We start from the raw sequence: 60,245 nt of genomic DNA, 5'->3' as shown, positions 1-60,245 counted from the left end.
ATACCACTGGTTGCTGCTTAAACAAAAGTTTTAAATTCATTGCTTGTTATTCAAAAATTTTCATCATAGATAAACCTTTGGCATAGATATTTTCATTTGATTTTTCTACATTTATTGAAAGCAACTTATTGTTAGGGTGAACTTCCCTTTTGTGAAATTTCATCAAACTGATGTTTGCTGCTTTCATTATGAACATTTTTTTCAAATAGAGTTTCCCTTGAAGAACATTGTCTTCTTCCAGCCCCCCCCCCCTCAAAAAAACGGATACATTCGTAATTCCGAAGCTTCGTTATTCCGAAGGATTCGGATATTCCGAAGGTTCGTTAATCCGAAGGTTTGTATTTCCGAAGGTTCGTAATTCCGACGGGTCGTTAGTCCGAAAACGAAATGAGGTTCCTTAGTCCGAAAACGAAGTGTGGTTCGTAATTCCGAAGGTTTGTTAATCCGTAAACGAAATGAGGTTCGTAATCTTGAAGGTTCGTTAGTCCGAAAAAGGAAATGATTAACTAACATAATTTCGTTTTCAGACTAACGAACCTTCGGAACAACGAACCTTATTTCGTTTTCGGATTAACGAACCTTCGGAACATCCAACCTTATTTCGTTTTCGGATTATCGAACCGTCGGAATAATGAACCTTCGGAATAACGCCACAAATGTCCGGATTAACGAACCCTTTTACGTTTTCGGATTAACAAACATCGAGGTATAGGCACTTTACGTGTTTCGGAATTACGAACCTTCGGAATAAAGAACCTTCGGAATTACGAAGTGTGACCAAAAAAATACATCAAAATTATAGTAATGAGAAAGTGGATAAGCAAACGAGTATAACAATGCCATTTTTCAAGATTTCTATACACTTTATTCAAACAATCATGTTTATTACAAAATACACACACTGTCGTATATATTTTTAATGTTAGCATTTTTTTTTGGAAAAAGAAGAAACAATTACTTCATTAACCCAGTTAACCAATTCACATAATTGGCAAACAATAATGCAGTGATGGTATGCACTGCCATGAAGAAACACTAAATCTCACATTTTGGCGTTTTTCAAACGGTTTGATAAAACAATGAACCTTATTTTGAACTTTGGTGTTTTTCATGGTCTAAAGTTGTGGTTTACTATGGATTGCCATCCGTGACACAAATCTCTTTAACAGTTCAAGTTCTATTTATCAGCTCATCTGAAACTAAAATAATTAGATATTCTCTGTGATTCATAATTAAAAATGGTTTCTTCACCATTTAAGCATTCATAAAGAAAGAGCAAAAAAATAAACATAAGAATTAATGAATGCTAACAAAATTTAGAAACTTTGGCTTCCCATAATTTGAGCACAAAGTTTGACTGTGCTCTAAGTTAAACCCAACTTCAGAATACAGGCCATAGATATGTAATTGATTGATATCTTAGCAATTACCTAAACATTTTGAGGCATTACATGATATGGTTACCATAACAATGAGATACATGCATCTCATTGGTTGTTCCAGGTTGGGCTACCAATGCCATAATACAACTTATTTTGCTAACAATTATGTTTCATACCTGGTAGGTTACGAACTATAAGATGACAGAAAAATATTGATTGATGGATTGATTGCTCATTATGGCATTTCAGGTTACTTAATTGAAAGTAAAATTGACATTTGAGACAATAAAGCTTTATTAATATGTTAATTATGTCATTTTCTATGAGTGTGTCAACGTTGAGAGAAAATAATAAACATTTGAGATTAATAGGGGGACATGGATACTAAAAACATATTATATAGGAATGGCATATCAATTTAGTTGTTACAAACTAAATCCTCTTTTTTTCTGTAGTTGCCCTGTAACACATAACGAAACATAAATCATTAGACCACAAATCAACTTTGAGTAGCTCAGTCATATTTCATTTCAAAACATGACGTAACTATTAGTTGAGTTAATTATTGCCAAAGCCATTATAGGCTTAAAACCCAAGAGGAATCCAACCCAAAATAAAAAGTTGTATTGAGAAAAAAACAACATAAATCTGACAAGTAGATAGATGAAGTTTGAAAATCAGACAAACAATAAAAAAAAGTTACGAATTGGTCAATAAAACAACTTTGTAATCACTTTATAGTAGTAGTGAAAGGGGCAGGACTATTCTTCCTTGCTCCAATACATAAAAAGGCTCACATATAATTTTGTTTATAAGTTTTACTCCAAATAGTATTTTTCTTTCATGATGCATGTAGAACAATATACCATCTGCATTGCAGTATATTGCGATAATTGCCCCAGGGAAAAAGAAAACCACACATCCCAGATAAATAAGACACAGACACTAGCGTACCTATGGGGGGCAGTCTGCCCCCCCCCCCCCCCGACGAGTCACAACCCATGCAAAGGACGTATCCCTGCCCCCTCCCCCTGACGAGCTTGAAAGACCTTTTTGCCCCCCCCCCCCCCCCCCGACAAGCTCGAAGACCTTTTTTTTCTGCATGTCACTTTTTTTTCTGGTACAATATCCTTTATTTGTGGTTAAAGAGCTTTTTTTTTTTGCTTGTCAAATTATTTGGGGGACGGTTTTGCCCCCCCCCCTGTGAAAAATCCTAGGTACGCCACTGGACACAGACTATGGCTTTGGGAAAGGTGTCACTATCACATGTCATAATTTACTAACAGCGCAGTCATATTTTGCCTACAATGGCTGCACAGTGAGTTAAAAACAGCTGTTTTTATCATTTTTATACCAGCTTCCTGTATGTGGTTGCTATCCGTTAAACGGTCATATAAGACTTACCATGAGGACACCGTAGAGCAAATGTGACTGCAGCATTACAGAGTTGCCAATTTGAAATTTACATAAATAGCGATCTCATGGTTAAAACAGCCACAACTTTCCTAATGCTTGCCTAATTTCTTTTGAACCCTCACCATTCCCTTTTTCTCCTCTCTCATAAACCATTTTATATCCAAGGTTGGACTCTCCTTGAAATAAACCTTCATGAGAGAAATCAAACATTAATGTCTCAAGTCAATATCAACAATAACAATCGAACATGTACAAAGCGATTATAGCACCAGAATATCCACACATAATGGCTACTACCGCTTTTATATAATGATTTCTTTCTTTATCCTCAACATAATGATAACATGCTTGTGAACACTATTCATGGACAGTTGGTTGCAGGTACACTGCAACAACTCTGGTGTTGATTTAACACCAGCCTGGAATCTATAAAGGTCCACACCAGAGAAGTATTGAAACACCAGTTTGGAATCAAACTGATGCTGTTTTAATACTAATGTGTTAGTATAAACTCCTATCTGGTGCTAGACCAAAACAAAACTGGTGTTGTTTAACACTAGTCTGGAGTGGGCATAGACAGATTTTGGGCTGGTGTTAAATCAACACCAGAGCTTTTGCAGTGTAATAAAAAAATATAAGTTCAAATGCCATAAGACCCCATAGTCTTCTGAAATGGACTGAACATTACAATTTACAATGAGGGGTTTACTTTTTTTGCAAAAAGTGATTTGTCTTAGCTGAATGTTTTGAACTTAAAAATGTGTTATTTCTGTATACATAAGGAAATATTCTTTAAAAAATGATAATACAAAAAGATTAACATGTGCAATACATATTTTAAATGCTTAAGTAGCAAACAAAAGAATAATAACATATTAAATTCATGCTAAATTTCATATTCAGTTCATGCTGTATAATCTGTAAAATGATGAATTCAGGGGAGGGTTGGGAAAAAAAAGAAATCTAAGTAATGTTAACAGTGACACACTTGTATCCTCCACATAAGCCAATTCAATGAAAATTGGCTGAGGTAGACAGAGGTAATATTAAGAAAGTTCAATGAAAATCAGTCAGAAAAAAAGTAAGTTAAGGAAATTTGGACATTGAAATATCCATATTTGTATCTATTTTATTCAGTATCTTTTCTATGTAATTATTCTAAGTCATATTTAATGCTTTTCTTAAAAAAAAGGGAATAAATTCAATAATAAGCATACCTACTCTGTATAGATCGCATCCAAACCTTTGAATGATAATGTTTCTAAAACATACATGCATGATTCAAAATGACATGAACATATACCGTAAATTGGTAAATAAAACAGAATGAATTCGTATTCATATATCTGGTGGAGAAAAAAAAGGAAGAAATCATTTATGTACAAGGAATATTTTTTTCCTTTCAAAAATCTGATAGAAATATATATATTTACAAATTTACATGAAGCAAGCTTAAAGGCATTTTCAAAGGAAGGAATGTTTTTAAATTGTTAATTTCAATAATCCAGGGGAGGGGAGCAGCTTAATGAAATAGCCTGGTGGGTGTTTTCATAGAGCTGCTCATAAAGTTACACGCAACTTTTAGCTGCACTGGAACATGCTTTAGGTCACGGGTTCTCAAACTACGGCACGCGGGCTGGATCCGGCCTGCTGAGCTTCTCAATCCGGCCAGCGAGACTCTGCTGCTTTTTTTTTTTTAAATCACTTTTAAGTCACAATATGAAACAGCTCAATATGATTACTTTGTGTATCCATGTAGCCCTAACCGTAATAAAAGGAATGGCAGTCAAATTAATTTGACTTTTACACAAAATTTAGTGGAGTCTTTTCTGTCTGTTCGATCTACTTTCTTATTAGATGACCAGTGCTGTTCTCACCATGTTTGGATTTACATACAGGTGCCAAAGTGAATTTTCCATAATGAACATTTTAAAGAACTATCTCATGTATGGGGGGGGGGGCTGGTCATGCAAAAAATCACAATCATATGGTAATTTTTACGTTTTTGAACATGGTTTGGAAAAAAAAAAGTGGGGGGGGGGCTGAAGCCCCCTGCCCGCTTCCGCGACCCCTGCTTGACCAGTGAAAATCTGCACCAGTACCTTCGTCTGGTAATTACACCTTTTGTGCCATGGTTCAAGCAACTTGTTGCTGACAGACTGTCACTTTTCCCATATACTGAAAGTGACTAGGAGACTGACATCCTTGTTAGAGTCTACAACAGACATGCTCTATTATTCATTCTAATTTGACTACAAAATATTTTGATACTTCAAGATATTATTATCTCCCCAATACCAGGTATGTAAAGGTACAATCTAGATTCCTTTTAACAAAGTACTACAATTTTGTTATCATTAATATTGACTCTCGCTGTATTTTGAAATCTTTTCTAATTTTGCCTGCGTTCCATATGAAACTGTTATAAATTTGTTGTATTAAATGCTCCCAAAATAAGGGCCAGATTGCACAAGAGAGAATCTAGGACCCCGACCGCAAGGTTCATCGCGCTTCGCACACATTTTTTTCTAGGAATGTAATTTTCATCTGCCCTAACATAACACACATGTGATTTGTGTGTGTGTGAAACACCCCATAATTATCATTCATATACTCTTCAAATATAATGCCTAATTAAAGAATAATGATATCAATAGTTTTCTACTAAGACAATGTGATATGTTGTGAAATGTAAATTACGAAAACATCAATGATGCATTTCATTTTGTTGACACTAGAGGGCAGACCTACTGAGCTTCTTTATCACCGTGTAACATCATATGCCTTGTTTTATGAGCCTTTCGCACGAATCCCATGTCACATATTGAACAGTTAAATGGCTTCTTTTCCGTGTGTTTCTTCAGGTGTTCGTTTAGACGATTTCTCTTGCAGTACGCTTTGGGACAAAATGAACACTGGTATGGCTTGTACCCGGAGTGGGTCTTCATATGACTCTTGTAATTACACTTCGAGGTGAAATGCTTAAAACATTCTGTGCACTGAAACGGTCTTTCCCCTGTATGGATCCGAATGTGCTCAATCAACCGCGTCTTGACAGCGAATTTCTGAGGGCAATAAGTACATTCGTGAGGTTTTTCACCTGTATGCGTTTTCATATGCCTCCGGAGGTGAGACTTTGTCATGAAGGACCAATTGCATTCAGCACATGGAAAAGGACGCTCACCGGTGTGAGATCTCACATGTTCTGTAAGATGATACTTATTGGCAAACTTATTGCCACAGAAAGAGCATACCAAGTGCGGCCGTATCTTGTGCACCCTTTTCATGTGCATTGTGAGATCTGACTCTACGGCAAACATCATTCCACATTCTGAACACCCGAATTTCTTCTCCGTCTCTGCCTCTGTATGGATCAAAGCATGTTCATCTAGCCCGCTCTGTTCAGAAAACAAGCTGCCACAAATTGTACACACGAAAGAGGCTTCGGCAGCGTGACTTCTCATATGTTCCGTCAGGTCTGCATGTGCAGTGAAAATCTCACTACACTCAGAGCAGTGGAAATTCTCCTCCACAATTTCTTCCCCAGTGTGTATTCTTACGTGCTCTTCCAGGAGGCCCTTCTTGGAGAATGTTGCCGAACAATAGGTGCACTTAAAAAGAGGATTTTCCTGAGCATGTGTTCGCATGTGGTTCCGGAGGTGGGACTTCGTCATGAACGACCAATCACATTCGGTACAAGGAAAAGGCCGCTCGCCTGTATGAGATCTTTCATGCTCTGTGAGATGATTCTTATTAGCGAATGTATTGCCACAGTATGAGCACTTATAGCCTGGCAAAATATCATGCGCTTTTTTCATGTGCTTTGTGAGAACTGATTGTCTCATGAATACCTGATCACACTCTGAACATTGATATGACTTCAAAGAACCTACCGAGTCATGAACTTTTAAATGTTCCTTGAGAAGAGCCTGTTCGGGAAATGAATGGCTACAATAGATACATGCAAAAGCTTCATCTTTGTCATGATTTATCATGTGAGTCGTACCATCCGACTGCGCAGAAAGTGTTGTCTTATTGTAGTCTTGTGAATGCGAAGATTCGTAAGCTACAGTTACTCCATCAAGGGTTCGATTCTCTGGTGTAAGTTCTGTCTGCGTGTCCTGAACATGTGTTCGCATATGGTTCCGTAGGTGGGACTTCCTCATGAATGACCAATCACATTTCGTACATGGAAAAGGCCGCTCACCTGTGTGAGACCTTTCATGCTCTGTGAAATGATTCTTATTAGCGAATGTATTGCCACAGTATGAGCACTTATAGCCTGGCAAAATATTATGAGCTTTTTTCATGTGCTTTGTGAGAACTGATTGTCTCGTGAAAACCTGATCACATTCTGAACATTGATGCGACTCTGGGGAATCTTCTACTTCATGGACTTTTGAATGTTCCTCAAGAAGAGCCTGTTCAGGAAATGGGGCTTCTTGCGAATGCGAGCATTCATCTACAGTTACTCCATCAAGTGTTGGACTTTCTGGTGTAAGGTCTGCCTGCATGTCGTGTACCTCGCTAGAGTCCGAATCAGTGTCTATGTTACCTTCATGGTCATCAGCATTACTGTCTTTAACAATTACAACGCTACTTCCAGCATCAGAAATATCTTCTGTGTGAGTCTTTGAATGCGCAATGAGACTAGCCTTAGATGAAAAACACTCTTTACAGACTGAGCAGCGATGTGCATTCCTTGTATGGTTGTCTAAATGCTTTGTTGAAGAGAATGTCACCGAACTATAGCTGCCCTTGAGAGGATTTTCCCGATTATGAGTTCTCATATGCCTCCGGAGGTGGGACTTCGTCATGAACGACCATTCACATTCTGTACAAGGAAAAGGCCGCTCACCTGTATGGGATCGTTCATGCTCTGTGAGATGATTCTTATTAGCGAATGTATTGCCACAATATGAGCAATTATAGCCTGGGAAAATCTTATGAGCCTTTTTCATGTGTTTTGTGAGATCCGATTGTCTCATGAAAAACTGATCACATTTTGAACATTGATATGACTCAGGGGAATCTTCCGCTTCATGAACTTTGAAATGTTCCTCAAGAAGAGCCTGTTCAGGAAATGAACGGCTACAATAGATACACACAAAAGCGTGTTCTCCGTCATGCTTTATCATGTGAGTCGTAAGATCCGACTGCGTAGAAAATGTCTCACTGCAGTTTTGACACTGGTGACTCTCCTCTGCTGAATCCTCTCCAGAATGAATCTTTACATGTTCATCTAAATGGCACTTTTCAGAAAATGTACAGCCACAAAAGGAGCACTTCAGATACCCTGCATCAGCAACATCTGCACTGACTTTACTTGAGTGTATAGTTGTAGGAGGCTTGGTTGTTGACAGCTTGTAACAAATTCCAATATGTTCCACAAATTGACTGATGTCTGAAAACAATTTCATACAATAAGAACACTCATAGGTCTCTTCCTCACTCTGTGATTCACTAGGTGTTACTTTCTCCACTTTTGCATTCTCAACCTCAATGGTGTCAGAGGCTTGAGAATCTGAGTCTGCATTGCCACAAGGAGTAGAATCTTCATTTTTAACATCCGAGCTATCCCCATCATGTTCTTTACAATGGGTGAGAAGACCAGATTCAGAACTAAACCATTTGTTACACACCGTACAATAATGAGGTGCTTCTCTATGTGTACTCATGTGTTGCATCAGAAGATACTTAGAAGAAAAAATATCCGAGCATTGGGAACAGTGGTAGGTGCGACCATGCGTCTTCAAATGCCTATTGAGGTGCGATTTTGTCTTGAATGACCAATCACATTCCGGACACGGGAAGGGTCGTTCCCCAGTATGAATCCGTATATGCTCAATTAGTAGATGTTTGGTGGCAAGCTCACGGGCACAGTATGGACACTGATGAATTTTGTTGACACTCTCAGTCTCTTTCTTAGTTGTAGGATCCAGTTCAAGAGTGTATGAATTGGAAGGCTCAGGGCTCTGCAAATCTTTTCCCACTCTGTCAATCATATTGATATCTTCAGGTACTGATACATGTAAGTGAGATTCTTCATTCTCGCTGTTACTCTCATCTTTTTGGGGTAAGTCAGACTGAACCTGAGGTTCTTCTTCCTGATGTATTCTTAAATGCTCCTCAAGATGACTTTCCCAACAAAAAACTTTAGAGCAATGAATACACCTATGAGACTTTTCTACACCATGTCGTCTCATGTGACATCTTAGACTACCTGAGGAGATGAAGCGCTTCTTGCATTCAGAGCATTCGTAAGGCCGTTCCCCGGTATGTTGTCGGATGTGCTCTTTCAGTTGTGTACTTTCAAGGAACTTCTTGGAACAATAACTGCACTCGTGACGTTTCTCTCCAGTGTGTGTTCTCAAGTGGCGTGTCAGATGTGACTTTGTCATGAATGACCAATCACAATGAGGACAAGGGAAGGGTCTTTCACCAGTATGCGTCCGGATGTGCTCAGTAAGGTGGTGCTTATTACCAAACAAATGGTCACAATAGGAGCACTTCAGATGGCTTCTACCTTCATGAACCTTCACATGTGCCATCAGATCTGACTCCCCATCAACAATATTCTCAGCCCCCTTTTCTTGAACTTTATTCTTTCCATGTTCCTTGGGTTGTAGCTTTTCGGCGGAATACTCGTCATCACTGAAGGAGCATTCGGGACTTTCATCTACTTCATGTGTTACAGGATCCGAATTCTTAGTGGACATATCATCACCTGTAGGACATTGAGGTGTTCCCTCCACCTCATTACCAGTGTGGCATTTCACATGATCATCCAGTTGTCTCTGATCAGAGAAAATACAGCCACAGTGAGAACATACATGGTTGATTGTCTCTGGCTCTGGAACATCTGCCATGACAGCAGAATGACTCTTCACATGTTCATCTCTAAGACTTGCTTCAGGGAACATTATGTTACACTGCACACACCGAAAAGACCTTTCAAGATCAAGTGTTTCCATCAATTCTGTTTCTCCTATGTTGTGCTCTCTTGAATGTTTTGCAAGAAGGGACCGACTTTGGAAGGACTTCTCACAGTCTTGGCATTTGAACTTTGTTCCTCTTTTGAGCACTCTCGTCAATCTGATGTTAACAACTTGATCATTCTTCTCCGTAAGCTTACTCCCGGTGTGTTGTGTTCTTCGGTGCCTCAATAGGTGTGATTTTGTCATGAAAGACCATTTACATTCAGAACATGGGAAGGGCCTCTCCCCGGTATGGGATCGTTCATGTTCAACAAGATGAAAACTTCTGTAAAATGAAGCACTACAATACGAACATTTCAACTGTTTCTTGGGTTTAGTTTTACCTCCAAAGTGTAATTGGACATGCCTTCTTAGATGGGATTTGGTAATGAATGATCTATTACATTTAACACATTTGAATGGTTTTTCTCCAGTATGTATCCTCAGATGTTCAACTAAATGGATTTTCTTTGTAAATGTTTTCCTACACACACTACATTCTACCAATTTCCTTTCGGTATGCTTTCTTAGATGCGAATCAAGATGAGCCTTTGAAGGCAATGACAACTTGCAATATGAGCAAATAAAACGATCAAAAGCAGTTTTATGTGGCTTATGCAACTGCTTCATATGTCTGGTAAGGTGGGACTTGGTGATAAAGGACTTGTTACATTCTGAACACTGGAAAGGTTTCTCCCCAGTGTGTATTCTGAGATGTTCCTCAAAATGTGCTTTGTTACCGCAGGTCCGATTACAAGTGGTGCATTTATACAATGGCCTTCTAGTTCTAAAACCTTTTGAAGACTTGCTGGGTGTTACAGTTTGAGACTTTACATCAATGTCCTCGGGTGGTTTGCTGACAATTCCAACCACAGCTGATTGACTTGTATCATCTCCTTGTTGAAAGGGCTGTTGGTTATCATCTTGAAGGGTTTGAAGAGCATCTAAGAGGGGGAAAAGTGAAATTACATTCATTATTCAATAATATCTCCGCCAGAGGCAAGTTTTTATGATGGATATCGCCACATCACAAATTTATGTCCATATTATTGTTATATTTTTGGAACTATATCAGGCCTGAGATGCGGATTCCAGAATGGAATCCATGCCATCCAATCAGATTCTAATCATATATTTCTTTCGAAGTCAGGTGTTCCAAAGGAAACAAGTGATAGTAGCAAAATTCTTGTTTAGCAGTCTAAAGGTCCAAATGGGAGTTGTATATTCATGGCTTTGAATTAGAATTGTCTCCAAACATGCTTATTGATTACAGTTCTGATCAGGGTCTTAGCATTAATGAGAATAACTTTAAGTCGCACAAAACCCTTTGTGAAATAATAGAACAAAAACACTCCCTAATAAACAGGAATTTTAAACTGTTGTGATGCTGGGCACATTAAATAAAGAATGCTTTAAAGGGGAATCCAGCCTTGGCCATAAAATGTTGTGTTGGGAAGGAGAAAAATAAATTAAACAGAATGGTGAAAGTTTGAAAGAAATCGGACAAGCAATAAGAAAGTTATAGCTGCTTTAAAATTGAGATCACTAATACTATGTAGATTTCAAATTGGCAACAGGGTAAGTAAATTATGACAAGGGGCAAGGACAACTTTCCCATAGGCCATGTACTTTATTATCAGGGATTTGTGGTTTTCTCCTAAGTACCAATTTCCCTGGGGCAGTAATCTAAATATAATCCAGGTAGTATATTGTTTTTGTCCTTATGAAAGAAAAATATAATTTGAAATAAAACTTTTGGGAAAAATGACATTTTAGCCATAATATGTATTGGAGTACATGGAAGAGTAGTCCTTGCCTTACATCACTATGCCATCCCATATGCGGCCAATTTGAAGTCTCCATGAATATAGTGATTACCAATATTTGCAACTTTTAAAAATCATAACTTTCTTGTTTGTCCAATATTGTTCAAACTTTCACCTATCAACTTGTCTGATTTTTCTTTTTCTTATAAAAACAAGTTTTTATTTGGGTTGGATTCCCCTTTAAAAAAATTGAATTGCATTGGTTCTATGTTCTCAACAACACTATTGGTGATTTCAAGTTTATTGTTAAGGTTTTGGTGTTGGTGTTACAGTAGGACAATTTTTACATAAGCACAGCACCAACATAATATAGGACTGGTGCTGGGAAAAGTCTCACTTGGTGTTAGAATTATTAAAAATGTGATTTTTGGAAAACCCAAATTAGGTGTTGGAGTTATGAAAGGCAATCCAAATTGTGCTTCCAACACTCACACCAGCACTTACACTAAACTTGAAATCTCAGGATATGATTTGTGGGATTCATAAAACTAAGACACCATTCTCATTATATTTTCTAAAACTGCTTTACTGGAACCCAGTTCAGAAAGTCAGTTTGGAAGATCACTCGAGTGGGGTGGCATGTTTCACACGAAATTTGAAACTGCAGAGTAGGAATTCCACATACAGTATGTGGAGAAGCGCGCTCGAAATGTGCAAAGATCGCTTCCCAAAGACTGGTAGTGTTCTCACTTACGCTAAAACCGGTTAACGAGGCAAAGTGGTCTTCAGAACTACATCGCGAGGTGTTTTCTGAACCGGTTTGGAAGATCGCTTCCAGGACCGCTTCAACTGTTCTCATTACATGTTAAACTAGATTCCACTAAGCTAGTTTCCAGTAAACTAGTTTTAGGACGGTAGTAAGAGTGGTGTCATTGATTATACCCCACTTTCTATGTAATTAGACTGAGTCAAGTTAAAATGAAAACACATGTAAACCAACTCAAACAAAGCAAAACCACTAAACCCTATAGATTACAACCTCCCTCCAGCTCCTTCTAATCTCACAAACTCTACCACTTTACCCCTCTCCCCAAACTTTTACCCCCACCCTACTATTATCGAGACCACTACATGGCCATAATAGTGAATTGATTTTACCTTCCCCCAAAATGATCACTTCTTTGGTGTGCTCTGGAGCTACATCCAAGTGGCCATCGTTCACATCTGTACCAGAGCCACCATCTCTAGGACTCGAAGCATCATTATGAGCCTCGTCATTTTCATTATTTCTACTTTGAGCATCCTCAGCTAGCAAAGAAGAAGTTGCTTTGCAGTTCCCAGCATCATCACACGTGGGCAATTCTTCAATGTATACCTCAACAATGTTCTCAATTTTATCCCGGCATATTTGATCAATGTCTCGCTGTAGCGATGTTGCAATCTCTTCAACAGTTTTTGCAGTCTCGTCACCTTTTTCCAAAATTATCTCTTCTGTGGCGTGCTCTTTAGCCCCATCCAATTGTCCATTGTTCACATCTGTATGAGAGTCGCCATCTCTAGGAGAAGCATTAACATCGGCTTTGTCATTTTCATCACAAAGATTCTCAATATTTCTACTTTGAGCATCCTCTGCTAGTGAAGGACCGGCTGAGTGGCAGTCCCCGGCATCATCACACATGGGCAATTCTTCGATGTATACCTCAACAATGTTCTCAATTTTATCCTGGCATATTTGATCAATGTCTCGCTGAAGCGATGTTGTAATCTCTTCAACATTTTTTGCGGTTTCGTCACTGCTCTCAGTTTGTCCTAGAAAGCAAATCAACACATACAACATAGATCATTTCTTTAATCTGATTTTAAAAGCCAATGACTAGCATGAGCAAGTTTTTCTACCAGACAGACCTGTCAGTAGAGGTAGGCTATGAAATAGTGATGTTTCAGCTTGTTTCAGGCACCAGCTTAAATGAAGGGTTTTCTCCTGAGCATTCTTATACCCCATTTATCAAATTCTGTCCAAAATTTAGAAGGTGCTGCCCAAAAAAACAATTTTGGTCCCATGGGACCACTTCCCATTAAAAATGTTTACATTACACATTTTTTGACATATATTTTGTAACATTTTTTTGTGATAAATCCACTGCACAAAGTTTTATTACCGTGCCTCTCGCTGACTGTATACGGTACTTTCAAGTCTCGTGCAACTTTTTAGACCAAATTCGCATCACACCCAGGTGCGCGGTGCCGAAATTACGCATCAATAAGTCAGTGATTGCCGCACCCCAAAATTGATCAAAAACGTGATTTCACGTACAAATCCAATGAAAACTCTATGTGTAGTCAAAATTTTGAAAATGTTTCATTATTTGTTACTTTTTATGACTAAAAGTAACTGATTTCATCTTATTTATTATGAATGAAATAGTATCGCTGATGATTTCCATTAAAAAAAATAAGTTGAAAAACAAAGAAATACATAAGATATATGTACGTATGTTGAATGAATGGCCATCTGCTGATCTCTCTCAGCTACGCTTTTCACACATGGGGGTGGGTCCGATTTGCCCGTGGTCCAGCTTATTTTAACAGTAATTAGTTTCAATGGATTACAGTACTTGTCTATAAAATCATGTATATCAGCAAATAAATCACCAAAAATATACATTGAACACTAAAGTTAGTACTGAGATGCAGTCAGACACGTCAATATTTGTCCTATTTGGGGCCCACACCCACCCAGATCAGATTTTTGGGCAGCACCTTCTCATTTTTTGGCCGATTTCAATTACAATGGATTCAAAATGCTCAGGAGATGACACTGCATCAAAGGAATTCGAAACAACAGCCTTTTTTTACCCCTGTATAGCCCACCTCGACCTCGATTGTAAGATAATGTATGATGCAGGCCAACCACTTTATATAAGGGGCCTACACCAGCTATGTGGAATAAATCTACAAATGTTTACCAATAATGATGGCATACCAGTTCTGGTATTTCACATTATTTTTACTTCTTCCTTTTTAATGCTTACTATTGTTGCTATTTTACAGGTAATCTACATTAAAAAAAAAATAAAGGAATGAATTTATCTAAGAGGTTAAAATTGTGTCTGTAGAAAACTATGACTGATTTGATAAGATATTTGCAATTATTATTGGTAAGCTTTTTATTTACAATAAGAAATATTCAATATCAAGGAAAGTAAATTCATCTTAAAAGAAACTTCTAAGGCAAGATAACTATTTCATGACAAGGGTGCATTGATGATAACAACAATAAGAAAGAGAATCTTGCAAAACAGAATTCTTGAGAGTAATTAAATACAAACATGAAATTGGAAGACAAGACAAAAACAAAGACCAAAAAAAAAGTTTTAGTTGAGCTGAGCATGATGAATTGTTGAGAAAATAGAGTAGGCCTATTATATAGAAGTAGATCTATAAACACTCTCTTTCCTTACAATATCCACAGGGAAGTTCATCCTGACAATATTTAGTTAAAGTATAAGAAATTAGTAAAATGTTGGACAAGGTTTAGGAAAATCCATTAAAGAATATGACAGTAGTTAATTTTGAAATGTTTAAATTGTCATATCATATACTCCTGGCACCCATCATCTAATACAAATTCAATATAGACTCACTCTATTTCAATTATAGAAGAATATGAATAGGATCTAAATTTATTTGTTATGGCTTTAGGTATGTGTGATCCAACACAAATAAAATTACTTTTTTTTAGAAATGGCATTTTCTAAATTCATATCACAGGACATCTATTGGAGCTGCTCATCTGTGGCTGAGCTGTGATGTCACAACAAACTAATAACTCAAATATTTTTTTTCTAATTTTCATGATAATCTGTTTTCATTGTTTTAACTAGGTCTAGACTTTGTTTTAATTAGAATAAAACCAACTTGTCACTGGGTGAACATCCCTGTTGTTATTAATAATAACAGGGAAGTTCACCTGGTGACAAGTTGGTTCTACCGGTATTCTAATTAAAACTTGGCCTAGTTTTAATTAAAATAAAACCAACTTGTGGCAAGTTCACCTGGTGACAAGTTGATATATTTGAAGTAAAACTAGGCCTAGATGTATACTTAAAGGGGAATCCAGCCTTGGCCATAAAATGTTATGTTGGGAAGGAGAAAAATAAATTAAACAGAATGGTGAAAGTTTGAAAGAAATCGGACAAGCAATGAGAAAGTTATAGCTGCTTTAAAATTGAGATCACTAATACTATGTAGATTTCAAATTGGCAACTGTGTAAGTAAATTATGACAAGGGGCACGGACAACTTTCCCATAGGCCATGTACTTTATTATCAGGGATTTGTGGTTTTCTCCTAAGTACCCATTCCCCTGGGACAGTAATCTAAATATAGCCCAGGTAGTATATTGTAGTATGTCCTCATGACAGAAAAATATACTTTGAAATAAAACTTTTGGGAAAAATGACATTTTAGCCATAATATGTATTGGAGTACATGGAAGAGTAGTCCTTGCCTTACATCACTATGACATCCCATATGCAGCCAATTTGAAGTCTCCATGGGTATAGTGATTACCAATATTTACAACTTTTAAAAATTCATAACTTTCTTGTTGTTTGTCCAATATTGTTCAAACTTTCACCTATTAACTTGTCTGATATTTCTCTTCCTTATAAAACAAGTTTTTATTTGGGTTGTATTCCCCTTTAAAGGGTAATGAAACCTTTGGAATAAGTACAATTGTGTCAAACCAGAAAAATCAAAGAAACCGATCAACGAAAGTTTAAGAAAAATCGGACAAACAATGAGAAAGTTATGAGCATTTTAATATTGCAATCACTTATGCTATGGAGATCCTCCTATTGGCAATGCGACAAGGATGTATGATGTCACATTTCCTTTGATGGACTATAAAATACCCAAAAAATGTCTTTTTTTGCTTTTTCTTTATGGTGATACAAATTCTTTATCCATGATGTATTCTTAAAAATCTGTGTTACATGCCCTCCTATAGAAAGAACACATGATCTACTGATAGATGTAATAAAAGAGGCGATTTAAGTGAAATATATACTTAAGTAATAGCGAGAGTTGCTCACAAGTGACTGAAATGACACATCATTGTCGCATTGCCAATGATAGGATCTCCATTAGTGATTGCAATATTCAAATGCACATAACCTTCTCATATTATTTGTCTCATTTTTTTCAAAATTTTGTTGATCTGTTTCTTTGATTTTTCTGTTTCACACCAGCTATTTTGAAAGCCAAGGTTTCATACTTTCATTCTCCTTAATTAAAACAAATAGAATTATTTATTATGAAGTCACTTCTTCATAATTATGGCCTACCATGTTTTAGGATTGGTGAAACATTCACTTTATCCATGACAAGAAAAGTCTGAAACTATAAATTGTCAATATGAACTGCAGTTCTTTGGCCCAGCCCGGCCGGGAGTCTCTTCTGGCGGCCGTGTTTGGAGAAACAGTCAGTGGGGAGTGCATCCAATCCCGCGGCGGGAGTTGCTCCTGCCTCCGGGTGTAGGCGATGTTTACGTGCTGTGCCAGAACGGGGTCTGTGTTGTGTATTCCGACTACCGCACGGTAACTGTACAGACGTCTGTGTAAAAGAAAGAGGTCACAAAAATGTAGGTGAATAAAACGAAACGTTCCCTTTTCAATCCAGACAAAAGCGCAAATCATGAATTTTCTCTTTGAGACCAAGACATTTTACACAAATAAAATCATAGTAATAATTTACTTCCTAAGTATTTTTCTAGCAAAATCAGCCCTTACCTTTAATAATTTACGACTCGATCGCCCGAAACTCGATCATCCGTCTACGGTGTCGTCAAGATCATTGAAAAGGGAAAAAATATGTCAGATTTCTGGGCCTCGTTTGACCATGTTGACCATGGACCTATCACGAAAACACTATAAAGGGGAGACAAAGGAAACCATCAGGGGCGAAAAAGAGGGAAAATAACTGAACACAAATCATCCAATGTGAAAGACAAACAGAAAGTAAGCAAAACGACCCCCCCAAAAAAAAAATAATAATAAATAGATAAATAAAACTAATAAAACCTAAAAATACTGAATAAGCAAATAAATAAATGCATTTAAGAAATATTATGCAGGCTATTATTTCAGAAAAACTGAGGAAACAAAACAAGAAAGAAAGAGAACGCAAAGTTACACAGACAAATTAAGAGTAGGAATATAGAGGTTATAGGAAGGGACAGGAAAGGACGAATAGAAAGAGTTACGGGTATAATCAGGGCATAAGCCCTATTTGCCTATCCGTGATAAATCAGGCCCTTAGTAATATATCTCGATGATCAGGCCCAAGCGGGAGGGGGGGGTGTAGGGGATGCTGGGGTGGAAACAACTTTAAATTTTCCAAATTTAATTCGCAATACCCCAAGTCAAGAAAATAGCATTACTTTAAACGTCGCTATATATATTTTATGAGCGTTGGATCAGCCGTTATATAATATAGATTTCACTATAGGGCCTAAATGGTCCTGTTGAATGTCTAAATATAAATTTTATTGGATTTGGGATATTATGTGGGGTTTTGGCGAGAAAATTAACATATGATCGAAAAGAAAGCCTCCGAAGTTGTGGTGCATGAGAAAATAATTTTGATTTTATAAAAGGTTAATTGTTTTGACAAAAAGTGAACTGTCACATTTCATTTATTTATTCAGGCCTATAAGTTGTAATTTGTATATTTTTCACATTTTGTTCTTTATAGAACCTGGGGCTATATAATGTGAGAGATTATATGGACCGACTGTAGGCCTAAATATGAAAATGATATCAAATCAAAACAAAAGAAAGTGGACCATTTTTACATAAAATAAAATATCTATAGCTTTCAATATCAGAATATTTTCAGATCAGAAAGAAACAGATGATAATCCAGGGGGGGGGGAGCTGGCCCCAGGCCCCAGCCCCCCCCCCCCCCCTTCCCTGCAGAAAAGTGTCCTTTTTAACTTGAGAGAATTATAGGGGTTGAATATTTCCAAATTTTTCAGGGGGAAGGGCCCAAGACCCCCCCCCCGTCATGCAGGATAAACCTTTAGTGCGTGTTACGGGGCCTTCGGCTCCCATTTAAAAATACCTGGATCCGCCCATGCAAGGTGCATTGGGCGAAGGAGCACTCACCCTCACCCCAGCACCTTCAAGTCGGCAAAATTAAGCTGGATCCGCCCCCTGATCCACCCCTGTGATAAAGGGCTAGAGTGGCTAGATCCTCGCCCTCTACGATTTCCTGCATCTTGATTAAGTAGCCTCTGGAGAATCAGAATTAATTTCAAACCAGTATAATAGTGTTCGACATTTCACTTAAAAATACTTTGCCACTAACACATAATCAAATGCTTCGCAAATATATTCGGAATGTTAGCCACATCCAAGCCAGGTAGCCAATATAGAGTTGAATAAAAAAATATATTTTTAGGCAAGCCTCCCCATCTATCTATCAATCTATCTATCTTTCTCCCTATCTATCTATCTATCCATCCATCTATCTATATCTATCTTCCGATATATCTGTCTCCCGATTGATCTATCTATCCATCTATCCATCCATCCATCTATCTATCTATCTTCCGATCTATCTTTCTCCCGATTGATCTATCTATCCATCTATCCATCCATCCATCTATCTTTCTTTCTCCCTATCTATCTATCCATCCATCTATCTATCTTCCGATATATCTTTCTCCCGATTGATCCATCTATCCATCCATCCATCTATCTATGTATCTATCTTCCGATCTATCTTTCTCCCGATTGATCTATCTATCTATCTATCCATCCATCTATCTATCTATCTATCTTTCTCCCTATCTATCTATCCATCCATCTATCTATCTATCTTCCGATATATCTTTCTCCCGATTGATCTATCTATCTATCTATCCATCCATCCATCCATCTATTTATCTTCCGATCTATCTTTCTTCCGATTGATCTATCTATCCATCCATCCATCCATCCATCCATCCATCTATCTATCTATCTACAGTAGCCTGTATGAAATCATCCCGAATTATCAAACTGAAAACTTCATTTAACTCGAATGTGACATTTTTTTTTTATTCATCATCGATTTCCACAAATCAAAGTTAATTAGGGTTATACGGAAGAGGTTATTCATCAAATTTGATTCTGTTGTCCAAATGTATAGATTTTGAATAGTTCTATAAAATGATACTAAAGAAAAGTGAACAAAAATGGCAAAGAAAAAATAATCACTTTTTTTTTCTAAAGGGGTTAGATTCTGCTTGCAAAAGGGACTAGATCCACAAAGATAATTTTTTGAGATAAATATTTTCTTTTTCATTTTCCCCCTTCCACAGGGTTCTTTATTTTAAAAAAAGCATAGTTACTATGCTTTTTTTTTAAATAAAGAACCCTGTGGAAGGGGGAAAATGAAAAAGAAAATATCCATAATATTCCCTCTGAGGAGTGAATTCTCCCTATACTCGATTTTTTTTATTATTAATATTTATTTATTTTTTTTTTGCATGAGAGAGAAATTTCTTGCATTTTCTCTTCGGTGCTTTTTCAATGTCTCCCTCTGTGGCAAAGAAGTTACAGTATACGTATATTTCGTGTCAAAGGTGAAAATCGCAGGCAAAGATGGAAGGGAACCGTGACGAGAGTGAAAAATGTGTCAGAATAGCCTTGAAAGCAGTGTCAGATGGTGATAAAGACAAGGCTCTGAAGTTCCTTCATAAAGCCAAAAAATTATATCCGACCAAGAAAGTTGAAGGTACCATTTTTCATTTGATTTTCTGTCATTTGTTTTGTGCCAAAGCAAAGTCAAGCGACTCTGTCTCCGACGCCGCCGGACCAAATGGCAATGCAAGCCGAGGCTAGCCAGGCGGCTTCTCGAGAGTAGGCCTACATGTAAAATCATTTTTAGGCCTAGGGCTAGGCTACGAATTGAACAGGAAAATATAACTTATGTAACACAAACTTTATCGGCCTTATCGTCATCCAAGTCACTGGGGACAAACTTGAGACACACCACTCTAGGCGACACCGCAATACTTACCCGTGTTAAGAAACTGGGACTCCACTCACGCGCATTTGGGCCGCCCTAGCTTAGAACTAAGCTTTCTTTCCGTAAAAAAAAATTATTCTTATGATTAAATAAATATTAATTAATACATGAATACTGTTAAATCGGTACTCACCGGTTCTCTTCTTGAATTTTCTGCCAATTTCCCACGCTGCTGGCTGCAATTCCGCGGTAAATTTCGTCGCCATAGAGAGCTGTTCATGCAACGTTATTTATAAATGGAGCGCCCTTTACGAGAGTTGTTAATGCCGCGGAGAAATCGTTAGGCATTTTGGCCTGTGTTCAAGGCGTAGCTGTTCTATTTTTTTTTATAAAATTATGTGTGAGATCGAAATCTCAGCGAGTAAACACTCTTCCAATATGGAAGAGTGTATACTCGCTGTGATATGATCCCGATAGGGAGGCGCAACACCCCCACCCACATGGGCGCAAACCCCAGGGCCGGGGGACATGTCCCCTCACCCAAAATAGTAGGGGGCACATTATGAAATGTCCCCCTACTATTTTTGGTCATGTCGTTCAAATTCGAAATGTATTTTGGAAGAGACGATCTTACTTTTGGCATGCCCCTTTTTTTTGCTTGTTTGCTTGTCAAATTTCTTTTGGTCAAGATGACCTTCTTTAGAGGGTGATAAACCTTCTTTTTTTGTTTGTTTTTTGCTTGTCAAATTTTCCAGCCCCTGGTCCCCCTACCTTTGGGGAGAGATTTCCGCCCTTGCAAGTAGACATATACTCTTGATATTGTTTGCGAATCTGCACGGGCGTCGATCGAGGGCTGGGGATGAGGAAAAGCGGTGAGACGAGAAAAAAAATAGAACTTAGAAGGGGAAAGGCGACAGAAAAAAAGTGAACGAAAGAAAAATTAATGGAAAATAAAAGGGAAGAGTAAATAGGGAGAAATGTGATGGGTAAAATAAATTATGGGAAAAGAGGACAGAAAAAAAGTGAACGAAAGAAAAATTAATGGAAAATAAAAGGGAGGAGAAAATAGGAGAAATGTGATGGGTAAACAAAATTATGGGGAAAGATTCTGGACGCACTATTCATGTTTTATCATGAAAAGGATAAGTTATTTATCCGCGAGCAGACACTTTTTGATATTGTGATCTGAAACTGGATAATGATTTAAATAGAGAACAATCTGCGTATCTGAATTAACGTGTGTTTTAGATTTCGACCTAGAATTTGGGTATTCTAAGTAACTTTCTTATCATGAAAATCAATAAAGAGAGCGCAAAGCGCGAGCTAAAAATATATGATATAACAAAGGGTGAATTTAAGCTCTGTAATGCAAACACTTTGTGGGAAAATTGTGAATTGTGATGGATCACAGTTAAAAAAGAGCTGATGTATTTTATTTTTATTACTTTGAGTTTTTACATAGGACCGGAACATGCTATGAGGGCATTATGTCATCATATGAAATTGATGACCATCTTCCTATTTCTCTCGCATGGGAGCGCGAAATGTGTTAATTTTATGGCCTGAAAACTGGACATTTAAAGCACTTTGTAATTATGCATAAGAGGCATTATATATCTATCAATGCGAGCAGAAATCGCGAGTCAAAGTTTTTGATAAACTGTCATCAAATTAGTTTGATTTAGAATTAATATTGGGATATACATAACCGACTAATCCAAATGCTATAGCGTGCGGCGCTAGCTGATACGTTTTAACAATCTGACCTGAATAGGGAACTTTTTGAGAACTTTATGGAATACAGGAAAATAATACGTACCTGAAAATTCAAATTTTGCGAGCGCGCAGCGCAAGCAGAAAATGATAATGTTCAGATGATATCAAAGACATTTTTACAGAGCACTTTTTAAAAATCAATTTGTAAATGAAACAAAATAATGAAAGTTCAATTTCCCAGCTGAAATATGTTTTGTATAATGACTTCAAAGTTTGATTTTTCAAGCTCCATATTGAGCAAGATATGCAAATACCCTAAAAGACAATAAGGCGCGAAGCGCGAGCGAAAATTTTTTATCCTAACAAATAGATTTAAAAAAAAATTATTTTCAGAGTCTTCCCCTAATGTTATTTCATTTAATCATGTTCCTCCTCTTATGTTTGCCTTTCTTCTTTTTTCCTCTCTTTTCCCTTCCTTTTCTTTTTTCCTTTCTTTTTTTTTCTTTTTTTGCTCCGCCAATAGGGGGGCCCGGGCCCCTCGGCCCCCCTGGATCCGCCTATGTTAGCGGTTGTAGGTATAAATCGCGCTCTAACGCTCTAAAACTGTGTTCTTTATCAAAAAGCTGTCTTTCATATTCATTTTGTTCGCAAAAGAATATAAAGTTAATTTCAATCATTGTATATAGTTATCCTGTTTATGATAAAAATACTTAGAAATTGGGTTAGGTTAGGGTTATCAAATTATCAGGGCAGAAAATATATATTTTTTTCTCATTTTGCGCGTCGAGCTGGCACTATTTGATCTGTGTTATTATGTTTTTGATGACATTCATTGTATTCACAACAATAATTATTAAACATTGCGCACGCGCCGTGCGCCGCATGAATTATGTAGATCAGGTGAATAACTTACCGCTACACACGAGCAGTTGCTCTATATATTCTATGTAATATAATATATAGAGCAACTGCCCATTTTTAATGGTCCATAATATACCCACTTTCTTCTTTTTTTGGAACGAGTATGAATTTATCTACTGATATACTGAATGTACAATAAAAGTCATTATCATGTATTTCTTGGCATTTCATTTACTTTTTTTACCATAATTATATCACACAGCTGTTCGCATAGGCCTACGCCGTCACAAATAACAAAACAAAATCTCACTTTTTTTCTTTTTTGGTGGGGGATAGATTTTCCATACGCATACGTACAATTTTTCAAATTATTTTTTTCTGCTATTTTCATAATAAACTTTAAATGATTTCGCCTTTGCACTATTATTTTTTTAAAGACAAAATTACATCATCATCATATCATCGTCACCAACTTCATTCTCATCTTTATCACCACTACCACCATCATTATTATCATCATCATCATCATCATCACCGCCACCATCACCACCACTATCATCTTCACCAAGATAAATCCTGCTTTTTTTCCTTCCTATTTTCCTCTTTTTAGAGGGCACACCACCACGCCCCCTTACTGGATATCCGCCTCTAACGTTTGTTGTTGTATATAAGTTGGCGGATGCCTCATGAAATGAAATAATATAAAATAAGGAAAGGGAAACTAATTAGAAAAAGGACTGAGGAGAAGAAAAAAGAAAGCCAAACAAACAAGAAAAAACAATATCAAAATTTTGTTGTAAAGTCTTCTACGTCAGTTTAATAATTATGTTTTCAATGAAATGAGAACATAAAAAAATGAAACAAGTAAGATGGGCTATACATCGTAGCAAAGAAATAGAGGGAAGCTCCGAGACAATAAAAAGGGTGAGAAAAAGAAAAGACTTTGAAATACCCACAACACGAGCATAATAAAAAAAATTGGAATAAGCAAGGACAAGTAGCTGAGGGACACCCCCCCCCCCTCTCTCTCTAGTTATTTATGTATCAAACTCGCATACACAAGAATTTCTTACTAATCAAAATATTGCGAGCAAAAAGCACGAGCTGACATTTTTTTAAATATTCAAAACTGATAGAGAGACACATTTTAAACAATTCATGAATCATAATAATTATACAACTAGCTTACCAATCGAATCATTCGATTGCGACAAATGATCTGAGAATTAATGCTTTTAGGAATTCATTAAATTAAAGCAAAGTATCTCAACATTAAAATAATTAAGGCGGGCGCAAGGTATCAGCTACTACACCGATAATTTTTTTTTGACATTTGAAGTATTTTCGGTAATCATGAAAAAGATCGGATATTTCATGAAAGCTCAAATCCCGAAGAGCGGAATATTTTTATTAATTGACTTTTTAAAAAAATGTTCTAAGCCCCATTTAATATTTGATTATAAGTCGATGCATTAAAAGCTGAAAAAATAAAGTATTTTGTGTTCCTCTATCATAATTGTCTTTCTCTTTAACCCTGGTTCTTTTTTTCTGGGGGGAAGCATTTTGGTTAAAAAAAGAGAAAAAAGATAATTGCTGGCTTGTGGACGCCCGGTGTGGACGGTGGTAGGGACACCCCCCCCCCCCCGTAGTTACGCCAATATGGGACCAAATGATCCTAAATGTCCGAGGCGAAACTTGTGCAATCAAACGTTATTTCTGAATAAATTAAAGCTTGCGCTGTTCAACTTCAATCTCTTTCAGCTAAATTTGCGATGAACGCTGCGTTATGAAATATATAATTATCAACATCTGGCGAAAAGAATAACCGACCGATCACCTGACGAGAACGCGTATACGTGATCTGCATATCAGGTCCGATCGAGAGTCAGAAGTGAAGGACAACTGCCAAGAAAATCAGGAAAAAGTCGTCAAAATGTAAGTTCCCCTTCATTTCTTTCAATTTTTTGTTACTTATTGAAGCATTAATTTATCATTAAAGCAAAATTTCAACAAAAGCCTCAAATTTAGCTAGTACTTTTGTTGAAATTACAATAAATTTAGATCCACATAAATCTCTAACCCAATTTTAGCACTGATGTCGCCTATGAGGTCCATACATGTAATGTTTGGACCTCATTGGTACTAGGAGTGAGACACACCTCAAATATCAGCAATCTTTCAATAGAATCCACGGTTGGAAGATTTTCAAAAGAAATCTATTGTTCGCGATGCGAAACGGTGCGAAACTTCTCACTGAGCGGGGACTTCCTTCCACCACACGTTTTCCCATTGACACAATAACAACTGACTCGGACACTTTTTCAAACGACAAAAATAGTCTCTTTCTTTTCACTCTTGTGGCGGTATATTCTTCCAAGTTGATGAAACAATGATCAAAACACTAAATAAGACAAATTTAATAACACTAAAAACACTATTTAACTGTCTAAATACTCCTCGTGATCGGAGTCCCCTTCCCGTGTTGAGTTCGTCCTATTTCCCATAGGAGGGGACTTGGATAACGACTAATAGTACTCCTCGTTATCCAAGTCCCCTCCTATGGGAAATAGGACGAACTCAACACGGGAAGGGGACTCCGATCACGAGGAGTATTTAGACAGTTAAATAGTGTTTTTAATGTGATTTTCATTGATTTTAATGATTCTTATTATCGAAAATATTCATTAATCATGTCTATTAAACTGTCTAAAAGTGGCAGAGTGGTTTTGAAGAGGAGGGAAATGAGGGGTAGATGAATATCAACGGGTTAATTGCCGTTTTGTATTTTTAGGAGAGGGGACTTGGATCACGAGTAATAGTACTCCTCGTTATCCAAGTCCCCTCCTATGGGAAATTGGACGAACTTAACACGGGAAGGGGACTTGGATCAGGAGGAGTATTTAGACAGTTAAATAGTGTTTTTAAAGTGATTTTCATTGATTTTAATGATTCTTATTATCGAAACTATTCATTAATCATGTCTATTAAACTGTCTAAAAGTGGCAGAGTGGTTTTGAAGAGGAGGGAAATGAGGGGTAGATGAATATCAACGGGTTAATTGCCGTTTTGTATTTTTAGGAGAGGGGACTTGGATCACGAGTAATAGTACTCCTCGTTATCCAAGTCCCCTCCTATGGGAAATTGGACGAACTTAACACGGGAAGGGGACTTGGATCACGAGGAGTATTTAGACAGTTAAATAGTGTTTTTAATGTGATTTTCATTGATTTTAATGATTCTTATTATCGAAAATATTCATTAATCATGTCTATTAAACTGTCTAAAAGTGGCAGAGTGGTTTTGAAGAGGAGGGAAATGAGGGGTAGATGAATATCAACGGGTTAATTGCCGTTTTGTATTTTTAGGAGAGGGGACTTGGATCACAAGTAATAGTACTCCTCGTTATCCAAGTCCCCTCCTATGGGAAATTGGACGAACTTAACACGGGAAGGGGACTTGGATCACGAGGAGTATTTAGACAGTTAAATAGTGTTTTTAAAGTGATTTTCATTGATTTTAATGATTCTTATTATCGAAAATATTCATTAATCATGTCTATTAAACTGTCTAAAAGTGGCAGAGTGGTTTTGAAGAGGAGGGAAATGAGGGGTAGATGAATATCAACGGGTTAATTGCCGTTTTGTATTTTTAGGAGAGGGGACTTGGATCACGAGTAATAGTACTCCTCGTTATCCAAGTCCCCTCCTATGGGAAATTGGACGAACTTAACACGGGAAGGGGACTTGGATCACGAGGAGTATTTAGACAGTTAAATAGTGTTTTTAAAGTGATTTTCATTGATTTTAATGATTCTTATTATCGAAACTATTCATTAATCATGTCTATTAAACTGTCTAAAAGTGGCAGAGTGGTTTTGAAGAGGAGGGAAATGAGGGGTAGATGAATATCAACGGGTTAATTGCCGTTTTGTATTTTTAGGAGAGGGGACTTGGATCACGAGTAATAGTACTCCTCGTTATCCAAGTCCCCTCCTATGGGAAATTGGACGAACTTAACACGGGAAGGGGACTTGGATCATGAGGAGTATTTAGACAGTTAAATAGTGTTTTTAAAGTGATTTTCATTGATTTTAATGATTCTTATTATCGAAAATATTCATTAATCATGTCTATTAAACTGTCTAAAAGTGGCAGAGTGGTTTTGAAGAGGAGGGAAATGAGGGGTAGATGAATATCAACGGGTTAATTGCCGTTTTGTATTTTTAGGAGAGGGGACTTGGATCACGAGTAATAGTACTCCTCGTTATCCAAGTCCCCTCCTATGGGAAATTGGACGAACTTAACACGGGAAGGGGACTTGGATCACGAGGAGTATTTAGACAGTTAAATAGTGTTTTTAAAGTGATTTTCATTGATTTTAATGATTCTTATTATCGAAACTATTCATTAATCATGTCTATTAAACTGTCTAAAAGTGGCAGAGTGGTTTTGAAGAGGAGGGAAATGAGGGGTAGATGAATATCAACGGGTTAATTGCCGTTTTGTATTTTTAGGAGAGGGGACTTGGATCACCAGTAATAGTACTCCTCGTTATCCAAGTCCCCTCCTATGGGAAATTGGACGAACTTAACACGGGAAGGGGACTTGGATCACGAGGAGTATTTAGACAGTTAAATAGTGTTTTTAAAGTGATTTTCATTGATTTTAATGATTCTTATTATCGAAACTATTCATTAATCATGTCTATTAAACTGTCTAAAAGTGGCAGAGTGGTTTTGAAGAGGAGGGAAATGAGGGGTAGATGAATATCAACGGGTTAATTGCCGTTTTGTATTTTTAGGAGAGGGGACTTGGATCACGAGTAATAGTACTCCTCGTTATCCAAGTCCCCTCCTATGGGAAATTGGACGAACTTAACACGGGAAGGGGACTTGGATCACGAGGAGTATTTAGACAGTTAAATAGTGTTTTTTAAAGTGATTTTCATTGATTTTAATGATTCTTATTATCGAAAATATTCATTAATCATGTCTATTAAACTGTCTAAAAGTGGCAGAGTGGTTTTGAAGAGGAGGGAAATGAGGGGTAGATGAATTTCAACGGGTTAATTGCCGTTTTGTATTTTTTAGGAGAGGGGACTTGGATCACGAGGAGTAGTATATACTGTTTTAATTCAATTCTTTAGACAATTAAATAGTGTCTTTAATGTGATTTTCATTGATTTTAATGATTCTTATTATCGAAAATATTTATTAATCATCTCTAGGAAACTGTCTAAAAGTGGCAGAGTGGTTTTGAAGAGGAGGGAAATGAGGGGTAGATGAATATCAACGGGTTAATTGCCGTTTTGTATTTTTAGGAGAGGGGACTTGGATCACGAGGAGTAGTATATACTGTTTTAATTCAATTCTTTAGACAGTTAAATAGTGTCTTTAATGTGATTTTCATTGATTTTAATGATTCTTATTATCGAAAATATTTATTAATCATCTCTAGGAAACTGTCTAAAAGTGGCAGAGTGGTTTTGAAGAGGAGGGAAATGAGGGGTAGATGAATATCAACGGGTTAATTGCCGTTTTGTATTTTTAGGAGAGGGGACTTGGATCACGAGGAGTAGTATATACTGTTTTAATTCAATTCTTTAGACAGTCAAATAGTGTCTTTAATGTGATTTTCATTGATTTTAATGATTCTTATTATCGAAAATATTTATTAATCATCTCTAGGAAACTGTCTAAAAGTGGCAGAGTGGTTTTGAAGAGGAGGGAAATGAGGGGTAGATGAATATCAACGGTTTAATTGCCGTTTTGAATTTTTAGGAGAGGGGACTTGGATCACGAGGAGTAGTATATATACTGTTTTAATTCAATTCTATTGATCTTAATAATTCATCATCGAAAATAGGAAACAAGTGACACAGTGGTTTAATTCGGATGAAGAGGGACTTGAATCACGAGGAGTAATTATAGACCGACATTCTAATTACGTACCTTACGAAATAAAGCAATGGAGACAGTTAAGAGAGAGATATGCATTTTGATTTATTTAGTAAAATCGTGATAGACGAAATAAAGCATAATCATGACAAACATAATGAGATTTATTCATAGTATAATTAAAAAGTACGACGAAATAAAGCCTATATATACTGAAAAGAAGTAGATGCAATTTTGATTTATTTAGTAAATTAGGGATAAACGAAATAAAGCAATGTCTGCAGAAGAGGGATACTCGGGACCGATTTATTTAGTAAAAATGTAAACGAAATAAAGCAAATTTCATAGTGTGGGAAAGAAGATGAATATACTCTTGATTTATGTATATGAAAAGTACTAATTTACGAAATAAAGCAATGGAGATTGAAAAGATGATTCAATCCTGATTCATTTAGTAAATTAGGAATCAACGAAATAAAGCAATTGAGACTGTTCGAGGGATATACTCGGGGCCGATTTATTTAGTAAAAATGTAAACGAAATAAAGCAAATTTCATAGTGTGGGAAACATAAGAAGATGAATATAATCTTGATTTATGTATATGAAAAGTACTAATTTACAAAATAAAGCAATGGAGATTGAAAAGATGATTCAATCCTGATTTATTTAGTAAATTAGGAATCAACGAAATAAAGCTATTGAGACTGTTCGAGGGATATACTTGGGGCCGATTTTAGTAAAAATGAAAACGAAATAAAGCAAATTTCATAGTGTGGGAAACATAAAAAGATGAATATAATCATGATTTATTTATATGAAAAGTATAATTTACCAACTAAAGCAACAGAGATTGAAAAGAAGTATATAGATGCAATTCGATCTGATTTATAACGCCAATAAAGTGAAGATAGACCAAAAATTGTAGAGCGCGCGTACGCGGCGCTCTACAATAAACTTACAATCTTTGGTGGAGACTGAAAAGAGACAAGTCACACACAACTACGATGGAGGTTGGTAGAAACAGGTAGGACATGTTTTACGTTGTGAAAAATTGTCCGTGGATCCGAGTCACCGGGGACTTGGATCACGATAATGCCACTTTATCATCTCAAGAGGAATTTTTATAAAAAATTTAGTTTTATACAGATTATATACATGTTACATCAGTAGAGGCGCTGGTCCAAAAATTGGGATTGTCCCAGAAAACAAGTACGGTATATCCTCATAAACCAAGACAAATCATGTCTTGATAAATTGAGACTGTCCTTGTTTATGGGATGGTTTGTTTTCACTTCCCCCTACGGGACAAAGACAGCAAATACGGAAATTGAGAGTGCTAAAAATAGATTCAGTGACCTCAATTCCCCCCAGTTCACCGTCTATTTTTCATGACTTACCGTCTTCCAATAATCTTGTTATGAAACCTGATATGTTTACATTGACTAGCACACTTGATTGGTGTCGGCACTTGACAGGTGAATGAACATTCCTAGATTTCTTGTGTGAAGAAATCCTTATAAACTGAGACAGTCCCTGTAAACTGGGACGATCCCAATTTTCTGACCAGCGCCTTCTACTGTACATGTACATGCATTCCAATTTTTAGTTACCACCAAATTATGTATGAAGAATCCTCACTGAGGCTGAATTTTTTTTGTTACTAAGACACATCCAGTTTACATGTTTTTTAAGAAGGGTGAAAACGATGAGTCTTATACATGTACATTGTGTGCCAGAAATTAAGGCATTAAATGTCTTGAACTTATTTTTACATATTTTCAGCGTTATTAATTCAGCTAGAGAATTCCAACGAAAGCGATAGCGATTCAGCGTCACAGTCTACAAGTTCTTCAGATAGAGGAGGGGACACACCCAAAGCTAGACAGAGGAGAAACTCACAATCAAGGCAACAGACATCGGCAGAAACCACATCCAATGGTGATGCACAGAAAGAGTATACGCCTGAACAATTAGCAGCTGTAGTAAAGTAAGCAGATCATAGTTGCTCGTGTTTTTTTTTAAGGACAAGTCCATCCCCGCAAAATGTTGGTTTGAATAAAAAAAAATGAAACAGGCATAACACTGAAAACTTCAACTAAATCGGTTGAAAAATAAGAAAGTTATGACATTTTAAAGTTGCTTAATTTCACAAAACAGATTCACGTCCTCAGTATGCAAATGAGATCGATGACATCATCCACTCACTATTTCTTTTGTATATTATAACATGAAATATGAATTATTCAAATTTTATCATCATTATCATGTGTAACCAACGTTAATTCCTTCCTAAGCTTGTTTTAACATTCTGTGGTTCAAACAAGAGGGTCCTTATTGTCAAATCAGTAAAAATTGAATTATTGTATGATGCAAACAATAAAAAACAAAATAAATGGTGAGTGAGGGATATCATTCATATTTTCATTTGCATATCACTGAGTTGTGCATATAATTGTTTTGTGAAAAATAAGCTAAACTTTAAAATGTCATAGCTTTCTTATTTTACATCCGATTTTGATGACATTTTCAGTGTTATGCTTCTTCGATTTTTTTTTCAACTTTCTTCTGAGGTGAATTTGACCTTTAATCTGTTTTTCTACTTTGGCGAAACTCGTATTGCGACAAGTTTTGATTTTTCAAGTTTTGATTTTTCAAGTTTCATTGTAATACAGAAAGAGAAAATATTTCTCTTTTTGAATATTTATAACATATTTAACATACAGAGATTGAAGCCTAGGGATACCACACAAGAACGGTGTGAAACAGGCTAAAATCACTCTTGAAGGGGGATATATGATATGTTTATTTTGGGCTTTATGGCTATTGAAGTATAATTTTTAAGAATATGTTTTATATATACTTCATGAAAAACCACAATGCGATACGTGAAGTCATTTTCTTTAAGCTTTACATGATTCTTACATTTAACCAGTGAATACTGACCATTTTTTTTTTAATGTTGTACCAGTGATTCATTTTCTTTTTCTCTTTCCTAATGCAGAATTAAGAAGTGTAAGGATTTCTATGAAATCCTTGGTATAGCCAAAGATGCGGGAGAGTCAGAAATCAAGAAAGCATACAGGAAGTTAGCCCTGCAGTTCCATCCAGATAAGAACAAGGCACCTGGATCAGCAGAAGCGTTTAAAGGTAAAATATTCATCAAATTGTTGTCATAGATGGGTCAAAATGATATTTACCCGGCGTAGCCACTTAAGCTTTTAGCTCGAGTCCAAGTATACCCTGCTTAAAGATAAATACCAGTTGCTGTAACGATCTCAAATGAATTCAAACAGAATCCAATGAAATACCACATGTATACTATAAAAAAATATGTGCCAAATAGGTATGGAGGAAAATGCGTAGTTGCTGAGAAATTAGAAAAATAAGCACGGAGTTCCATCAAGCGTCTGGTATTTTTCGAAGCAATATTAATACACTGTGACTGTCCCAGATATGCTTTTATGTGTTAGTGATCATCAGAATTATTGGTTTTGAGCTACATGTAAGATTTCAGGATTTTACAAAGATAAGTTTACATTAATGAATTAGATCTTGATGTATGATAGTATTTTGACAATTGACCTTGATTTAAAAAACTTTCTCATGAAATGATTGTTTGTTGCAACTACTGTCTTTTATCTTTTACTGATTATGTTTCTCTATTCCAATGTGTGTAGTGGCTGACTGGGTCTATTAGAAGTTGTTATTTTTAAACGACAAGTCCACCCCAACAAAAACTTGATTTGAATAAAAAGAGAAAAAATCATCAAGCATAACACTGAAAATTTCATCAAAATCGGATGTAAAATAAGAAAGTTATGACATTTTTAAAGTTTCGCTTCATTTCACAAAACAGTTATATGAACGAGCCAGTTACATCCAAATGAGAGAGTCGATGATGTCACTCACTATTTCTTTTGTTTTTTATTGTTTGAAATATGAAATATTTTGATTTTCTTGTCATTGTCATGTGAAATGAAGTTTCATTCCTCCCTGAACACGTGGAATTCCATTATTTTAACATTTTGTGCTTCAGGCAAGGAGGTCCTAATCATCAAATTGGTAAAAATTGAAATATTGTATAATTCAAACAATAAAAAACAAAAGAAATAGTGAGTGAGTGACATCATCGACTCTCTCATTTGGATGTAACTGGCTCGTTCATATAACTATTTTTTTTTAAATAAGCGAAAGTTTGAAATGTCATAACTTTCTTATTTTACATCCGATTTTGATGAAATCTTCAGCATTGTGCTTGTTTGATTTTTCTCTATTGATTCAAATCAACATTTTTCTGAGGTGGACTTGACCTTTTAATAAAGTCTTTTCACTATGAGATCAAACCTAAATGTAGGACACCATATTAATGAGGTTAAATTGCCAATTTGTCTACTGCCAACCTTAATTATCTGTGGAATTCCAATTGCTGTAATCTTAGACTTGATGAAGAGCCTCATTATTGCCAAATCTACAAAAATTTGATAATATAATGTCAGGTGTTTTTCCAAGCATAATAATACACTTTCTTTGTTGGCGATCTACTGTGATCGTTTCAGCTTAAATTGAACTTAAGGATTTCACAAAGTTCAGTTAAACTGTACCAGATTTAGATCTACAATGATTAATCTTATTTTTAAAGACTTTCTCATGAGATCAGTGTTAACTCAACTTTACTGCAAATACTTTCAATTGTCTCTGACTCCGAGCAACATAATCTGTGACTATGAATTTGTGAACATCAACATGTGAAAGGAAGTGTGTCCAGTTTGAATCCTGCAAACCAGTCTGTTGTATATGACTAGTATTAAAGGTCAAGTCCACCCCAGAAAAATATTGACTTTAATCAATAGAGAAAAATCAAACAAGCGGAAAACCAAAAATTTCATCAAAATCGAATGTAAAATAAGAAAGTTATGACATTTTAAAGTTTCGCTTATTTTTCACGAAACGGTTTTATTCACAATTCAGTGACACACTAATGAGAAAGTTGATGATGTCCCTACTATTTAAAAAAATTTAATTGTTTGAATCATACAATATTACCATATCGACTTGACTGAACCATAAAATGTTAACACAATAGTAATTCCACATGTTCAATGAGAAAAAACTTTTGTTGTTAATGACCATAAGGAGGAAATCAGAATATTTCATATTTTATGTAATGAAATACAAAAAGAAATAGTATGTGACGTCATCAGTCCTCTCCTTCGCATACCTTCCAGAATGTGCATATAACTATTTTGAGAAATAAAGCAAAACTTTGAAAAAATGTCATAACTTTCTTATTTTACATCAGACGTTAATGAACTTTTTTAGTGTTTTGCTTGTTGAATTTTTCTCTTTTTATTCAAATCAACTTCGTGTTGGGGTGAACTTGTCCTTTAACAACTTGTGTTTCATCTTCTATTTCAGCCATTGGTAAAGCCTTTAATGTCTTAAGTGATGCAGACAAGAGGAAAAAGTATGACCTGTATGGGGATGAATCTCAGCGAGAACGCCAGGTTCAACGCAATCATCACAGACATCATTACTACAATAATGGCTGGTACTATGAAACAAGAGGATTTGATGATGGTGAGTTTCAATATACAGTCCATCCTCTCTTATCCGGCCTCCCCTTATCCGGATCTCTCTTCTTGCCGAGATTTTTTTCACCCCATTTCAATCTACATCATGTATGTGGGGAAATGAGATTTCAATCTAAACTCAAACCTATGTATACGCAAACTCACTTTGATTCCATATATTTTCCATTAGTCTACCTACAGCAACATTATTTTTCATGAAACATCTCACCCAAATCACCAAAAGAACTTAGACAGGATAATTTTTCAGTAAATCTGGGCGCAGCGCAAACATTTCATCACGTTCTCTTTTCATTTCCCAGGGAAAAAACAATGTGTGTGTGTTGCTAGCTAGCGCTAGGCCTCAATACGGACAGCGCCATATATCAAGTTTGAGCCTACAGTTAGTATAACAATGGCTGACATTTCGAAGCTGCAATACCCAATGTGATGATCTAATTGTAAAACCTAGTTTCATCGAGTCAATCTCTTTCTTTGAGGTATGCTTGATGTATACCTCAATCATTTTAGCAGGTAAATTATCCAAGAGTGTTGGCCATCGGTTGATTTTATTTCTTTAAAAAAACTGCCTATAATTTGCACTGTCACTACAGTGAATACTGTCTGTACACCCACTACAATAGATTATGTGTATCTACTGCCGTTGAAGAGGCAGCTGTGTGTATTAATATTGGGTCTCCCAGATCCGGATAAATCCCTTATAAGTAAGTAATGTTCATTATGTTAGTGAATATTTTACCAAAGAAAATACTTCAGGGACTGTAAGGCCGCCAGAGGAGGTGTTAGTTGGAGCTACATGTATGGTTCCCGAAGTAGCGCCATAATACGTCCTGATGGTCGCATTCGCATCACTGAGGGCTCCATAGTTCACTAGATCTCTGATCAAAGGCTGTTTATATCTTGTTTATATCCGTCATCGTATCATTAAGTGCAACAGAAAGAAAATGCTTAAAAACCTTTGTCTTCGAGAGAGAAATTATTAATGAAATTGATAATCCAATGACCGTGAGTGATCACTATATTGCATGTACACAGGCTTTGACATCCATGCGTTTGTTTTAAGCCCCCCCCCCTCATCAAGCCATAGATAGCTTTTGAACAATTTACAGCTCGGATTACGATTCCCGTCTTGTGACGTCAGATTCCGGATTCGTGGCATTTTGGCAAATTTTCTTAGGGCCACGCGACTGAGTGTAGACCAATCACACATTCAGATATTTATCATGAATATTCATTAAAACTTGGCCAATGGTATCATCGGTGATGTGGAAGGAATCGTTGTGTTGATGCAGGAACGCCCTAAGCACCAAAATTCTGTCCACCTCACTTTCACTGGTGCAGAAACATCCTTACTTAATGCCCTAATGTGTGCTACTAAGGGCGTTTCTGCGTGCATGCATGCAATGCGTGCAAGTGTGGTGGTATAGAGACATTCCTTCACCAACATGACAAAATGAATATTTTTGTGTTCTCTCTCTGCAATCTATGTAATCATTAAATTTTTTTACCCCATTTATTTCCCTTTCTTCAGATGAAGTCAGCCCTGAGGATATCTTTAATATGTTTTTCAATGGCGGTTTCCCGTCAAGTCATGTTCGTAGGAGACACATGTACAGACAAGGAAGTCATAGCCATGAAAGGAGGGCCGGTGAGGTATGTGTTCTTCTTCTTTGTTTACCGTAAAAAACAAAGGGTATCTAATGGATGTAAAATATGTGAAATATGATTCAATTCATTGCGCTTAGTAAATAAATGCAAGTGCAATATGCGTCAGGCTCACTGGCAAAAGATGCATTGCTGCTGCAGATCAGATGCATGTTTGATGGATTTTGCATTTTGTTCTCAATCATGTTCATATTTTTATAACTTCCGAGGTGTTGTTCTATACAAATAAGGAATATTCTTATTCGTGCAACATTTGGTGCGACATCTCGCATTTGGTGATAGAGACACTCTATTCACTACAGCATCTTCCTTTCACCTTCTTTGTAAAGCTAAGTAAATGTAGTTGTAGCAAACAAGAATTCCATGAGAAAGGCTCTAAAATGAAGTTTCATTTCATAAGGAATCAAAACCTGGTACATGTACATTATCATAGTTCCAACTTTGTGATATCATGAACATGAAGTCTTAGGATGAAACTTTTTCACACTGAAGGACGCCAGCAAAGATAAGCATATGTGAGAAGGGACATTGTATTATTATTATTGCATGGAAAAGGAACCAGTATTATTTATAAATCGTTATCGAAGCCTTATATATAATTTATTCATATTCATTATATGTTTTGTACTATATTTGTATGAAAAATATCAATAGCAAAACAGAAAGTGTTTTCTAGAATGAATGAATTTCTCTTTAACCTTCATTTTAAAGACTTTGACATGAAATCATTGTTTGCTGGAATCACAGGAGGGGGGGGGGGCGGCGTTTCATAAAGCTGTTCGTAACTTAAGAGTAACATTAAGAACAACTTGTAAATGTTATTCTTCATTAACCAGTCATTCTTGACGCTCTGAACTTACGAACAGCTTTATGAAACACCCACCAAGTACTGAGCCCTAAATACATGTAATTAACTTCTATATATATATATAAATCTGTCTATCTGACGGTCAATTGGATAGGGGTCGCCCTAGCCACTAACCCGTCTCTGTGGTCTAGTGGTTAATGCACTGGGGTTCAAAGCTGGGGGCCCAGGTTCGATTCCTGGCAGAGACTTTTTTTCGGCTCTGGGGATCCTTGATTTAAGCTACGCCTACCATTGTTCTCTTCATCCATTTCTTTCACAATATTTATATGTCTGTCTGTTTTCTTTGCAGGCTAACTACACATTCATGGTCCAGGTGCTGCCTATCTTGCTTTTAGTATTTATGTCAATCTTCTCTAGTTTGTTTGTCAGTGATCCTCTCTTCAGGTTAACACGGCAAGGGTAAGTCTACATCAGGCCTGGGCATGTTGCCCAACACTGTTACTGATGACACTCCACGATTGTGGAGCGTTGTGGCCCAGTGGATAAGTCTACTGACTTTGAAACAGAGGGTCGTGGGTTTGAATCCCAGCCATGGCGTAATTTCCTTCAGCAAGAAATTTATCCACACTGCACTTAACCCAGGTGAGGTGAATGGGTACCCGGCAGGATTAATGCATGAGCATGAGCGCTGAAAGGCAGCTCAAGCTAAAGCCGGGGTAATAATAATAATAATAACAACGTGCCTCGGAATAGAAATAGAAAATTTCTATATAAATGCCTATTGTTATTATTATGACAGTTCATAAGCTATCCTGGCCATTTGATTGGCTAAGATTAAGATGAATGATAATAGCTGGATTTATATAGTGCTTTTTGCTTGAGGATACAAAGTGCTAGCTATTATTACCCGGCTTTAGCTCAAGCTACCATCACCGGCGCTCAGTGCATGCAAGGAATTAATCCTGCCGGGTACCAATGCACCTCACCTGGGTCGAGTGCAGCATAGTGTGGATTAGAACCCACGACCCTCTGTTTGAAAGGCAAGAGTCAGAACCACTAGACCACGATGCGACAGCTAAGAGTTGCATTTTAGTATTTTGAAAACAAGCTATATGTAAGTCGACCCAGAAAAGATAAGTAAATTGTGATGATTGAAGCATTGCAATTTACACTACAATTAAATATCTGAAAATATGCATTATTGCATTTCATGTTACGTGAATGTTCTCAATTTGCAATAGGTAAAAAAGAACAAAGACGATACTTTTGTCATTCATTTGATATGAACCTCGTTTATTTTATGATAGTAAGGTTAGGGTTTTTATTGTCTCACCTGCATAGCAGAGTGAGACTATAGGCGCCGCTTTTCCGATGGCGGCGTCAACATCAAATCTTAACCTGAGGTTAAGTTTTTGAAATGACATCATAACTTAGAAAGTATATGGACCTAGTTCATGAAACTTGGCCATAAGGTTAATCAAGTATTACTGAACATCCTATTAGAGTTTCATGTCACATGACCAAGGTCAAAGGTCATTTAGGGTCAATGAACTTAGACCATGTTGGAGGAATCAACTTCAAAATCTTAACCTCAGGTTAAGTTTTTGAAATGTCATCATAACTTAGAAAATATATGGACCTAGTTCATGAAACTTGGACATAAGGTTAATCAAGTATCACTGAACATCCTGCATGAGTTTCACGTCACATGACCAAGGTCAAAGGTCATTTAGGGTCAATGAACTTTGGCCGAATTGGGGGATCTGTTGAATTCCAATCATAACTTTGAAAGTTTATGGATCTGATTCATGAAACTTAGACATAATAGTAATCAAGCATCACTGAACATTTTGTGCAAGTTTCAGGTCTCATGATTAAGGTCAAAGGTCATTTAGGGTCAATGAACTTTGGCCGAATTGGGGGTATCTGTTCAATTACCATCATAACTTTGAAAGTTTATTGGTCTAGTTCGTTAAACTTGGACATTAGAGTAATCAAGTATCACTAAACATCCTGTGCGCATTTCAGGTCACATGACCAAGGTCAAAGGTCAATGAACTTTGGCCGAATTGGGTGTATCTGTTGAATTACCATCATAACTTTGAAAGTTTATGGATCTGATTCATGAAACTTGGACATAAGAGTAATCAAGTATCACTGAACATCCTGTGCGAGTTTCAGGTCACATGATCAAAGTCAAAGGTCATGTAAGGTTGAAATGAACTTTGGCCAAATTGGGGTTTTTTGTTGAATAACCAACATATCTCTGTAAGTTTATTGGTCTAGTTCATAAAAAGTGGACATAAGAGTAACCATGTATCACTGAACATCTTGTGCGAGTTAGAGTAGTTTTCAAAGTCAGCACTGCTGCTATATTGATTCGCGTGATGCAGGTGAGACGGCCAGAGGCATTCCACTTGTATTTATTTTCATTGCGTAAGAGAGTCGGCAGTTTATCTTTTCATTTTGTAGTGTTATTGTACAAACATTTGCTGTGGGCACATGTACAGGTGTAGTTGAGTTCAAATAAAAAAATGTATTTCTATAAAAGTGAAGTAATATACCAAAATGTGTTATGTTGGTGTTTATGTATTTTGATTATAATTTCTTTAACATGTAAAGGATACAGGTGGAAAGTCAATAATTTAATATGTTTTCTTCTACTTTTTACAGGAATTTCAAGGAAGAGAGAAGAACGCCTAATGATGTTATATATTATGTAAAGGTAAATACAATGTGATAAGGCCTCCTGTTATAGTACATGTATGCAAATTTTAATACATTTAATCAGTTATTTAAAGGTCAAGTCCACCTCAGAAAAATGTTGATTTGAATCGATAGAGAAAAATTAGACAAGCACAATGCTGAAGATTTCATCAAAATTGGATGTAAAATAAGAAAGTTATGACATTTCAAAGTTTCGCTTATTTTTAACAAAATAGTTATATGAACGAGCCAGTTACATCCAAATGAGAGAGTCGATGATGTCACTCACTCACTATTTCTTTTGTTTTTTATTGTTTGAATTATAAAATATTTCAATTTTTACAAATTTGATGATTAGAACCTCCTTGCCTGAAGCACAAAATGTTAAAATAATAAAATTCCACGTGTTCAGGGAGGAATGAAACTTCATTTCACATGACAATGACGAGAAAATCAAAATATTTCAGATTTTAAACAATAAAAAAACAAAAGAAATAGTGAGTGAGTGACATCATCGACATTCTCATTTGGATGTAACTGGCTCGTTTACATAACTGTTTTGTGAAATGAAGCGAAACTTTAAAATGTCATAACTTTCTTATTTTACATCCGATTTTGATGAAATTTTCAGTGTTATGCTTGTTGAATTTTTCTCTTTTTATTCAAATCAAGATTTTGTTGGGGTGGACTTGCCCCTTAATAATAAAAAAGATCTTTCCAAGAGGGATCAGAGAGTATGCTCTCCTGGCCAATTATTTAGAATACCAGACCCATTGGCTTTGTAACGTTCATGTTAAAATCAACAAAACAAAATTGTATGCCAATAAACCGGAGATAAATGTCCTCAGACTCCTCACTGAAATGTTTGTTCAAGCCAGTGTGTATGTACACCTTAATACATATACTGCATTTTGATACACCTGCTAAACACTTAGCTGACATGACTCTAAAGTCACCGGAATTGAGCCTGTTCCTGATTTTTTTTCATTTTGAAAAGAAAAAAGAATTGGATGGATCGGTCTTATGAAAACTGTACAGTACTGTGGTGTATTGTACTGAACTTGTACTTAAGATCCCTTTGTTGTATTTGTTTACATTTATATTTGAAGTTGTTTATATCCAAAGGAATTGTTGCTGCGCTAGCGCCATGAGCATCTCTGGATGGTGTGTGTGCTTAATAAGACATTGCTATTATTGTTATTAAAGTAAATATCCCGTCCTGTCTACCAGCTTTATCACTCCGCTGGAAGATATCACTGTAAGACTCGTCAGTATACTGCTAAATGTACAAACAAGATTTTAGGCATGCAACAGGTTGACCTTTAATTTGTTATTACTTTTAATTTCATTATATAGTACTCAGCTTGCGGTTTTGTGCTAATTTTTCCTTGCAGAAAGATTTTGTGAAAGAGTACTCTGGCAAGATACACTTAGTTGAGAGTCAAGTCGACGATGAATACCTACAGAACCTAAGAAGAACATGTTATGATGAAAAATATAAGAGTAAGTATACCACAAAATTATTCATGAACCGTAGGCCTTCATTAAAGACCAAGTACAACCTAAAACCAAGTTGATTTTAATGAAATATCAGACACTGGAAATTTCATCTTAGCCAGATCAGGGGCCCGTCTTACAAAGAGTTGTAATTGATCTGATCAATCGCAACTATGGAAAGCCTGCAATGTCAACTTCTAAATTGCATGTTTATTTCAAACATTTTCTAGAAATGATGTATATTCATACATTCACTGTTTTCTTGACAATTCAGTATGCTTCTCTTTGTTTTCAAAGGACATTGAGCAAATTTGCGAAAGAAAAAATTATGACATTGATGGATTTCCATATACTTGAGATTGATTGGATCCATCGTAACTCTTTGTAAGTCAGGGCGCAGGTTCTTGTCTTACAAAGATTTATGACTAATCCGATCTACCTCAACTGTATGGAAATCCACCAATGTCATAATTTTTCCTACAGGGTATTTGCACAGTGTTTTTGTGGACTAAAAGGAGCATGCTGAGTTGTCAAGAAAGCAATGTATTTATGAATGTCACCTTATCACAAAAACATTTTGAACAAACGTGCACTTTCGATGTTGACGTTGCTGGCCTCCCATAGTTGTGGTAGATAGAATCTGTCGCAGCTCCTTGTAAGACAGGGGGCCCAGAGCCTGTTTCACAAAGAGTTGCAATCAAATACGTAACTTGATTTCAACCAATCAATAGCGTGCATTCGGGATTTACAATTGATTTTTTGAAGTGCGTTTAATGATAAATTCCAGTCATGGTAACGATCTCAAAATGACTTTTTACAGAATCCAATATAATGACCACCCAAGTGTCTGTTTGTATGAATAAAAAATCTGTGCCAAAGGATTCTGGAAGAAATTGTGTAATTGCTGAGAAATAAGCAAAATAAGCGTGGATTTGGTCACTTCCGTCTGGTCTTTATTCCAGCAATAATAATACACTGTCCCACGTGTGCCTATCTGTGTTGGCGATCTTCAGTGTGATCGTATTTCAGCTTAGATTTTATGATTTCACAAAGTTCAGTTCATGTAACTGTACCAGATCTAGATCCATGATGATATAGTCATACTTAACTTGGTTTTACAGACTTTCTGATACTGTTTTACTGCAACTTCTGTAATTTAGCTTTTAAACTCAACTGTTTCTGCAACAGGCCATTGAAAAAAGACCCTATCTATATTCATGAAACCAGTTGAATTAAATATCATGACATGTTTGTTTGAAATTGACAATACATGTATTTCACTTGTAAAGCTCAAGTAATGGCAGTGAGCAATAATTTTCAGAGAAAAGCTTTGAAAGTCTTGGTTCATTGTCTACAACATGAACATGTATGAAGATCTTGCATGAATCTTATGCTCTGTGATAATGGAATCAAGACTGAAACCCAAGTACACTGAAAATTATTAAAACTGATAAGCATACGTGAGCACTTGTCTATTAGTGCTTAGAAAAAGACCTGTCAACCGGTTGAATATGAAGCTTGTTTTGCTTGTCAGTTCACTCAGTGATTACTCATTTACTATTATATTTTTATTATACAACCATGGGCAATAATGATTTTCATATACCTAAAGTAAGAACAAAATTATTTCATAACTCAATTTTTTATAGGGGACCCATAATTTGGAATACTTTAACAAAGGAACTTAAGGATAGTTGCTCTCTTAATGTTTTTAGGAGGACTTGTAAATACCAAATCATAACTACTTATTAATTTTTTACTTAATTATAATTGTGATTGTTTGTTTGGGTTAGTTAGGTAATTCTTTCACTTTTTCTACTTTAATTGTTCAAATTATGCATTATTTTATTTGGGTCGGCCATACATAAGGTTAACTTCTTTTTGGCTGCTACCCTTTCAGTATAATACTTTATTTATGTCTATGTCTGATTTATTTTATGTTTGTACTATTTATATTGTTTTTATGCTGAGAAAAATAAATTGAATTGAATACTACTGGAATGATATTTTACATATACTTATTTCATGAATACATTACGCCAAGTCGTTGTAATTTAATTGAATTGCGTTTGTACAAGGACCGCAATTGGAAGTCTTACTTCATGAAAATTCATAATATTTGAAATATGTTTTGAGTATTGAATTAGTGAGAATCACCTCTAGACCGGAAACTTTTGCAAAAAAAGAATGTCACTTATTGATTGGAAATTACCGTTAGATATTTACATAAGATATGTTGAGGAAGAGTGGGTTAGGGTGATTTCTAAAGCTATAAGTTTTTATAATTTATTGTATTTAATTTAATTCATTATTCATTGAAAATATTTTTTTTTATTGCCTACTTGTTCTTAAATTGCAGAAGAGAGGATTATACAGCAAGCAAGATACTTTGGAGACAGAAAAATGTTTGAATCAGGGAAGAAGATGAAGACGCCCTCTTGTGACAAGTTCAATACAATGTACGACAAGATAGCCGGTGGATAATGACACCTTACAAGCTTTGCACTAGTATTTAATTATTTTTATGTACTGAGTGATATAGGTAATATAATTATAATTCATTGATATTCCTCTCCTCTGTGGATCTTTTATTCTAGTTTGTTTGGGACCGGGGTGGGAGGGGGGTTGGTACACATTGTAAGTGCGATTTTCATGGAAGACGCGAACATTTTGTGAAAGACGCAAATATGAAAAAAAAAATCCAAATTTGGAGAAGTGTTTCCCAAAATTTCTTGTGGCAGCTGAGTTCTCAACAATTCTTGCGCAGTTTGTGCTAAATTCGTGTGAAATCATATGTGAAGTACATGCAAACAAAATACACATTACATGAATGTTCCCAAAATCGCTAAATATTTGTGATATTTGTGGATTGCATGAGACATTCGCAAACTATGTTATGATTTGACTAGGGATTTACAGTGTTTGGGAACATTGCATTGTGATGGTTCTGCACATTTCATGAAGCTTATGAGACAATCATGCTTCGGAACAAACTGCAGGATGCGTTCGTATTTGTCCCAAACCAAAACAAGCGCTTCAAATGATTGACGAAGCTTCCGACCCTAGATGCACGTTGAGCTCTACCATGGTTTAACTTTGACCCCGTTCTCATTACCACCCTAAAATTTAGCTGAAACTAGTTTAGTGAAAACTAGTTTCATATGTAATGAGAATGGTCAAAGCGATCTTTCAAACCAGTTCGTAAAACCACCTCGTGATGTGGCTTTGAAGATCACGTTGCCTGGTTAAATTGGTGTTAGCGTAAGTGAGGACACAACTGTTCTTTGGAAGCAATCTTCGCACTTTTTGAGCGCACTACTCTACACACTGTATAGAATGTCCACACTGCGTTTTCGAATTTTGTGCGAACGTGTCACCCCCACTGATAACATTCCCATAGCAACAAGGCCACTTTAAGTGAAGTGGTGTTGAAAACCGCTTTCAGGTGATCAAATGGGAACGCTAGCAAAGCGATCTTCCAAGCTGGTTTCCTGAACCGATTTCCAGTAACCTAGTTTTAGCCAGTGAAATGAACAGTGTGTTTGTGTCTTTCGCAAAACATTCATGACCCTTGTGGAAACTGCACTTTTAGTAATATTCTTGATACATTCAACATATTACAAGCACAAACATTTCCCTATTGTATGATATGTATACACACGGATATCCAATAAATGCATATTTATAGAGGATGATATTTAGATGCCATTGGGAATATAAAAGAAATAGAAATGAATGGTATTATCAGTACGGAAAAGAGAAATCACTCTGCCAAACTTTAAATTCCAACTTAGGGTCCAATGTCCCAGAGCAACAAGAGATACATTAAAAATTGAAATATTAAAGTACATTTAACTCCCCTGACGCTCTATGATTATTGCACTAGTATTTCAAAGAATATTTGTGTGCCAGTTTCACATTTTTCTCACCTCGGTCAATTGTGGCGAAGTAGATCATCAACTTCTTGCTTAAGGGCAAAAGCACAATTGATTTTTAATTTATACATGTTTTATTATAATAATATAGGATTTGTATAATGCACGTATCCACCTTGCTAGGTGCTCAAGGCGCTCCTATACTAATATTACCCTGGCTAAGCTACTCTACCGATTTCGGTGTGCACAGCTTTTTGAGGGATCGCTTCCTGCCGGTACCCATTCACCTCACCTGGGTTGAGTGCAGCACAATGTGGGTAAATTTCTTGCTGAAGGAAAACTTTTGAGATACTATCAATTTGTGTATTTTATGCTGCTGGGCCTTTATGTCAATTTGAATGCTTCTCCCCAGAAAGAAATAAAAATTGCTTGAAAATGGATCCCCTTGACATTGTAATCAAGTTCCCAGTGCACACATGGACGCAGACAAGCATCACAATCACCCATGTTCACTATACTAGTATACATACGCCCTGACAAGCACCAACATACCATATACACCATGCCATAGCCAAGGAACAATTGACTATGGTAAATAATCATACATGGATTGATAACTTGATGTGCTCTTGGACTTGTAACTGAATATGCAAAAATGAAATATTATTTTTCTGGTAGTGGTTACAGTAATTTAAATGTAGAATAATAATAGATAACTATTCACACGATCATGTACACTTAATTTTTGTGAGACAATTTTAAAGCATATTTGTCAACAGATGGTGATGTAGTACATAGTTCGATGATGAACTTTGAGAGGTATTGCTTCTGTTCATATTTGATCATCATTATCTTTTTTATTCATAGCATGGACTTGATTTACATATATATTTACTGTTCAGATTTGATGAAATAGCAAAGCATAGAATCGTAGAAACAGTGGGCTTGCTAATTCCCACTTAGAATCTGCACTGGATTTTAGCCAGAATTGCATAGATTACCCACCGGAACTGTTTTGTGGAAACAACAACCAATAAAATCCTGATGACTTTTGTACAGTGTCACAGGTGCGGCTGTCTTGAAGTTGATAAAACTGCCTGTAGCAGGGGGGTTTTCAAGCACAAGTGGATATAACACTCAAAACCTTTGCACTGCGTAAAGTGGATATAACACTCAAAACCTTTGCACTGCGTAAAGTGGATATAACACTCAAAACCTTTGCACTGCGTAAAGTGGATATAACACTCAAAACCTTTGCACTGCGTAAAGTGGATATAACACTCAAAACCTCTGCACTGCAGAATGCTCTGTACACTCCTGAGCGATAAACATGATATTATGATACCTTGAGTTCTGCTGTTTACCTGACCACATATCACTTCTAGTGACAGACTATTCTTCAATCTGGAATAGATTTAAGACATTTTATTTTGTCACTTCGTTTTGAAGTGCAAATTACATGGAAACTGTTATATTAACCTGCACAAATTAAATAGATATTTACAGGATTCCCACAGTCATTGAAAATTCTGGAAAAAATTGCGGTCATGGAAAGTCAAGGAATTTGGAAAATTTGTGAAAAGTCATGGAATTGCATTTACCTCTTGGCTATGGCAGCTTTCCAGTTTGTCGTGTCTCGCTACTCTCATACTCTGTGAGCAAGCATACTCTGCTATTATGATTGGTGTTCATGATTTCCATTTTTTCCCAGTTTTGTGACATCCCAAATTCTCTACATAAGTCACGGGAAGTCATGGAAAGCAGCAATTTGGTCATGGAATTCTGTTTTCAAATTTCTGTGGGAACCCTATATTTAGCATATTCTGTAGCAAGACATTTGATTTAAGTTGTATTTATAGACACTGACAAGTGGTTTTTATACTCTGATTATAGCAGTTGAGGTATTATCGACATATTCTTGAAAATATTGTTTTATATATCCTTGTTTAAGCACTTGTCCATGTACTCTAATAATCGGCTGTACTATGTACAAGCGATTATATGGAAAAGAAAGTTAGTGTAAAGGTGTGTTCAATGTCGATTTTCAAATTTAACCAACGGCATGTTTCAGAATTCAAAATGCAACTATGGAATATAGAACCCAATCATGATCCGCGGAGCATTGTTCACTGTCAAAAATTTAAAACTGATTTTATATTGATTGTCTTTAAATTCACCACTCTCAAAAACTAATAGTACAACTTACTCCACAGTGTGCCCCATCACAAAGAAAGGTTTCTTCTTGTGCACACATCTTGAAGTAATGTTTTTATAGCTAAATAAGCTGCCACTCCGAGAGTATAATAAAGATGTTTGGAAAGTCACTTGCATTTAATTCACATCCAAGTTGAAGTTAATCGTCTTTTAAAACCCACCTTTCTTGGCGCTTATATTTTCCTCCAAATCGAGATATGGCAGACGTTTGCTGTTACTACAGAGAATTTGGGACAATTAACACACACTTCGTTTTCTTCATATTGCGTTTTGTAATAGCGTTTTGTATCATGATTCATTGTTGCTGTTTAAATTTGAAAATAGACAGTGTCCACACTCCAAAGTCTATTTGAAAAAATATTTAGTGACTGAGAAGAAACTTTGGGACAGATTTAAATGTATAGATATCAAAACAGGATAAATTGTACTAATCAATTTCCATCAAATGATTCTGTTAACTATATTTTCATATGAAATAAGAGCTTAATGCTCCAATTCCGTTGGAATTCTAATGTTGATGTATGTACTTGCATAGTTGATGGTAGTTCATATATGTGTTTTATCATTCATGTAATTATTATTTGAGTTGTATATTGGGTAATTTATATTCAGTAAGTAATAGAATTTATGATGAGTTCAATAGAGTATTTACCATTTTTGTAAAGGTTAAAAACCATGGGTCAACTTCTGAAGTGACATTTCATAACAGAGCAATACAGAGCAGATATTTTGAAAATCATATAATCCGTCATATTTAAATTGTAGTAATAAATAGCATATTTCAAACATAACATGCTTTTTACTTTGGATGTGGGTCCATGGATGTCATTTTTGCAGTTCAACCAGTCCCAAACACACCTTACGACGATTAAAAAAGTAAACATAGAACATAGGATAAACATTTGAAAATAGCATCGCACGGCCCCATCTTATATGGAGTTTAATTGAGGCTGATCACTCCAAGCTGTAGGAAGCCCTCTACACCACAATAGATCTCATTTATCTGGGATGCGAATGTTTGAGCTCATCGTTCTCCCAAATTTGCATGAGGTGCGCTTGTGCATTCATTTTATACCGTTTGTTACACATATGGAGAGTGCATACTCTCTCGACAAATGATGTACAGTACACACTGGTTTTCCATAGTTTAAAATATAGTTGAAATTGATTTAACAGTAACACCAAACTTAGAACCGCCCTATGTTAAGCAAAGTGGACCTGAATGCAACATTATAATGATGAGGAATTTCTTATAAAAAATCTACAAACATAGGACAATGCATAAGTTTACTTCTGCCATTATTCAGATCCATTCATGAGTTTTGATATTTGTTTCATGTGTATTTTATTATGCAAATATGTGTATTGTGTAACTTGAAGTATTGTACGACCACTTGGAATATGATAAAATGTTTGAATTGAAAATAGTGTTATGATACAGATTCAAGTGCAATGATAAGAAGAAGAATTCTATGTCTTGATAATTTTGAGGGGATACCAGAATTATATTTTATTTCAAAATGTGTTTCAATATTTTATTCCGTGTTTATGTTTAAAGGTAAATTGCTCGTAGTAAATGTGCTTTGGAAAATGTTTATATTACTTCACCATTTTGTTGAATGTTCTCATTTTGTTTCTTAGGGGGTATTACAAGAGAATATTTGCAATCAATTGCAAATATTCCGTTGCAATTTTACAATTGATTGATCAATTTTAACTGTACATTTGCCAAATCAGATTACATTTCTTGTTTCAAGGAGCTGATTAATTATCGATCGGGAATTTTCAATTAATTACAAGACAAATGATTGATTTGGGGATTGAAAATAGACTTGCAATTGATCGCAAGTTTCTTCTTGCAACACTCCATAAGACGTTCACTTTCACAATTGATGTGCATGTAGATATTTAAGTGACACGTTGGTTTTGAGAATCATTGCAACTTCAGTTTCTGAACTGCCTGTATTTAGAGAATTGCAGCAATGACATAATTCCTTATCTTCATGAAATCATTTGCAGTACTCCTGGCTCCCGTAAAACAAAGAATAGCGATCAATTGTACGCTTGGTTTTCACGATTGATCGTGCATTGTAGTCAATGGAATCAATCATAAAAATATTGTTCTACGATCATTGCTAATCTTGGTGTTACGGGCTTATGGGTCCCTTAACACAAAGGTTAGCTTTGATCGTACATTTACGCTCGATTTTCAGGATTGATTATACATTGTAGTCAATGGAATCAATCTTAGAAAATTGTTCTTCGATCATTGCTAAGCTTTGTGTTAGGGGCTCCTGGGGCCCGTAACACAAAGGTTAGCAATTAATCATACACTTGATTTTCACGATTGATTGTTATTGCTGTCAATGGAATTGATTGTAGAAAAATGTTCTACGATCATTTGCTAAGTTTTGTGTTACGGGCTCCAGATCTTACAATGTTAGCTTTCTCCAGGGCCAGGTTAACCAGAGCATGGCAATCGATGGTAGGGCCTATTTTTATGCTTGATTACATTGATGTTTTATGTACAATCAAGCACTCAAATCAACAGAGTGATCAATCGCTAGGTTTTGTGCCGAGGGACCCAGAAAACGATTAGGATGAAGAAAGTGAACATACAGTTGTGCTCAAATATTTCTTGACCCCACCACAAAATTAACTCCTTCATGCGGAGTGTCGGATGTAGACAACATCATGTTCAGAGAGCCCAGAGAAATAAACTTAATTGAATGTAATATTTTATTACCCGACTTCACAATTGAATATCTAAAAGATGGCAGAACTTGAACACTTAAAAATATATTTTCATTTTCTGGTGGGGTTTAGTTTTTGAGCACTACTGACTGTATTTGTACTACATGTATCTTGTTTGTACATTCTTATGGAGACCCTTTAATGAGATTTCTTTACAATTTGTTGTTTTTCCTCTCCGATTTTGTCGCCCATGAGTGTCTGTTTTACATGGCAGGTTGTCATGGAAAGCCTCGAGACTAGTCTGCTGTGCAAACCCTTCACCTCGAGTTAAGGGTCTGAATTGCAGCCTACTCATACCCTGTGTACTGAAGGCCCTCAAACAGCAAGTTTTGTATGTGCTAGTCTTCGCATGGAGACACACTTGTTGATCAAAGTTTCAATCAGGGTCTGTGCCTGCAGACTATACCTCGAGACTACCACCAATATTCAATGTACATGCTATGTACTGTACAAACATATTGCAATAGGAATGAATTTAATGGACGGAATCCAAGGATTGTTGATTATTGTCTGAGGCATCTTTTGAAATAATACAATGAGCATCATATATAACCATGTCAGATATTGTGTAAATATGTTAAATACTATACGTGAATACATATGGAGTGAATATTAAAAGCCTGACCCTTTTTGCCATACTGGAATTGAAGCCATTGTGACATTGACCTCTCATTTGGATCTGTGCTCATATGAATAGAGATTGTAAACAAGGTTTAAAGGGGGGGGGGTGAAGAGAGAAGGGGGAGACAGGGGAGGGGAAAGACGAAGGATGGAGAGAGAGAGAGGGAAAGGGGAAGGAAAAAAAAAACAAATGGGGACTTGGAAGGTACTTGTAATCAATTGCAATTTATTTTTCAAAATAGCAATCAATTGCCATCCTGCTTCTTGCAATATGACTTTTTTCCCGTTGGTCTGTCACAAAAATTGTAAAGGTCACATGACCAAGGTCAAAGGTCATTTAGGGTTAGGTCCCTTTCCTCCACTCCTTTCCTCTTTGTAGTCTTTGTAACGCGCATTGTTGTTTACTATTGCTGTGACCCCCCCCCCCTGTTCTTGTGACCTTTTGATCAGATAGGCGATTTGCTTACAAGTCTACTCCCGAACGTACGGTAATTAACTCACTGCGGACTTTAACCAGTTTGTATGCCTTCATGAAATGTACATACCAGGGTCATGATCACTGATCTGTGTTAAAAAATATCAATAACAGATCAGCAGGTGTGTAGCCAGCAACACTGGACCAGAGCTAACATGTCGCCTCGCATAGCAGTGGTAAGTTATTCATTGCTCCTTTCGCATTTTGTTTTATTTTTCTTTAGGTTTTTGTTGTTTTGTTTTACTTAATAGCCCCTTCGTATTTGTGTTTGAACTCCCTGAACAACGTAGTATATTGAAATTGTTTATACAGAATTTAAGGGTTACTCCAGGCTGAAAATAATACGATTTAATCAGATGGAGAAAAATCGAAAGAATGAAAAGTTTAAATAAAAATCGACCAAGGAATTATGACACAATGTTGTCGAGTGGTTCTTTTCTGTTTCAATACATGAAATTATTGTTTTTGATCAAAAAGCTAAATAAATGGATTGACAACTTATTTAATGCATTCATATTGATGCAACTTAATTTGTTATTTTATTGTAAGACATATCATACACACCGTAATGCATGTATGTATGGAAATTTGAAATATGATATGATTCAAAGTAATAGCATAAAGAAGGAAAGTGTCAGCCCATACTACTACTACTATAAAACCCATATATAACAAATTAAATACGATTCGCATCATTTAACCATACCAAAGTTTTAGGCTGTGATGTAAATATTACATTTTGATTGAAAACTAAAAGTGAAAAGTAAATAAAATTTTACAGTACTATATAATCTTATTGAAATGACTGAAATTCGTGTGTAAAACTCAGGTAACTGGAGCGAACAAAGGCATTGGTCTGGAAATCGTGAGATCCCTCTGTCGCCATTACGGGCAGGATGGCATCGTTTACCTGACCGCTCGCAATGAAGGGCGTGGCCTGGCAGCTGTTGAGCTCCTCAAGAAAGAGGGACTCGATCCAAGATTTCATCTTCTTGACGTCACCGACAACGAAAGCATCGATGAACTACGGAATCACCTGGAGAAGGAACACGGCGGGATCGATATTTTGATCAACAATGCCGGAGTTACGCCCGTAGGTATACATGCCGACGCCTAGGGGCGGAAGGAGGAGGGTGGGCGCCCCCATATGATTTGGAAAGTGTAGGGCTAGCTAAAAAAAAATGAAGGAAATGGAAGGAAGACTGAAAAGAAATTATAACCATTATGTAATTTGGTTTATTAGCTATAATGTAGAAACATCTGCGAAATAATGGTGATGATAATCATAATGATAACAATTATGATAATTGTATTATTATAATTTGTAGTATAGTAGTAGTAATAGTAGTAGTAGTAGTAGTAGTAGTAGTAGTAGTAGTAGTAGTAGTAGTAGTAGTAGTAGTAGTAATTTTAGTAGTAGTAGTAGTAATAGTAGTAGTAGTAGTAGTAGTAGTAGTAGTAGTAGTAGTAGTATATAGTAGTAGAAGTAGTAGTAGTAGTAGTAATTTTAGTAGTAGTAGTAGTAGTAGTAGTAGTAGTAGTAGTAGTAATAATAGTAGTAGTAGTAGTAGTAGTAGTAGTAGTAGTAGTAGTAGTAGTAGTAGTAGTAGTAGTAGTAGTAGTAGTAGTAGTAGTAGTAGTAGTAATAGTAGTAGTAGTAGTAATAGTAGTAGTAGTAGTAGTAGTAGTAGTAGTAGTAGCAGCAGCAGTAGCATCACTATAGTAGAAGTAGTTTAGCATCAGTAATAACAATAACATGCCTAATAATAATGAAAAACAATTATATGATAATCATCTTTATTATCATTCAGTGAAAAGGCTATATTTGTTTCCTTATTATTTACAATTCGTTATAATATCATCGTGAAAAACTATATCTTTATTCATATAATCGTCAAATGCTTTTGGAGTTCCACTGGAGTCTTCTTTTTATTTTTATTTAGTTTATTGATTAAAAACTCGATTGATTTATCTTACAGGTTCAGTATGCAGACCTACCCAACTATGAGCGATCACTGTGCGTTATGAAAACAAACTTTTTTGCCGTTCTAGCAATTTGCCGGAGTTTAATGCCCCTGGTTCGACCAAATGGAAGGTAACACCTATAATTGGGGGCGTTTAGTGCATTTTCGATAGAAACAAGTCGAACAAGTTCGAACGACTAATCAAAGCTACTCCTTATCTTAGTTATTGGCACTTTGACACTCATCAAAACTTTCTCATTCTTTCCTTTCTTGTGCGCCTCGGAATAGAATATTTCTAGATAGATGGCGCTATAAAAATGCCTATTATTATTATCATTATTATGCTATATAGTTAGATTGGTAACACTTGATTCATGCCTTCATAATGGGGAAGGGGGTGCATACTTTTTTTTCCTTCGTTCTTACCACTCAGGCACAGCTAGTCTGATATTTACTGACTTAAAAAGGGACAAATTTTTTATCACTTACTGCACACCATGATCAGGAAAAAAGTCGATCGAAGCGCAGATCAGGAATGTCAAACCTTGTTCCTTTAACCAATGATATAGCTGTTGCATTATTCGGTGATTATATGCACTCGGTCAATTTAACCCTTAAAGCTTTGCTTTTAGTGGACCCGCCCCCCCCCCCCTCATTTCCATTTTATACTGTTTTTTACGAAGTAAGAATGCTCGTCTGTAAAATTGTATCTGATTTATATTACTTTGTATTATGCTTTGAATGGAAATGGAATTGAAAAAAAACCTTCATGTGAATTGAAATATTACCAACCCCTCCTCAGTATAAGGCTCACTCCCCAGTCATTCCAGTCATTTTGGTTGGTCACAGATTATTCAAGAGCGACCTCTTTGTCTGGGGTACAAGCACTGACAAAAATGACGTGGCTGGCCTTCGTCAAGAAAGTCAACCGAAACTGAGAAGGATGAAGGTGTGGCCCGGTCGGTTGGGGAAGGGGGGGGGGGGAGTTGGTGCAATAGAATAGGTTAGTGATATTGAAATTAGAAGAGTATGGCGTTTTCGGGGGCGGGATGGTTGTCACGCCAGGGGCTTTGTTTTGATCGTCGATGGGAAACTTGTATACATGTATAAGAATTATGTAATCTTTCCATACATTGGCAACATAATATGGGGGATTAATCAAGAATTCAAATTGGAATAGGTATCATAATATAGCAATGGTATGGATATGATTATCTTTTTAAAGTGTTGTATTTCATCGGAAACCACACATAATGCAATAATTGGCCAATCATTTTCACTCGGTATAGGATCGTTCATGTTGCAAGCTCGACGGCGTATCTTTTATTCAGAGAAGATTTCGACGAGGAAATGAGGAACCGATTTCGACAGGCAAATTCAGTTCAAGACGTTGTGGATCTGATGGATGAATATCTAAAGTAAGTTAAGTCATTGGTTGTGCCGCACAGAGGAGTACGGATGGGGGCCAAGGGGGCTCTACTCCCTCCCCCTAATGTTCCACGACCTATGAAAAAGGAAAGGAAGGTAGAAATGGAAAGAACACTAAAGAGAAAAGTATAATATTCTATATCATTCGTTGAATATAATTATTAGGTTAACATCTATCAGATTACAATATATGGCCAAAGTGTTTGCTCGCTAGCTTCGCTCGCTAGATTTTAAAGAATTTTCCCCATATATGCCAGGTTGATCTCTCCTATTTTTTTCGCTCATTTCGCCATGCAGTAATGCTATAATTTTGAAAATATAGGTTTTCCCGTCCAATTTCGTCAAAATTTCAACCGATTTAATGATGTGAAAGTTCAATTTGCAACTAATTCGAATGACCTATGAGATAAACATTTAAATACCCAAATACTTTATTTGATTTAATCATATTGGCATGCGATTTCATGGTTATTTCATTTAAACAAGTATAAAGATCGAGCAAATTCAAATATAGCCGAAGAGATGTTTTCAAATTCGCAACGGTACCCTCCTTGCGAAGGTTTAGGAATTCAAAATCATTAATATGCGATCACTTATAGGATATGCACAGTGTTTTTCGTTTTTATTTTTTATTTTTTACTTCATTTGAATGATTATGGAAATGGGTTTTACTTCTTAATTGGATGTTTACCATTATACTGAAATGTATCATCCATCTGAAAAACCATCATCGGAACAACAACTTGTTTTTCCACTTTCATTCAACTATAGAACGTGGTCAATACCATCCCTTCCCCACAACGATATAATTTACAATTATGTGAAATAAAAAAAGAACAGGATGATGAAAAAAAATACCTACCATTGGTATAGGTCATCCACCCACTCACTGGCGGATCCGGGGGGGGGGCACACCCGGCTCGTGTCCGTGCCCCCCCCCCCTTTGAGAGCCACAATTTAAAAAAATCGTGGACCGTCCCTTATTCTTTGGTTAAAAACCTTCGGTTTTGCTCGTCAAATTCCTAGGGAAAATGCCCCCCTTTTTTTGGAAATCCTTGATCCGCCCCTGCACCCACTCGTTAATCACTAAAAGAATAACCGTTCACAACCATATCCTATAAGTGTTACATGAATTACGTCTTTATCAAACATAATGGAATAAAATCATTCTAACTGAAAGATCAGAAAAAAAGGTAGGGTAAAGTTTGGAGAAAAAAAATTGTATAACGTTGTAAAAGAAAAATGAACACAGAAACATGTTCTGAATTTGGACGTAAAATGCAAATATGTGTGCCGATTAATGAAATTGAAAATGGTATTGAGGGTGAAATTAAACGATCAGTTCGTCGTTGCGAAATTAAATGACGACTTCGGGTCATTAATTTGAACGAACTCTCCCTAAATTGAATTTCTACCAAATTCAAAGGAATGATATAGAACGGAATTAAATGATGAATAAATGAAAATGAACCATGTGTGCAGAGGGTTGACAAAATATTTCGAATTTGAAAGTCCTTTCATTAATTTAAATGCAACCCTGGTGAAATTGGACGGGAAAACCTATATTAAAATTTATAATCTATTTTGAAACATACCTGCCAATTGAAAAAAGTAAAGACTTACAATTTGGAGCCAACCCCAAATTAGGCCCTTGCAGCTACTTTATTGTTAAAATGACTCCCCCTTTTTTTGCTTGTTTGTATAGAAGTTCATTCAGCATTGCGCGATCTTATTCAGAGCACAATCTTGCGGCCCAAAAACATATAGCTAGGACTTTTAAAAAAGATCGAAATTAGAAAATTGTCGATGGCTCCATGGCCCTGCCGTCTTTGCCCTGATCTCCATGGGGGGTGGGGGAGGGGTAGGAGATCTTCTTTATGTTGTAAAAAGACGTTGATCTATGAGGATTCATCCAAAAGAAAACATGCGCGTATCTGCCCTCCTATTTGTCTTTGGACGTGCGTTCATAACTGTTTATGGGAGTAGGGGGTTGAAAACTCATTTGATTATTGAATACAAAGTAAACTTGCCAAACATTATTTTTTGAATTTTTCTCCCCTCAGATTCTGCAAAGAAGGGACATTAGAAGAACACGGATGGACAGATCAGCCATACCGGGTAGCCAAACTCGGCGTCATCGTATTATCTAAGATACAAGCAAGGAAATTAATATCTGAACAGGAATCACCGCAGGATATCCTTGTCAATGCGGTATGTAATTATGGACCCCCCGGGGGGGGGGCCCTTACATTGAGGAGTGGATACCATGCACGACCAAAAAAAAAACCATGTAAAAAGGATGTCTTTTTTACGTAATTAGGATGTCAAAACAGTAAAACAATGAAAAAGGGTATCTATTTCGCTAGGAAAGCTATACGTACTAGGGTTAAATTCAGGAAATGGCTTGCCAAATATTGTTTTGTTTCCAATACTTGTCAAGCATGTTAAGAGTAGGGTTTCACACGCCAATACTTGTTTAGGGGTGCATTTTCAGAACATGGAAAATACGTATTTAGGGGTATTTTAGAAACCCCATGTTCACGCATGGTATCCACTCATCAATGGAAGTGGCCCTTCCGGGCCTGATTATTGTCACCCCTCAATTTTCCATATTATGTTTCCAACATAACTTTGTTATCCCAATGATACCCCCTACAAGCTAATTTCTATCGTTGTACAATTCTGTTTTCACATACACGTCATGTCATCTTTTCTGTTTCATAGAATACGATATAATTTGATATGTATTATATTTAATTTCTACAGTGTTGCCCAGGCTTCGTATACACCGATATGTCTGCACATTTGCCAGATGATTACTTTGGAGGAACGAGAATTACAACCGTAGAGGGCGCCGATACTCCTGTTTTTCTCGCGCTTCTCGCCCCTGGCGCAGAGGGCCCAAACGGAGAGTTCATTTTTCGAAGAAAGTCCTATGATTTTCTCCACACCGATGTAACATTGATTATTTGATTAATTTCTTTTATTTCTACATTCAATGCATCAGATATAAATTTAGAAGGTAATATGTACAAATGAAATACATAACATATTCATTATTTTGGTAGTATAAGCATTAGATCATTGGCATTTAGACAAAATTAGTCAATAAACAAAAAAAAAAAAATTCAAAAGAATGCAGGGGACCGCCATTGTGAGCGATTAGGCTTGATAATTATGGCGGCCTTATAAAAAAAGGTAATGTATTTACAAGAGGATATACAAGCTTTTTGCTACATATAAATTCAAAGTCTATGTGTTCAGAAGAAAGTCTTTCAACTGACCTCGTTTTAGTATTATTATGATGAAATAACAAATAATATAGCCATTGAAGAACATGTAATAGGAGTACTTATGGATCTATCAAAGGCCTTTGACACGCCAGACCACCAGATTCTACTTCAAAAACTTTAACTATATTAGAATTCGTGGTGTTGCTCTTTCTTGTTTTAAAAGCTGTGGTGTATATAATGGCGTTTCTTCAACTTTTATCGAGAATGTTGTACATTTTATACCTTCATTGCATATACACTCTAAAAACAAATCAGTCAAAAATGACTAATAGGGTCAGCTGGGTGCAACTGCTATTCTAGTCATATTTGACTATTTTCTAGTCATATTTTACTAGAACAGAGTTATTTCTGACTAGAATATATGTCAGAAATGTGATTATCAGTGATTGCCATATCAGTTGCTCCCAGCTGACTACTGGTCTAGTCAATACGACTGATTTGTTTTAAAAGTGTATCGTTATTGATTAATATGATTATCACATTGTTTAGTGTGTACCATAAACACTTTTTTGTTGGTATTGTCATTAATTATTGCTTGGCAATAAAAAGTGGACGAAATATTCCCAAAATCCCATTCATATACAAGTATCATGTTTGCACTTCAAGATAATCTCATAGTCATCACAGGCTTATTAGATATACGTCAAAATAAGCTGCACTAAAGATTCCTAGAAATATTTTTCATTTATTCCTATAGAACACTTGTATACCCCCCCCCCCCGTAAGTGTGGTTAACAGTCACGACCCCATTATAATTCACAACCAAGCTGGAACAACAATATTGATAATATAATAATATTATCAATATTGGTTTCTTCACAATCCAATTGACCCGCCTGTATCTGACGCAATATCAGGGAGTCGAGCCGAATCGATCCAGGGACCGTTTGTGTCCTCCTAAATCTGTTGCTTTGGAGTTGTTTCACTTGTTTGGTTGTTTGTTTATTATGGTCCGTTTCTCTTGCTGTTTGTGACTGTGTGGGTGTTCGTGTGTACGTTGAATAATTGGGACACAGTGAATACTTTATGATTACAATATTCCCACAACATGACAAAGTGCAAATTGATATTTTGAAGCGGTCATTATCATAATATTCATTATATTATTCACTAATCATAATTTATGCGACTATGCAAAATCACCATAATTCTACCGCCCTTTCACACGATAACAAGAAATCGTAGCTATTTTGAATGATGATTCCAGTGAAAAATAAGGCTAATGACGAATACTGAGCGCGTGTGAAACCAAACTAGAACATGATTAGAATCACAGTCACGATTACAATAGCAATTATCATTACAATGATGATTCACGTGTGAAAAGGCCCATTGACATACATCAGAATAAATCAGATCATTGTTCATAGTACAATCAATTTTATTCCGTGAAATAACAAAGGGCCTTTTCACACGTGAATCTTGAATAATCATTGTTATAATGATTGGGATCGTAATCGTGACTGTGATTAGCGTTCGTAATTCTAAATAATCGTCATTAGCCTTATGTTTTTTACTGAAATCATCATTCAAATTACGATTTTTTTAATGTGTGAAAGGGTGCACAGTCATACAGGCGCGGATCCAGGATTTCGTAGGGAGGGGGGCCCAAATTCGACCTGATTTTGGCGCCCCTGTGTATTTTTCGGAAAAATGGCGGCCCCTCCCTCCCCCAGGCAATCATATGTGCCTTAAATGCATGTTAAATTATCTAATTTCATAGGCACATGAATCAGGGGCGGATCCAGCCTTCTGATTTTTTTTTCAGCCATATTTTCCCCGATCGGCCGCTCGAAGATGTTTTTGTTTTCGTTTGTTTCTTTGAAGGGGGTAGTCCTATAAGTCACTTCTTAGCTTTATTCTTTAAATCAACATAAATGTATACTATCATAATCCTTATTTTATAATGCCTGCGCGAAGCGCGAGCAATTTCTTTTGCAATTGTATTTATTTTTTCTTAAAATTTGAACATTCTGAAAAAAAGATGTGCCTGCAATAATTACTACGAACGCGAAGCGCGAGTAGAAACTTTTGATAAACGTTTTGAACTGATCGGAAAGCTATGCCTAACAGTCCTGTTAAAGATTGCATACAGTTAGCCATGAAGACGTTATATATTTCAACAATCAAATAATGCGAGCGCGAAGCGCGAGCTGAAAAATTTTGACACTTCTACATGAAGAATGGAAAACTTTAATCAATTTTTGTAATCATGAACAGGATAGCTATACAGTATAACTAAACAATTTTATGCGAGCGGAAAAATTTTAGATTTAGACCTAGAACGGGACACTCTATTCATGTTTCCTAAATCGTGAAAAAGAG

General features: G+C 36.2%; 3 protein-coding genes across 3 annotated transcripts; 2 read left to right on the top strand and 1 right to left on the bottom strand.

Moving 5' to 3' along the window:
• Positions 1-4,822: 4,822 nt before the first annotated feature.
• On the bottom strand, positions 4,823-17,380 carry LOC121431774 (zinc finger protein Xfin-like). The gene is made up of 4 exons (XM_041629475.1): positions 17,333-17,380; positions 16,889-17,156; positions 12,700-13,350; positions 4,823-10,719 (listed from the first exon to the last, which is right to left on the bottom strand). The coding sequence occupies exons 2-4, from the start codon at positions 16,923-16,925 to the stop codon at positions 5,546-5,548; spliced, it is 5,862 nt and encodes a 1,953-aa protein (XP_041485409.1). The 5' UTR covers positions 16,926-17,156; positions 17,333-17,380; the 3' UTR covers positions 4,823-5,545.
• Positions 17,381-20,150: 2,770 nt separating this feature from the next.
• Positions 20,151-45,268, top strand: LOC121431805 (dnaJ homolog subfamily B member 12-like). The gene is made up of 9 exons (XM_041629516.1): positions 20,151-20,324; positions 30,815-31,019; positions 32,034-32,179; positions 34,448-34,609; positions 36,152-36,273; positions 37,443-37,552; positions 39,767-39,818; positions 41,194-41,302; positions 43,656-45,268. The coding sequence occupies exons 1-9, from the start codon at positions 20,192-20,194 to the stop codon at positions 43,778-43,780; spliced, it is 1,164 nt and encodes a 387-aa protein (XP_041485450.1). The 5' UTR covers positions 20,151-20,191; the 3' UTR covers positions 43,781-45,268.
• Positions 45,269-51,177: 5,909 nt separating this feature from the next.
• On the top strand, positions 51,178-57,748 carry LOC121431936 (carbonyl reductase [NADPH] 1-like). The gene is made up of 6 exons (XM_041629715.1): positions 51,178-51,411; positions 52,065-52,328; positions 53,215-53,330; positions 54,489-54,617; positions 56,691-56,838; positions 57,394-57,748. Exons 1-6 carry the CDS (start codon positions 51,391-51,393, stop codon positions 57,598-57,600), a joined length of 885 nt encoding a protein of 294 aa, XP_041485649.1. The 5' UTR covers positions 51,178-51,390; the 3' UTR covers positions 57,601-57,748.
• Positions 57,749-60,245: the final 2,497 nt, after the last annotated feature.

The sequence above is a fragment of the Lytechinus variegatus genome, chromosome 18 (genome assembly GCF_018143015.1).
Source record: "Lytechinus variegatus isolate NC3 chromosome 18, Lvar_3.0, whole genome shotgun sequence".
Lineage (NCBI taxonomy): Eukaryota > Metazoa > Echinodermata > Echinoidea > Temnopleuroida > Toxopneustidae > Lytechinus > Lytechinus variegatus.
This window is presented reverse-complemented; position numbering and strand designations above follow the sequence as displayed.

Coding starts and splice junctions, on each gene's coding strand:
- LOC121431805 (XM_041629516.1), top strand. CDS start 20,192: ATGGAAGGGAACCGTGACGAGAGTGAAAAATGTGTCAGAATAGCCTTG. Junction 36,274..37,442: donor ATGAAAGGAGGGCCGGTGAG/GTATGTGTTCTT, acceptor TTTTCTTTGCAG/GCTAACTACACATTCATGGT. Junction 37,553..39,766: donor TTCAGGTTAACACGGCAAGG/GTAAGTCTACAT, acceptor TACTTTTTACAG/GAATTTCAAGGAAGAGAGAA.
- LOC121431936 (XM_041629715.1), top strand. CDS start 51,391: ATGTCGCCTCGCATAGCAGTG. Junction 52,329..53,214: donor ACAATGCCGGAGTTACGCCC/GTAGGTATACAT, acceptor TTTATCTTACAG/GTTCAGTATGCAGACCTACC. Junction 56,839..57,393: donor AGGATATCCTTGTCAATGCG/GTATGTAATTAT, acceptor TAATTTCTACAG/TGTTGCCCAGGCTTCGTATA.
- LOC121431774 (XM_041629475.1), bottom strand. CDS start 16,925: ATGGATAAAGTGAATGTTTCACCAATCCTAAAACATG. Junction 13,351..16,888: donor TTCACCAATCCTAAAACATG/GTAGGCCATAAT, acceptor TTTGCTTTCTAG/GACAAACTGAGAGCAGTGAC. Junction 10,720..12,699: donor AGTGATCATTTTGGGGGAAG/GTAAAATCAATT, acceptor TCCCCCTCTTAG/ATGCTCTTCAAACCCTTCAA.